Source organism: Sciurus vulgaris (genome assembly GCF_902686455.1).
Source record: "Sciurus vulgaris genome assembly, chromosome: 5".
Lineage (NCBI taxonomy): Eukaryota > Metazoa > Chordata > Mammalia > Rodentia > Sciuridae > Sciurus > Sciurus vulgaris.
The window spans coordinates 111,825,493-111,897,581 of record NC_136465.1 but is presented as its reverse complement, the minus strand read 5'-3'; the positions used below and the strand labels follow the sequence as shown (position 1 = coordinate 111,897,581).

The 72,089-nt window shown below is 38.7% G+C and overlaps 2 protein-coding genes and 1 long non-coding RNA gene across 4 annotated transcripts; 2 read left to right on the top strand and 1 right to left on the bottom strand.

The window, feature by feature from the left end:
- Positions 1-21,308: 21,308 nt before the first annotated feature.
- On the top strand, positions 21,309-25,749 carry TUBA1A (tubulin alpha 1a). Its single transcript, XM_079139619.1, has 4 exons — positions 21,309-21,453; positions 23,493-23,715; positions 23,865-24,013; positions 24,556-25,749. The coding sequence occupies exons 1-4, from the start codon at positions 21,451-21,453 to the stop codon at positions 25,534-25,536; spliced, it is 1,356 nt and encodes a 451-aa protein (XP_078995745.1). The 5' UTR covers positions 21,309-21,450; the 3' UTR covers positions 25,537-25,749.
- Positions 25,750-49,406: 23,657 nt separating this feature from the next.
- LOC306660922 lies at positions 49,407-64,050 on the bottom strand. 2 transcript variants are annotated; one of them, XR_013763787.1, is made up of 3 exons: positions 63,697-63,997; positions 59,342-59,452; positions 49,407-49,707 (listed from the first exon to the last, which is right to left on the bottom strand). It is a non-coding gene; the product is annotated as an uncharacterized lncRNA (long non-coding RNA). The 2 variants fall into 2 exon arrangements; XR_013763786.1 differs by having other exon boundaries at positions 49,408-49,707; positions 63,827-64,050.
- A 111-nt stretch (positions 64,051-64,161) lies between these two features.
- On the top strand, positions 64,162-67,970 carry LOC306660896 (tubulin alpha-1B chain). Its single transcript, XM_079139618.1, has 4 exons — positions 64,162-64,303; positions 65,954-66,176; positions 66,298-66,446; positions 66,809-67,970. The coding sequence occupies exons 1-4, from the start codon at positions 64,301-64,303 to the stop codon at positions 67,787-67,789; spliced, it is 1,356 nt and encodes a 451-aa protein (XP_078995744.1). The 5' UTR covers positions 64,162-64,300; the 3' UTR covers positions 67,790-67,970.
- The last annotated feature ends 4,119 nt before the right edge of the window (positions 67,971-72,089 follow it).

Sequence of the window (72,089 nt, the reverse complement as noted above, 5' to 3'; positions counted from 1 at the left end):
CTGGCCTTCCCTCATCCTTAGGATGGGGTCTGATCTAAATTAATGGCAAGGGAAAGGTAAAGAAATTGATAATTTTGAAAAATATTAAAGAAGCAGAATTGGCAGAACTTGATAATGTACAATAAATGTAAAAATAAATCATAAAGATCAAACAGGGCTGGGGAGTATAACTCTCTGGTAGAACACTTGCCTAATACACTCAAGACCCTGATTCTATCCTCAGCATTGGAAAAAAGAAGAAGAAAGGAGAAGGAGAAGAAAAAAAAAAAGAATAATTATCAAATAGAATAAACAATGAATTCAAGAATAAGAACTTAGGGCTGGGGGGCTGGGGAGATAGCTCAGTTGGTAGAGTGCTTGCCTCGCAAGCACAAGGCCCTGAGTTCCATCCCCAGTACTGCAAAAAAAGAAAGAAAAAAAAAAAAAAAGAAGAATTTATAACAATTTAATTTCACATATCATTTTCAAGTTTGATGTTGCCTGCATTTATAATAAGACAAATTCTCTGTACTCTGCCAGACACATCATTTTTTTTGGCACTGGGAATTGAACCCAGAAGTGCTTAATCACTGAGTCACATCCACAGACCTTTTTTTTTGAGCCTGGTCTCAGTAAATTGCTTAGGATCTTACTAAATTGCTGAGGCTGGCCTTGAACTTGTGATCTTCCTTCCTCAACCTCCGGGTCACTGGGATTATAGACATGCACAACCATGCCCAGTTCAGACACATCTTTAAACATTCCTTTCATAATATTGTTTTATTAATTCTGGACCTTTAATGACTCTCTCCTTGCTAATGCACTAAACCTAAACTCAGCCTTGCTTAAAGGTTGGTCTAGCCAGTCCCGTTAGCTCCACCTAGTTATGATCAGGTTGGGTGTTTCCTTGTCCAGGCTCAGGTTTTGCTCACTCTTGCTTCTAGCACTTTTGCCATCCCCTTGCAGCATACAGTCCTTTCCTCATGCACATCTCAGGGATCATTCAAGGTTTATTCTTCCGTAAAATTCTGCTTGCACAATCTATGCTGGCCTGTGCCCTCTGGATTCCTGAAGCATTTGCAGTTGATAGCATCCAATTTTGCACTTAATTATATATGGTCATCTTACATAATTTACTATTGTTTTAATGTGGGTAAGTCATGTTTCTCCCAACTAGATTATACATTTATTGAGGGTAGGAACCATAATTTATGCTTAAGATTGTAAGTTCTGGAATTACACTATGCTCAAATCCTGGCTCTCATACTTACTATGTGGCATTAGGTAAATGACTTAACCTCTCTATGTCCTAGTTTACAATATTTAAAATGAAGATTTTTTAAAAAGTACTATTTCATAGGAGTGGTTGTACACTGCTCAGTGGACATCTGGCACATTTTAAGTATTCAGTAAACATTAGCTAATATTATTCCCCACAATGCTCATCAAACATTGAGTAGATTCCTGAAATTTAATTTTTCCTGATTTACTAGTTTGTATATAAGTCATTTTTAGGTGCCTGAGAGAATCAGATACTTTTTGGTTGAAGGAAAAAGTGTACATTTGTACAAATAATAATTTTTAAAATGTTTATAAGGGAAATTTTACTTCCCAAATTTGAGGAGGATTTCACCTTTGCCCCATGTTTTTCTCTCTATCCTTGAGCCTTGGTGAGAAATCAAGAGGATTATTTCTCTCATATCATAAGGACACTAGGAATGAGGACTAGATAGTGAAAGAGAACTGAGATGCCTACAGTGTTCTAGATGCTAGGTTACCAGTAATCTGCTAAGAATCTATATGGAAAAGTCCCCATTGGTATAGCTCTCTGTTTTTTAATACATATTCCTCAAAGAAACAAACATAAATCACCCTACTGGTCTATTGGTAGTTGAGGCGACAGTGTGTCTAGTAGAGTATGAGACAAGAATAAAGGTGAGAAGAAGGTAATTAAAGACCCAAGGTTGAGCTCTACACACACGCTATTATTATATTTTATATTATACCAATTAGATGAAGGTCCCTCCCCACATTGCTCTAAATGTCATCAACCAGCTTGTTTTGCAGAGACGCAGCTTTGGTGAAAACCATGTGGTTCCTCAACTGTATCCTAATGAAGTTGTTTGGACTCAGGTTACTATGCAGAAGACAAATTATTGTTGTGGGGTAGGAATATGAGACTACAGCAGCTGATACTACGTAGATGACCATGATACACATTGTAAAGGATTGTAGCCAGGCGTGGTGGCTCATGCCTGTAATTCTAGTTGCTTGGGAGGCTGAGGCAGGAGCCAGTTCAAAGCCAGTTCAAAGTCAGTTTCAGCAACTTAACAAGGCACTAAGCAACTCAGCGAGACCTTGTCTCTAAGTAAAATTCATAAAAGGGCAAGGGATGTGGCTCAGTGGTTAAGTGCCCCTGGGTTCAATTCCCAGCACTTAAATAAATAACAAAAGACTGAAGAATGTGAACTGTTTTGAAAGAAATTCTATGGGATTGTTCCTCTTGTTACATTTAAACATTGTATTTTCCAAATGAAAGATTAAAAATAAAAGTTGTTTAAAAAATGGAATGGAGTTGGGCATAGTGGCATTTGCCTGTAATCCCAGTGGCTCTGGAGGCTGAGATGAGAGGATCCAGAGTTCAAAGCCAGTCTCAGCAATGGCAAGACACTAAGCAATTCAGTGAGACCCTATTTCTAAATAAAATACAAAAGAGGGCAGGGGATGTGGTTCAGTGGTTGAGTGCCTCTGATATCAATCCCCAGTACCCAGCCCCCGCCCAAAAAAATGGAACCACTTATTGTTTTAGGATATGAAAATCCTAGACATGGACTCATTCATACTGAATCACAATGTCACCTCCTTTTGGGTTCCCTTTATCCAAAACCTCTTAAAGTGATGCGTGAGGAGTCATAATCATTGAATGTGGGATCTAATGAGATGGAATGCGGTGGGGGGGCTGTTGTAAGAAGAGCATACCTGGCTTTCAGCCTGGTTTAGCTTCTGAGCAGATCATTCTGTCTAAGGTTTCTCACCAGTAAAATGACCATTGAGAGACAGGAAAACATCTCTAAAACTTTGTCTAATACTGGCAGTTTAAGGTTTTGTTGAGTCTAACAAAATTCATGCGTTATTCTGGGTTTAGATTACAATTTCCCTCAAAAACCAATTAATCTCACTTCCTCCTCTCCCTCCCAGTATTCACATCCTGTTCCTCTCTCCTGCTGACTTTCAGTTCAGAATGTGAAAAATAAGCCAGTACCACAAAAAAAAAAAAAAGGAAAATATTCCTAAATCTAAATATATTGGATGCAACCATGTGCTCTTTACTTTTTTTTTTTTTTTTTTTTTAACCTGGAGGTTTCTGGAAGGTATTTGCTGAAAACTTGAGTTTCAGCCAGGTGTAGTGGCACATAACTGTAGTCTTAGCAACTTGGGAGGCTGAGGCAGGATGATTCCAAGTTCCAGGCCAGGCTCAGCAACTTAGCGAGATCCTGTCTCAAAATAAAAGAGTTGGGGATGCAGCTCAGTGGTAAAGTGCCCCTGTTTTCAATTCCCAGTACCAAAAAACAAATAAATTTGTAGTTTCAAAGGAACAGGGAGGATAGTGATACTGAATGTCTGGCCATGTGGAGCTGTCTCAACGAAGTTTCTCTACCCGAGCTGAAGTCATTCCATACAAAGTTGATAAATATACATACAGCTTCCCTATTTCCCTTCGAATGGTTCTTTAGAATTAAGGTTGTTCTAAAGTCTCTATAACTGTTCTAAACCACACTGAGTCTTTCAAGGTGGTCCTCTAATATAACTTCTGAGCAAGCAGTCCGGGTGAAAAAGGACTAGGTCAGCTCTCTTTGTGTGTCAGTGCTTGGCAGCGCAGCTCCTCTGGGATGTGTCTCCTGGCATCTACTCAGCCTAGCTATCAACAATAAAAGCTTCTCTTTGTGCTTCCAGTAAGTTATAAATAATTCTCCTCCATCCCACCTGTTTTCTGAGAAGAGCTTCACCCATGTCCTTCACCCTAAGTTGAAAAAGAAGTATGACAGCTGCTTTAGGAAAATAATTTTTAAATGTCCACACTAAGTAATTGTTCCTTCTCATTGTTCCCTACTCCCAGCGTTTGGACACGTAATTTGAGTTCCAGTCCTTTCAGTTGCCAGGTTCTGAAACTGGACTGCTTCCCCACTTTATGCTAATTGCCTTTTTGAAGTTGCCCAGCCCTAAGTAATCCTCTGTATACAGAGAGCATTAGTTGAGGGAAAAAGGACTCATTCCCTGAGCAGCAGGGAAGACACACCCTCCACCAGGGCAAAACCACATAAGGGGCACCTGCAATGACTGACAGGAACTCTAATAACTATCCCCAAAAGATGAGAGGGCCAGACTGTTGTCCTTTGGGGGAATGCCAGGCACTAGGCTGGCACTAAAGGAAGAGCAAAATAGAGTTGCTGTTTAGCCAAATAAAATAGTTATCCTCAGTTGCAGTCCAAACAGATTGAATTTCTTTTAACACCTCTCATCAAAAACCTTCTCTGAAACATCAGGCCTCATATTACTGTTCTGAGGTAAACATTAAATTGTATTTTCCAGCAAACTATTGAATGAGGTCAAGCACATTGTTTTCTGCTGTAGTCAACGTTGGAATTAAAGAATCTGCTGATCATCCTTAAAACTGCATGAGTCATTTCTGCTGATTCATCACTGAGTTCCTATGAGAAACATCTTTCCTGAGGCATTAAAAATTGAAGTGTGAATCTTTCCCTCTCACATTCTACTGGCTGTGAAACAGGTCCAGAAGGACCAGAAGTGAATATTACCAAATAAAGTCTCCTACCTTAACTTCAATCTGTATAAAGGGAAATAGACTCCAGTGTTTGTATTTCTACTTGCCTATAATACTAAACTCTTCAAGTGAACTTTGCACATGTTAACACTATTTAGACAAGTTTTTAAACTAAAAAAGATTTTAAATAAACATAATAATACAAGTAATAAAAATTTTCAAAGCATAGTTACAAACCAGTATCCATGAGCCCACTGCCATCTCAAGAACTAGAACACTGCAAGTTGATGATGTCCCCATGGTTCCTCCTCTGTAGCATCCCTTGCTTCCCCACAGAATAATGAATTTATTACTTTTCTTTTTTCTTTGTTTTGGTACAAGGGATTGAACCCAGGGGCACTTAACCACTGAGTCACATCCCCAGCCCTTTTTTAACATTTTATTTAGAGACAGGGTCTCTCTGAGTTGCTTAGGGCCTCGCTAAATTGCTGAGACTGGCTTTGAACTTGTGATCCTCTTGCCTCAGCCTCCCCAGCCGCTGGGATTATAGCCACTGTGCCCAGCTTTCCATATTTTTTATTGGTACATTATAGTTGTTCATAATGATGGGGTTTTTGTTACATATTTATACATGCACACAATATAACAATATAATTTGGCCAGTATTACTCCCCAGCACTCCCCCCTCCCTCCCTCCCTCCCTCCCACTCCCCTGCTCCCTTGCCTTTCCTAATAGTTTTACTACATGTATGTGTGTGTATACACACACACACACACACACACACACACATATATATGTATGTATGTATCCCTTGACAAAAGTGTTAGGTTTTGCTTATTGTCTATATTAGTTTGTTAGGGTTACCATAACAAAGTACAACCAAGTGCCTTGAACAACAGAAATGTATTGTCTCACAGTAGTACAACCAAGTGCCTTGAACAACAGAAATGTATTGTCTCACAGTTCTGGAAACTAGAAGTCTGAGATAACAGTGTCAGCAGGGCTGGTGCCTTCTGAGGGCCATGTGGGAAGGATCTGTTCCAGGCCTCTGTCCTTGGCTTATATATGGTTGTTATTTATTTATTTATTTAGTACCAGGGATAGAAGAACCCAGGGGCACTCAGCCACGGAGCCATATCCTTAATCCTTTTTATCTTTTATTTCAAGACAGGGTCTCATTAAATAGCTTTGGGCCTTGCTAAATTACTGAGGCTAGCCTTGAATTTGTGATCCTCCTGCTTCAGCCTCCTAAATCACTAGGATTACAGGCCACCCAGCAACACAGGAGATTTCTATGACCAGATATGTACTAGGGATTGCACCCAGTGATATTCCATCATTGTGTTATATCCCCAGCCCTTTTTATTTTTATTTTGAGACAGGATCTTACTAAATTGCCTAGCCTGGCCTCAAGTTTGTGGTCCTCTTGCCTCAGCCTTTCCAGTAGCTGGGATTACAGCAATGCATCACCATGCCCAGTTTGTTTCCCCCTTTTCATAAGGACATCTGTCATATTGAATTAGTGTTCACTTTAATGACTTGGTTTTAACTTGATTCCTTCTGTAAAGACATTTGAACCACTGAAGGTTAGGATTTCAACATACGAATTTTGAGGGGAAACAATTCAACCTGTAAGATTGTTACGAGTAGGATTCTCAATTTTTTTAATTTAAGAAAAAGCAAATAAAAAAATAAGATTCTCAGGAAAGCAGAGTATAAGATGGAGTTTAGTATATTCAGTACTTATTAAGGCTTGTCCTTGGGATCAACATCTGGGGGAAGGAGGAAAATGAAATGGGATGAGGCAGAGGGAAATTTAGTGTGATACAGGCCCAAAACTACTTTGGCTGACCCCACAGGGTATCTGAAGCAAGAGTGACCCTTCAGAGCTGTGTCAAGTTGGGCCAAGATGGACAGGCCTTTATACAGCCACATAAATCAGTGATTGGACTTGGTCACCTCAGGAAGGAGTATGAGCTTGTCCAAGGCAGTTCTTTGTAGCTTAGGCAGTCTCTGAAGGGGCTGACAGCTGAAGGCATCTGCCAAAAGCACTTCAGCAGCCAAGCAACAAGTACCTGAGTAAAGAGAGATCTGGACTTTGATCTGCATCATAGTATCCATAATAATAGCTCTTGAATTCTGGAAAAATGGAGTATTGTTATATGTCTTCTGTAACTAGCTTTTCAAAAATTTTTATGAAGATATTCAGAAACCCTCAAAAGTAAAGTAATACAGTTAACCCTCATATACTCATCATCTAGATTTGATTATCAAAGACTTTACAACATTTTATTCATTTCTCTCTCTCTTTTTTTTTTCTTTTTTTTTTTTTTTTTTGGTACCAGGCATTGAACCCAGGGGTGCTGACCCACTGAGCCACATCCCCAGCCCTTTTTTTATATTTTATTTAGAGACAGAGTCTTACTGAGTTGCTTTTGGACCTTTCTATTTGCTGAGTCTGGCTTTGAACTTCCAATCCTCCTGCCTCAGCCTCCCCAGCCACTGGGATTATAGGCGTGTGCTACCGCACCCAGCTTGTCTCTCTTTTTATTATTTTAAGTCATATTTCATCACTATATACTTCAGTTTTATGTATATGTGTATGTATGTATCAGGAATTGCATCCAGGAGGGATCTACCACTGAGCTACATCCTCAACCCTTTTTATTTTTATTTTGAGGTAGGTCTTGCTAAGTTACCCAGGCTGCTCTCAAACTTGGGATCCTCCTGCCTTAGCTTCCCTAGTAGCTGAAATTACAGGCAGGTGCCCCCTGCATCATAGTGCAGCCTACATACTTCAGTATCAATTGTTAACAAATGTGAATAGTTGTTTACATAATATCCATGTCATTATCATATCTAATAAATTAACAACAATTCCTTGGTCTATATTTAAATTTCCCTACTTATTTATTTATTTTGTGATACTATGGATTGAACTCAGGCCCTATACCACTGAGGCACACCCTTAGTTGTTGCTATTATTATTATTATTATTAATAGGTACCAGGGATTGAACACAGGGGTGCTTAACCACTGAGCCACTTCTCCGGTTCTTATTTATTTTTTATTGAGAGACAGGGTTCTCTGCTAAGTTGCTTAGAGCCTCAGTGAATTGCTGAGGCTGGCTTTAAATTGTGATCCTCCTGCCTCAGCTTCCCAAGCCACTGGGATTACAGGAGTATACCACTGTGCCTGGCCCCCATTTCTTTGTAAGCATAAACTCATCTTTTATCTCTGTTCCTTTCCTATCACATCTTCCATGTTAGGAAACATTACTAGGTAAATTTCATTAAATGATTATAGATTATTGCTGAAAAATATCTCTGAAATAGTGGAAAAAGAATGAAACCTAAGTTTAGATACATTCACTATCAAGAATTTATGTGAGGCTAGGCATCATGGCGCACATCTGTAATCCCAGTGGCTCAGGAGGCTGAGGCAGGAGGATCATGGAGTTCAAAGCCAGCTTCAGCAAAAGTGAGGTGCTAAGCAATTCAGTGAGACCCTGTCCCTAAATAAAATACAAAATAGGGCTGGGGATGTGGCTCAGTGGTCAAGTGCCCTGAGTTCAATCCTTGGTACCCCCCAGACCCCCCAAAAAACTTATGTGAGTTTCTGTCTTATGTGACAATATCTATTCCACATAGTTGTATAGATTAAATGAGATAATAGATGTGAAAGTTCTTTATAAACAATAAGGCACTGTACTAGTCAACTTTACTAGTCAAAAACATTGGGAAAACACTGAACTAATGGTACTATATTCTGTTTTTTAATAAAATCACTGGAATATAACTAAATGTACATCTTGATTTGTATTTAGCATAAGAAATTATACCAGAAAGACTATAAAGAATTAGAACTTGTGGGGCTGGGGTTGTGGCTCACTAGCATATGTGAGGCATTGGGTTCAATCCTCAGTACCACATACAAATAAATAAGTAAAATAAAGGTCTGTGTCCATCTGCAACTAAATATATATATGTGTGTTTGTGTGTGTGTGTGTATATATATATATATACACACACACACATATATATTATATATATATAAAAAGAATTAATATATAAGAGATTTTTAAAAAATAGAACTTAGCCTGGGTTTTAACTGTGGCTCTATTATTTACTTGGTGACTTTTGGCAACTTATACTTTTGTGTCTCAATTTCGTCATCTGTAAAATGGAGAAAATTATAGTATTTCCTTCTCATAGTTGTAGTGAAGAATAAATGAGAGATTGGCATATGGTAATAATTTAAGAAATATTACCTATTATCATAGATATCCTCAAATCATTTAGCAATAGGAGTCAGAATTTTTAAATCCCATTTTTCTAATAATTGCCAAAGTCAGATCACAAGACTTCTCATATGTAGAGACAAAGCCAATTATCTATAAATTTCAATAAAGATTCTTTGGGTGATCATCTCAGAATCCAAAAGCTACCCATAGATACTATAATGAAAAACATGTGCTATCCTTGTGTTAAGATTTAGATATGAGGTGTCCCCCAAAAGCTCTGTGTGAGACAATGCAAGAAAGTTTAGAGGTAAAATGATCAGATTATGAGAGTCTTAACCTGATCAGTTCATTAAGATACTTGAATAGATTAATTAGGTGGTAACTGTAGGCAGGTAGGATGTGGCTGGAGGAGGTAGGGATACCTGGTGTGCCTTTTGGGTATATATTATATATTTTGTCCCTAGTGAGAGGAGCTTGCGCTCTCTCTCTCTCTCTCTCTCTCTCTCTCTCTCTCTCTCTCTGCTCCTGGTAACCATGTCCTGAGCTGCTTTTCTCCAACACACTCTTCTGCCATGATGTTCTGTCTCACCTTGGGCCCAGAGCAATGAAGCTGACTACGGACTGAGACCTTTGAAACTATAAGCACCAAATAATTTTTTCTCCTGTAAAATTGTTCTTTGTCAGGCCGATTGGTTACAGTGAAGGAAAAACTGACTAAAACACCCTGCAACCTATATTGTATCTTCTCTGATAAGACACTACCAGATATAGTCAATGTTCTGAGAAGACCTGGGTCATATTATAGCTTGTCCTGTGTCAAACGGTGAACACAAATTTTATTAAGGATGGTGCTTGGAGGTATATGCTTATTCCCTCACTTAAAAAAAAACTTGTACTAGCACACATCACTAAACAAATAACTTCCTTCATTTATATGATATATGAAGTCCAGCAATATGATGCCAAGTGATACAAAGATGGACTACTTTTCACTGAAAGATGGACTACTTTTCACTGAAGCTACACTGTTGACACATTGTTTTTATTTAATATTTTGTTTTGGTTGTAGGTGGACACAATACCTTTATTTTATTTTTATGTGGCGCTGAAGATCAAACCTTGAGTCTCATGTATGCTAGTGAGTATGCTAAGGATCGAACTCAGTGCCTCACACATGCTAGGCAAGTGCTCTGCCACTGAGCTATAGCCCCAGCCCCAAGAAAAGTTTTTTAAAATAAAAAAAATATATATCAACTCAGGAGACTGAAGCAAGAGAATCATAAGTTCAAGGCCAGAACTTATGATTCTGAACTTATGAACTGGGCAACTTAATGAGATCCCGTCACAAAATTTAAAAAAGGGTTGGGGATGTAGCTTAGTGTGCAAGGCCCAGGTTCAATCTCTGGTACTGCCAGAAAATTAAAAAATAAAATCTCTCTTTGTTCCAAAAATATCAACTAAATGGACATTTTAATGATGCAAAGGAAAAGCAGACTTTATACTGAAATGAAGATTTTAATACAATGTGGTTCTCAGACACTGAACCTAGCTCTGAGTAATGTAAAATACTGTAGTCCTTCAGACTGATCTTTTAAAGAAATATTCTAAGTTATAATTCAGACCACATGGTCCCTCATTCCCCCAAATGATCTCCTGTTTAAAGGAGGAGGAGATCAGATGAATGCAGGGTGATTCTAGGGACAAGTCTTTGTGTGAAAAACAAAACAAAACAAAACACAAAATAACTATCAGATTGACAGAATTAGGATTTCTGAACCCAGTAGGAACCATCCATCTAAAGACCCCATAGGGCGCAATTCCCAATTGAATAACTAGATTTGAGGAAACCCAGGGAGGTAGAATTCTGGACTCTAAAGGATTGTCTTAATAGGGTCCTTGTGGCAAGGCCAACCCTAGAATAAGCAGACATTCTGGTACCATCCCATCCTATAAAGCAATAGAGGGATTCCAGAGCCTGTGCTCTTCACCTTGAAACAATACAATACTACACAATATATTTCCATATTGAAAACATTCTCCACTAAATAAAATATACAGAGTAATTGTTGAGAGTCAAAAACTGAAGCCAGATAGAAGCAGGTTTGAATGTTTGTTTTGCCATTTATTTGTTATGAGAGATTTTGGGTATATTATTTAACTTCTCTGAACCTGTTTCCTCAACTGAGTACAATAGTGAATATAACTGTACCTATCTCCTCAAATTATTTTGAGAATTAAATTAGATAATAAGGGCTGGAGATATAGCTCAGATGGTAGAGTGCTTGCCTTGCAAGTACAAGGCCCTGGGTTCAATCCCCAGCACTGCAAAAAATAAAAATAAATAAATAAATAAGATAATAAATCTTAAGTACTTAGCTTTCATTACGTATTCATAAAATTCAGAACAATCAGACCTTCTTTTGAAGTCTAGGTGCCAGATATAAGTATATATTAATGTCATCTCAACATTAATATTTTCTAAATCTGAGCCCAGATTTATAATTGTTTCCAAGTTCAGAGTTGTAACCATCTATTTCTGGGGAGGAGACATACAGGAACACAGTGTAAGTCTGTGTTTATACTGGATGGCTTGAGTAAGTGGATTGTATTGATTAGTGGAGTTTATCCAAGAACCAAGATGTCTAATTTTGAAAGATAATGTCAGTCACTTCTGGGGATGATGATGATATGGATCTTTAACCAGAATCTTCTGGAATCCTTTTGTGAAAATGGTACCATCATTTGCACCATTGCTTTAGTGTACTCTTATGGTGACCTCAAGGTATCAGTAAATGTTGAGGACCATTGTGCCTAGGAACTGAAAGTACCTAAATCTGATAAAATCTTTCCTGTCTATGCTCTTGGTCTTAGATTCTCCCCTTCCACCTGCTATCCTCCATACTGGGGATTGAGTCCAGGGGCACTTTACTATTGATCTATATTCCCAACCCTTTTCATTTTTAAAAAATTTGTTATACAACCTCACTAAGTTGCCCAGGTTGGCCTCAAACTGATGATCCTCCTACCTCAGCCTTATAGGATTATAGGTGTTTACCACCACACCATTCTTTTAAACTGTTCCCCAATATCTTCTCAGTGTTCTGCACTGGAGATCTGAAGTTCATAAATAAGCTGAGGATGAGTTCTTTGTGTGAAGTTTCCATTGTACACTGATTTTCAACTGAGCACAAAATGGACTGTTTGCTGTAAAACCAGTGGGGATAACGGGAGTGGGATTTTTTGCAATGATTTTTATCTCTGGTGTTTCTGGCACTGACTAAGGTTTCAGGCAAATAGGCCTATGAGGACCTAGCAACAATCACTGGGAAGCTTCCTGGTCGCTAGCAGCAGTAAATACCACAGAGACACAAAGACTCAGCCTTTCACATGAACACAACAAAACCTGGAACCGGTTTCTTATGTCAGATACCCAGAATTCTACAGGTAGAGCATAGAAGCTTCTTCTGTCTCCCCTTTATATTTATAAAATTTTGTACAGAAACACATACTGCACAATAGCCTATATGACCACATTGCCTCTGAATTTGAAGATCATTCACATTCTAATCTCCCTCAGAATGCCTACTTTTTTACTATTTTGAGGAGAAAATGGAAGAAAATAGTGTTGTGTATCTGACTTGAGAATTTTAAATATGTGCCTTGTTTGTAATTGCCATCGTCTATTGGAGTTAAATATTGATTTCCACACTTCTGGATATATTTGTGAAAGCTATCTGAAGGGTCTTCTTCTAAAAGCTGATTCTCTAATTTGTTTTTAGAAAAGGTAGAAGCATGCAGATATGAAATTCAGCACTAGCAATTTAAGGTTTTTCTATGACTCATTCAGGAAATTGCATAATAGCCTTTCCTTGCCAAACTCACACTCTTCTCAAAATACCTTGCTATTTTCCTTGTTTTATTCCCTTATTCCCCAACCTCTGTCTCTCTATCCTTTCTACATACCATTAACTTTTTTCTTTTCTTCAAAGCTATAAAACTCTCCAGGGTATAGTCACATGATATGAAATGTGATAACTGGAAACTGAAGTACCCCCAACCTTGCTAGTCTGTCTCCTAGCAACTGAATGATAGGTTGCTTAGTAACATGAGGGGGGAGGGTACATCTCTCTTACATATCTAAAAACACTGAAATCATTAAAAAAAAAAAAAGAATAATAGTGGAAATATTTATTAAAATGTACTATATCCAGAGACAGTCTTACAAAAGAGGGGACTTATTTCAGGCTATGTTACCTTGTGCAAACCCCTATAGTTCTAATAAGCTCTATACTAGAATAACAGATTGATTATAGCCAGGTGCAAGCCTGTAATTTCAGCTATTCAGGAAGCTGAGGCAGGAGGATCACAAGCTCCAGGCCAGACTGGGCAATTTATTGAGACACTGTTTCAGATTTAAAAAATGAAGACATTAATTGAAAGAGTTGAGGTTTCAACTCAGTAGTAGAATGTGCCTGGGTTCAATATCCAGTACTACAAAAAAAAAAAAAACCCAGATTGTTGTGCATATAAACAGATGAAGGGAAGAAAGAAAAAACCTGCAGCCTTTTCTTTCTGCAGGGTCTCACACACATTAACAAAGCATTCTACCACTTAGCTACATTCTGAACCCTATTTATTTATCTATTTGTTTTTTGAGACGGGGTCTCTCTATGTTGCCTGAGTTGGTCTTGAACTCCTGGGCTGAAAAAATCCTTCTATCTCAGTCTCTGGAGTAACTTGAATTACAGGTATGTGCCATTGTGCCCTAGCTAGAAATCTGTATTTTTCACTACTACCACAACTACTTTAGCTGGTATACACTGGTGTACAGAATCATTCCAACATGTTTTAGAGGGACATTTTCTACTTTGAACTTAGATTAATATATGCAATGCTTAAAGAGAAAACTTCAAATACTGAGTACTAAATATTCTGCCTCATCTTGCTCTTGCAGCAGGCCCTTTGGCTAAAAAATAAATTGTTCGAGCTTTAGATTTCTTTTTTTCATTCTGCAATTACTTATTAAGTAAGATAATTCTGAAATATAATTGACAGAATTTAATGACCAGTTGTAGTTAACATATGAAGTAATATACATAAAGTACTTAGAATAGTGTCTAGAACATAATATGCATTATGTGAAGTTATTATTATTTTAATCTGGCTTAGTAGACCAGCAAGATGATGACAACAAACTGATATTGAGAATATAAAATAAATGAGAATATAAAATGCTGAGAAGAGTAATGGGGAAAAACAACCTAATTCTCTTTAGATTTATTTAACTTGAGATATCTACAGGTCATCCAGGGAAATAAAACTAGTATCAAATATAAATCTTGAAGATGGAGGATTGTTGTATAAGACATTTTAAAAATGAATTCTGACTTTTTTATGTGTCTAGCTATATATAAAAATAGTCCAATGGTAATTCTCTGTTTTAAGTCAAGTTCAATGCATCAATAAACACTTTTGCAGACATTAAATTTTTTTTGTTCACTGGTAAGTCAGTCTCACTCTGGTTTATCTACAAGATGGAATTAATTAAGACAAGGATTTGAAAGAAAAGAGAGAAACCTACATTTGGATGGTGGGGGGAGGGGACTCTGGAGCTTCTTTTGATTCCCATTAAATCCCTGTAGCCAGTGCACCATGGCAACCTTCCCAATCTGCCACCTAATTTCCATCTGCTTGAGGAAAGGAAGGGGACTGGACAGAGGTGGTTCAACGTGCATTCTTGTAAGTGTGTGTAATTTGGGTCAATAAAATGCAACCAAATTATAAACTGTTCAATGAAAATTGAGATTACTGTTACCTCCATTTCCTTTTCTTTCTATTCTCAGAATGTCTTTGAGCCTCTTTAAGTTCTGTTCACTGTTCTCAAATGTCAGATTTCATCAGTAAGCTTGGGTAAGAAACTATCTCAATATGCCAGAATGACATTACAAATTAAAATGTGTATTTTAGCTCATATATTTTGTTAAAAAAAAATAGTTCAGTAAATGACTAAACATTCATGAGTCACTTCAAAGCATTATATTCCAATGTGGGAGATACATTTTTATACTACAGAGTACAGGTATGCATTGTGTTATTTTATTTTTTTGTCTTATTTCTCAGATAGGAATTCATTTAATATTTATTTGTTTTTAAAATATTTTTAATTGTAGATGGATACAATACCTTTATTTTTTGTTTATTTTTTTATGCAGTGCTGAGGATCGAACCCAGTGTCTCACATGTGCTAGGCAAGCACTCTGCCACTGAGCTGCAACCCCAGCCCCTTATTAATATTTATTTCTGCTATACCCATAAAAATTCTTCCCTAAATAAATAAGACTCAGTAATCAGAATGACTACAGATAATTCTTATCATGGTTATCAAAAAAAAAAAATTAGTAATATTGTGTTGACAGAGTTTAAGAAAAAAGCATGTAAAGCTTGAAATAAAATTCTGAATTCTAAATTTTTAGCATTGAAATTTGGCCAAGGTGAATTCAGTAGAGAGTCTTTCAAGGGCACACATAGTGAAAGCCAGTTCACTCAATACATTGATTGTTACTGGACTCTGAAATAAAGGTAAAGGTAAATTCATTGTGTTAAAATAATCATGTCCATTCCCTTGTTTAATTTAGAGTTTGAGATGTGTTTTGTTAGAGAATTTAAGGGAAATCTAGCACTTAAACATGCCTTAGGAAGTCAGTGTGAGATGGACACATATGATCATTTCACAAAGGATGCAGAGGCAGTTGGGAAATGTAAACCCACAGTATGTCAAAAACCATACAACCAGCTTGTCTTTCTGTCAGGTCAGTCCTGCTCTGACCTCTATCTCACTACATTCAACATACTGTATTGTAGTAACACTTTCCATCTTTGGATCTTGAACTCCTATGGGGTAGTATACATTTTTTATATCTTTCATGCCAAAGCCTTGCTGATTTCCTTGTTGCTATATCTAATGAGCACTCTTCTGTCTTTATTTAAAAATTCCTCTGCAGTATTCAATATTATTCAGTTTTCTCTCTCTCTCTCTCTCTCTCTCTCTCTCTCTCTCCCTCTCCCTCTCCCTCTCCCTCTCTCTCGTGTTGAGGATTGACACAGGACTTTGAACATGCTAAGCACACACCCCACCCCTAAAATCCCACCCCCCAGCCACAGCCCTCTTTCTTGACATTCTCCTTTGTTTCTATAATATCATCTGCTGCTTTATCTCTTCCTTCATTTCCTTTTCTGACACTTCTTTTTCTTGCAGTCCTTTACTGTTTTTTTTTTTTTTTTTTTTTTTTTTTTTTTTTTTATCATTGTCATTATTTTGGTTCTGAGGTTTAAACCCGGGGCCCTGGGCATGCTAAGCATGTGCTCTACCATTGAACTTTACCCAGCCTCTATTTTTAATTTATTAAATCTATTCCTAAATCTGGTAAATCAACCTCCTAAATATTCCCCAAATCTACCCCTTTCCCATTCAGTGGCATAAATTGAAATTCTGGGTTACATTTGGAGAAATCTATTTTTTTAAATAATATATCACCAGCATTAGAACAATGTTCATGTAATTCATACTCTAAATATACATCTCCAACACTTCAGTCTTGATCTTTCGTTAAACAGTACCAATATGAGATTCTCAGCAGTCTCCAAGCATTCGGCCTCAATCCCTCTATGACGTTCAGATTTTTAGAGAGAATATAAGACTGAGGTGTCATGCCCTCAACACCATTCCTCAATACATACACATTTCCTGCTCAGACTCGCATCTCTTCAACTTCCCTTTTTCTATCAGCAGCACCATTACCATTTCATTCTCACAGTGTTCTGGGCTAAAAACTTCAAGGGTTAATTTTGACTCCAACCAATCACCACTAACATGCTTCCTATGAATAGCCGATTCCATTTTCCTTTTCTATCCATTCTCACTCTAAGTAATGATGATCTGAGGCCTTTTGCTTTGATTATTGCAATAAAATCCTTGTGGTTGCTTTGTCTCCAGTCTTTTCCCCTACCTCATGCAGATTAATTTTACAAAAATGTCAGATTAATTTTACAAAAATGCTCTTTTTTCACAGATTTTCCATTCTTTTCTATAAGAATGTAAAGGCTTCACAGTTTATGGATTCATGCTCAAACTCCTTTAGAATAAAGTTCAAAACACTCTGTCAGGGTCTGGGGCTATAACTCAGTGATGGAGAACTTGCTTAGCATTCATGAGACCCTGGGTCCTATCCTCAGCATGGTAAATAAATAATAATAATAAATCCAAAGAAGTTTACTACATGATCTGGAGTTAAGAAAAGATACCAAGTAATAGCATATAAAAAGGATTTTGAGCTTGGGAATGAATGTACTTGCCATTCACTAAGAATAGATGAGATCACATATATTACAACAAAATGAAGTAAAGGTCTGAACCTTGAGGAACTCCAGCATTTGAAGATTAGAGAAAGGAGGAAGAACCAATAAAGACTGACTAGAAACAAAATGTGGGAAGGAAACCCAGAACACATATAGGTCTTGTTTTATTTTTATGTAGTAGAAGATTAAACTCAGGGCTTCATTCATGCTAGGCAAGTGCTTTACTACTGAGCTATATACACAGCCCTTTTATATTTTAAGACAAAATCTCACCAGATTTGCCCAAGCTGCCCTCAAACTTGTGCTCCTCCTTTCTTATCCTCCTGGTAGCTGGAATTAGAGGCGTGCACACATAGGTTTGTTTTTGTTTTTGTTTTGTGGTACTGGGGATTGAACCCAGGGATACTCTACCACTAGCTATATCCTCAGCCCATTTTATTTTGAGAACAGGGTCTTGCTAAATTGCTGAGGCTAGCCTCAAAATTGTGATCCTCAGGAGTCACTAGGATTTACAGGTGCACACCACCACACCCAGAAAGTTTTTGAGGTCAAGGGAAGCTATTGTCTCAAGAAAAAGAAAGTAGTGGACTGTGATAAAGGTTATCATGGCACAATAAGAACTAAAAAGTATCCAGTGAATTTAGCAACAAATGTGGAAGGGTTTTAGTTTCAAGGAGTGGGAAGAGTTGTATCAAGATTGAAATGGGTTTAGAGATGAATAGGAGGTGAATAAGTAAAACAAGAAAGTGTTAGACAAGTCTCTTGTTTCCTACATAAGTTATGATGCACAGGGTCATGTAATGAATCCAACAAGGTACCTCTCCATACAAATTCAAACACATTATTTTCAAACCTGTATAAATGTATGTGTCTTAATTCTTTCCTTAGGTCAGAAGATTCTAAAGAAAAGAGACCATGCGCCCAGTGTGGTGGCACATGCCTATAATCCAGGAACATAAGGCAGGAGAATCACAAGTTTGAGGCCAGCTTTGGCAACTTAGAGAAAGACTGTCTCAAAATGGAAAAAAAAAAAAAAAAAAAAAAAAAGACTGAGGATGTAGCTCAGTGGTAAGTTACCCCTGGGTTTATTCCCTAGTACTGAAAAAACAACAGCAACGCCAAAACAAACAACAAAACAAAACAAAAACAAAAAGAGACCATGCCATGACCTCTGAGTTCCCCACTAATGAAGATTCTCCTGGGTTCACTACAGCCACACAGTAAATGCTTATTACATATACAAAATACTTTGTTAAATATCCTTAAATTACTAGCCATGAAAATAGTTAATAAAAACTTGCACAGAGAGCTGTTTAATTCAACAAAAACAGTGGGTGCAGTGGTATAGGCCTGTAATCCCAGCAACTTGAGAGGTTGAGGCAGGAGGATCTTCAAGTTTGAGGCCAGCTTCAGCAATTTAGTGAGGCCCTAAGCAACTTATCAAGACCCTATCTCAAAATAAAAAATAAAAAGGACTGAGGATGTGACTCAGTGGTTAAGCACCCCTGAGTTCAATCCCCAGTACCAAAAACAAACAAACACCATAAATAATGTCTACTGTATGCTTGGCATTTTGGCAGGTAATAGGACACATTTTAATGGAAGAAAGGTGTAGACATGCAAATAAATAATTAAAATTCCACAAATATTATGAAATAAAAGTGTTTTATGCTTTACTATCTATAGAGTGAATCTTAACAGAATACTTATTCATGTATATGACATAAGTTTAAAAAATTAGTCAAAAAACGATATTAGTAAAAAAAAATTTTTTTTTTTTTTTTTTTTTTTGCTTTCCATTGTTTGAATGCTATTAAATCAGATAAGGAACAAAAAGGACAAATTGGTTAAGTTGGTTATTTCCCTTGATCTCCCGTTTATGTATTTATGATTATCAGTACTTAAATAGCCTATTTCTGACCTAGATCTCATTGTTACTTATTTCCAAAGGGAGGGGAAAAATCTTCATTTTCATAAGGAACAGAATGGCTCTGAGATAGAATTACAAAGAATCAATTGCATGAACCCTCTTCTTATTTAATCCTCTGTAAATTGCATAAATAACTGACTACTGGGGAAATGAAATGAAATTTTCCTTATTTAGTCTTTTATATTGTAAAGAAAACAAAATTCAAGACTGTGCTTCTCTTTCCAAAAATATTCAAACACTTTATCAAGAACTGTCTGATTTTTTTTTTCAAAATTAAAATTTTGAAGAAGTATTTTTGAATGAGCTACTTGTTAATTCTTATGCTCTCTAGGGCGATTATTCTTATTTTTGCTAAATGTATTTATAGGTTCAGAAAGAAGCATTCAAAACATCCTTAATCTTCCTTTTTACTGAAATATACTTTTATTTGCTAAAGTGATAGAGATGATGGAGGATTATTTTCTCCATGAAATACGCAAGAAGTAGATGATTTGTGTGTCGAGTTTTATTTTTTCTAGAAAAGATGACTGCAGCAAATTTGAACAAGTAGCGCGCAGCCATGATGGTAGGCTAGAAAAATCCATGGCTGCCATTGTCACACCACAACCTGCAGCAGCTGTCTTCTCAAGTCCCTCCCTCCCACACCCTGCTCTGCCTGCCAACCAAGCGGGAATGAATGGGCTCTGCAAAGCATTGTAAATAGTGCTGCAGACCCTGAAAATGTGTCGTTGAAAACCGAAAGGAAAAATGTCTGACAAAATCCAGATTTTCAATTTTGGTGGCCAAACGAACCTCATTACTTCTGAAATTTCTTCAGCGATGTTAAGTGGTCCACAGTTCAGAGCCTTATTCTGCATAACCCATCCTTGCTGATAATGGTGCCTTTCTAAATAGCAAAAGAATGTTACTGCAATCCTTTTCCTAGGGGTGAAAGCAAAGCCTTTTTGTCCCAAGGGGCAATTGAGCAACTATTGCAGCCTCTAGTTGAATAGCAAGGGTGTGAGGCAGTACAATTCCCACAGTCAGAAGCCCAAACTCAGAAGAGGCTATTTACCAAATTCACATAAGAACTAAATAAAAGTGAAATGCAGCTGAGCTGACTGTTACACAGTGCTCTGTGGATGGAGGCAATATAACAAAATAGTCTTCCTTTTACGTTATACAACTCTTTTTTTAAATTTGGAGCTTCAAATTTTTTGTTTGATATTTTTCAAAAAAGAGAGCATGCAGAAATATAACTAGTAATAGCTTCTGAACTGAATTCCTTCTTCTTGTATTTTCCCAATTCACCACACAAATATATACAGAGTTCTGGTAAAGGAATATCTCTGGTAAACTATTTAACTACCATATATACAATAGCTCTTAATTATTGCATGTTAGAACCATTTGCATTCTCTAATTCCTATGTTCTTTCCATTTTCCACTTTTGTTTAGCTATTTGGTGTGCGTGTGTAAAAGGTCTAAAATTATTTGAAGAAATCATTTTGAATGACTATGCTGCATCTTTTCTAATTTTTTTTTTAAATCACATTCACCCAAGTCATTTTAACAATCACTCCCACTTTCTCGCCTTTATTTTTAAAGCAATTAGAGATCCTGAACCCTAAACAAATGTAGTCGAGTTTAATATACTATGAGAGAAAGGCTGGCGGTAATTTTCCATAATTATTTAATCACAACATAAATTCTGTGACCGAATGTAGGAAAACCCTTACATAAGTGATTTTAACTGTAGTTTGAGGTTTGAGCAAAAAAACTCAAATCCGACCCGTTTTCTTTCTTCCCTTTTCGCCCCTCCCCAACCCCACCCCATAATGGATGCTCGGTTGACTGCCTTTGCACGGTCTCTTTGTCTGAAGGATGCAAACAGTCTATGGATGCTAGGGGAAAAGGGGTGGGGGAGAGATTACCTCATCCCATGTCGTTTGCACCAATCACCACTCTCTTGTCGTGGCTTCTCTGGGCAGATTGTGGGGTCTGGACCAACAGGAAAAGGCCCTGGCCCATCCCCATGGTGACCGAGTTGTATATAGGGAGCCGCATCCGCCTATGCGCCGCAGGTTCTCTTACATCGACCGCCTAAGAGTCGCGCTGTAAGAAGCAACAACCTCTCCTCTCCTCTCCGCCATCTGCTCAGCAGCCGCGTAGCAGCAACCATGGTAAGAATCTTGTTTTCTCCAGCTCTTTGTGGCCGGTGGGTGGAGTCAATCCCCCGGGATCTACTTGGAAAACCTTAAGCTCTTTTCTTTTGTAACTTCTTTGGGTACGGGTAGTCTTACGTTATGTGAAGTTTAGTTTTGGTATACCCTAAGTCCTTAAACCCCGCCGCCAACCCAGTATGGGTGCAGAAATCCGAGTAGAAATGTGCTCAGGACGCAGGAGAATAATGGGGAAGAGCAAAGGCGGCGCGAGGGACTTTTTGTTACGCGAGAACCCTACGAGACCACAAGCAGCCCATCTGTCATGACGCAAGGGTGTGGGGCCCGGAAAGGCGGTGCAGAAGTGTACTGTGCCGGGCCCTTGCATTTCTGAGCAAGGTATTCGTGTAATTCCGAGAAGCCCTTTTCTTTCTCCTATGGTTCCTAGGAGCAGGGAGGGGAGGAGGAGGAGTCAAAAAAAAAGGGAAAAAAAATGGGGCCGACAAGTGGAGTTAGCTGGGAGGCGGGGATTGAGGGGGCAGGAAAGGACAGAGACAAAACGGAGCCTTAGGTTTGTATAAAAAGAACCCTCACGGGGTTGTTGGCATTTTAGAAAGAAACCCACGTATTAAAGGGGAAAAAAAAAAATGTTTAGTTTCTGCTGAGCCTTTGGCAGCCGGTGTCAGGGAGGCGCAGGGGCGGAGTTGTTTGTTTCTTGCTTCCCTGGCGTTGGGCGCGGTTCGCCTCACTAAACCTGTCAGGAACAGACTTATAATAAAAACCTTTCATCATCGTGGAACTGGGGGCCTCAAAAGATATTGTCACTCACTGTTAAAATTTAGATGACATTTTTTTCTTGAGGAGCAAAAATTCACTTGACAGTGAGGATGCCCTGCTCTGAGGGAGAGAGACAGAGATCCAGGGACCTAGACTGTCGTGGCTGCATGATTAGAGAGGAGTGAGAAAGCCCACTTTGTGAAGCCTGGGGTACCCTAATTGTTAGGACTCAGGGAAACGCCCTTACCCGCTCCCCACCCCCCATAAGTCAGTGAATAGACAATGAAATTGTAGCTCTTTGGGGCTATAATCTTTAATTATAGGGAACATCTCTATAGAATAAGAATATGAATGTTAAGTGGAGTAGGGACTCTCAGAATGGAAATACTTTTTTGTTTTAAATAAATATTTAATTATCCTTTCACTGGACTTTCTTTTGTTTGGTAGCTTCTTGTGTGATACGTTTCTAACTTAGAAACTGTTTTTTAAAGGTACTAAAAATTTTTCAGTTTTTTACATTTTTTTATCTTTATTTTTTAAGATTTAGGGAATTTTTTTTAAGGTAATAAAATTGCGGCAAAGAAGAATTTTGCTTCATCCAGCTGTCTTTTGTTCTTGTACATCTTTATTAATTCATTTCAATTCGGGCACACGGTCCTAGGCTGGGTCAGAGGAGGAATACTGGCAAAGCAGCACAATGAGATCATGTAGGCAGTTGCTGGAAATAGAGCTTGTTCTGTTAAATAATGTAGCCAAGAGACAGGCCAGCACCAGGCACAGCAATGCAGCAATGCAGCAGTGCAGGAGGCCAACCTTGTCTTTCTTCTAACCCCCTAGTATTGATGGGTTCCGCAGACAGACTGCATTAAGGGTGTGGCTTCTAGACTCAGCTGCAGTACAGATGTCCATGTTGAAATATACCAAGTCCTATTTAGAAGAAACCTTCATCTTTAAAGGGAAAGGAAACAAATTCCAATTAATGTTTGAATGTAATTTATTTCATTTTACAAAATTTGTGCTATTTTTTAAACATAAAAAAACTTCCATTCAACTATAGCTGTGCGAACAATAGGCTTGCACCATGTGCTAAATTGTGCCAAGGTGACATTATTATTCAGACCACACCTATTTGCATTTGTAGCAGATGCTTTTCATTAACCATTTGTCTTATTAGCAATATGACTCAAATAAATTTGAATACCTGTAAATTACTAGAAATAATTTTTTAAATTATTGAAAATTTAAAATGCTAATACAGCTTAATTTTATAATTTCTTTCATAGCGTGAGTGCATCTCCATCCACGTTGGCCAGGCTGGTGTCCAGATTGGAAATGCCTGCTGGGAGCTCTACTGCCTGGAACATGGCATCCAGCCTGATGGCCAGATGCCAAGTGACAAGACCATTGGGGGAGGAGATGATTCCTTCAACACCTTCTTCAGTGAGACAGGCGCTGGCAAGCATGTGCCCAGGGCAGTGTTTGTAGACCTGGAACCGACGGTCATTGGTGAGTTGACTGGGTCTGTCTTGGGGTCTCCAATGATCACATACATATATTGTCTCCTTCAACTCCACCCCCACCCCAAACCCCAGTGGGGTTGAGCATGCTTGTGCAGGTTATTAGTGATGGGTGGCTGGTTTCCTTTCCTTTTCCAGATGAAGTTCGCACTGGGACCTACCGTCAGCTCTTCCACCCTGAGCAGCTCATCACAGGCAAAGAAGATGCTGCCAATAACTATGCCCGAGGCCACTACACCATTGGCAAGGAGATCATTGACCTTGTCTTGGACCGAATTCGTAAACTGGTATGTTTACAGTAAATTAGTGACCATAAGAAAGATGTTTGAAATAATGCTGTTTATTAAAAGGAAAAGTAAAATATAGTGGTTAGATAAATTATTCCTTTAGTTTTTTTTTTTTTTAATTCAATTAAAACATGAACTCTTTGACATCATTTTGTAAATAGTGAGGTTTTTTTCATTTAAGAAATGCTGAGTAATTCCAAGAAGGTCTACTTTTTCTTTTCCTTTTTTTGTGGTGCTGGGGATCAAATTCAAAAGCATTACACATGTCAAACAAATGCTGTATCACTGAACTACCTTCCCTGCTCCCCTATACTGTTTAAAAACATTTGTCAATGGGGTTGGTGAGGTGTTCAGTGGTTAGAAGCACTTGTCTAGCAGGTGGAAGGTGCTGGGTTCAATCGCTAGTATGGAAAAAAAAAAAAAAAGCATTTGTCAAAATAAGATCTAAGCCCTTGGGGATATATGAGAAGTGAAAGTTTATTTACTATAATTATAGCACAAAAATAAAAAATTATCTTTTCTCTATCTTTCTTTTCTAACAGGCTGACCAGTGCACAGGTCTTCAGGGCTTCTTGGTTTTCCACAGCTTTGGTGGGGGAACTGGTTCTGGGTTCACCTCCCTGCTGATGGAACGGCTCTCTGTTGATTATGGCAAGAAGTCCAAGCTGGAGTTCTCTATTTACCCAGCCCCCCAGGTTTCCACAGCTGTAGTTGAGCCCTACAACTCCATCCTCACCACCCACACTACCCTGGAGCACTCTGATTGTGCCTTCATGGTAGACAATGAGGCCATCTATGACATCTGTCGCAGAAACCTTGACATTGAGCGCCCAACCTACACTAACCTGAATAGGCTCATAGGTCAAATTGTGTCTTCTATCACTGCTTCCCTTAGATTTGATGGAGCCCTGAATGTTGACCTGACAGAATTCCAGACCAACCTGGTGCCCTATCCCCGTATCCACTTCCCTCTGGCCACATATGCCCCTGTCATCTCTGCTGAGAAAGCCTACCATGAACAGCTTTCTGTAGCAGAGATCACCAATGCTTGCTTTGAGCCAGCCAACCAGATGGTAAAATGTGATCCCCGCCATGGTAAATACATGGCTTGCTGCCTGCTGTACCGTGGCGATGTGGTCCCCAAAGATGTCAATGCTGCCATTGCCACCATCAAGACCAAGCGTACTATCCAGTTTGTGGATTGGTGCCCCACTGGCTTCAAGGTTGGCATTAACTACCAGCCTCCCACTGTGGTGCCTGGTGGAGACCTGGCCAAGGTTCAGCGTGCTGTATGCATGTTGAGTAACACCACAGCCATTGCTGAGGCCTGGGCTCGCCTGGATCACAAATTTGACCTGATGTATGCCAAGCGTGCCTTTGTTCACTGGTACGTGGGTGAGGGGATGGAGGAAGGAGAGTTTTCTGAGGCCCGTGAGGACATGGCTGCCCTAGAGAAAGATTATGAGGAGGTTGGTGTAGATTCTGTTGAAGGAGAGGGTGAGGAAGAAGGAGAGGAATACTAAAGTTAAAAATGTCACAAAGGTGCTGCTTTTACAGGGAAGCTTATTCTAATTTGAACATTGAAAAGTTTTGGTCTGATCAGTTAATTTGTATGTAGCATTGTAATGCTCTCATATACAATTACTGACCTATGCTTTAAAACATGAATGCTTTGTCACAGACCCAAGCTGTCCATTGCTCTGATGGGTTTTGAATAAAGTATTCCCTGTCTTAAATGAATTGTCTTATGTTTTCTATTTGGGTGTCTGAATTTTTTTTTTTTTTTGGTACCAGGGATTGAACCCAAGGATGCTTAACCTTTGAGCCACATCCTCAGCTCTTTTTATTTCTTATTTTGAGGCAGGGTCTCCCTAAGTTGCTTAGGGCCTCACTAAGTTGCTGAGGCTGGCTTTGAACTCTGTGTCAACCTTCCCAGCCTCTGGGATTATAGGCATGTGCCACAGCACATGGCTGGATATTTTCATGTGTTCAGTACACTGAGAACAAAGAATAATTTGCCAGAGGTTTATGCATATACTATGAAGTACCTTTATTTTAAATTATTTTAGAATTTAAAAATTTTTTTCTTCCTGAATTTTTATTTTTAACATACACAAAAACAAAAGCTGCACATATTAATGGGTTACCATGTACTTTTCAATATGTGTATATATTGAGTAATGTTTAAAATCACATCTCTTATTTATCAATTCTTCGTAGTGAAAGCTTTCAAAATCCTTTCTTCTAGTTTCTTGAAACAAAGTACATTTGTTATCTATAGTCACACTACTAACACAATAGTAATCCAGAGCTTTCTGTAGATTAGTACTCATTGATCAAACTTTCCCCAACCCTCCCAGTATTTTAAAACTTTTAAAATGAAATATAAAAGATTACCATTAGAGAGTCAGGTATGATGGCACACTCCTGCAATCCCAACAACTCAGGAGGCTGAAGTAGGAAATAAAAAGTTCCAGAGCAGCCTCAGTAATTTTTAGCCAGACCTTCGTGTGTGTGTGTGTGTGTGTGTGTGTGTGTGTGTGTGTGTGTGTGTTGGACATTAACATCAGATGGCATCACATAACTATTTTTAAGTTTTGACTTCAATATAATAAAATTAAACTTATAGTAACTTTTTAGAATTTAAAATTGCTAATACATACCCAACGTTGCCTTGTTGGTTACTGAATTTCTCATCACTAACAGATAAATAGTGAATGTTTCAAATATACCATGAGACCTTATAAGCTTTTCATGCCTTCTCAGCTCCTTGGCATCTGTGTATGCCATATGCTTCTTCTGCCCAGGAGTTCCCAAAAGATGTCTGCTCTCTAAGCAAGGACCTCCTATTCTAAATCTGTTTTTGGCTGACTATCATTTTGGAAAAAACTAATAAAATTTATTCACTCTACTGTGTTAATTACATATCTGAATGTTAATTCTCCAAGGATATTCTTATTTTAATATGAGCCAAAGAACAAAGCTCTCAGTGCAGTTGCAGACATCAGTACCAACATTTAGAAACAGTTTTAGACTGAGAATTTCTCCAAAAATAGACCATTGCTGCTGGTTCAACTAACTAAAAGGCCATTTTTTTTTTTTTTTTTTCCCTCAACACAGCCAGTTGTCTTTCTGCTATCACATTTTCTTCTTTCTTTTTTTTTTTTTGCAGGGGAGTGTTTAACTCAGGGGCACTTTTCCACTGAATTACATCCCAGCAAACCCCCCCCCACCTTTTTTTTTTTTTTTTTAATTTGGAGACATCTCACCAAGTTGCTTAGGGTCTTGCTAAGTTGCTGAGACTGGTCTTGAACTTGTATCTTTCTGTCTCAGCTTCCCCAGCTGCTGGCATTACAAGTTTGTGCCACCATGTTCTGGATTAATGTCCAAAGTAATGAAATTATTTTGGGGGACATGGGTCCTCCCCAAAGCTTTCTTCAGTGGGTCTTGGTAACCAGGGGTGCTGATTTCATACATGGTTCCTTTGAAGCTGCAACATCTTTAAAACACCTGCCTCCCAAAGCAACAGTGCTGTGGTACTGTCGCCCCACTAACCTGGGCTGAGATGTTTACCTCCTATCACCCCTACAGTGCACACATACATTACAAATGTAAACTCCATGAAGGCAGAAACTACTGTTCACTAAGTACCTGGAAGAATGGCCTTTTATGAAAGTATTCAGTAATTACTGACAGGATGAATCCAAGAGTAATAACGAAGAAACTCCCACTCTCAAGGAACTCAGTGTCTAGTGGAAGAAGAGGAAATGTGAGTACTGATTCTTCATTTATTTATTTGGTACTGGGGATGGAACCCAGGGGCACTTAACCACCAAGCCACATGCCCAGCCCTTTTCTAATATTTTATTTAGAGAAGGGTTCTCACTGAGTTGCTTAGGGCCTTGCTAAGTTGTGGAGGCTGATTTTGAACTCGAGATCCTCCTGCCTCAGCCTCCCTAGCCTCTGGGATTAGACGTGTGCCATGGTGCCCAGCTTGAGTCTTGTTTATTGCTCATTAGTACATTGAATCATCCCTTCTAATCTGATGGTCATTTGGTGGAGAGTACCACACTGTGCATCACATGGGATAGTTTCTTTAGTAGATTGTCCAAACTACATGATCAAAAATCTAGACTAGGGTGACACTTGTGATTCTCACTTTATGAAACTGCTTTTTAAAACAGAGAAAATAGATATAGTACTACATTTTGCTACAAAAACACATGTAGATCTGTCATTTGTCTGGGCCTTTAAGTTCATATATGCTAATGTTTATGGCACTCATGTTTTGGTTAAGTGCTGCTCATAAAGCCAGAGTGGAGAAGTTTATTTACACCTGCACAGATGAAAGTTTATGGAGATAAGTCTTGATAAGGAATTTAACGGAATCATCATCCAAACAAACTATGAATCCTTATGCATCCATCCAAAGGAACTCTGAGTGTTTTGTAGAATATTACTGGAAACAATACAAGTAAATAGGAAAAGCTGCATTCATGGATCAGGGCTTCAAACAAGAAATTTCCTTTATGCTACTGATGTAGTAGAAGCATTTCTTATTGTTCTTGAAAGGGAAAAACAAGTGAAATTTAAAACATCAGAACCAATTCTGAAATGTCAGTAGTCCAACTTGCCGAAGAACTAATAACACAACTGATCAGAGACCAATTAATTGATTATGTTATGAATTGTTGAATGAAGTCAGAAAAAATTCATGGATTCAAATGGAAACGTAAAGTGCCTTAGAATAAAGGAATAAAGAAAAAAAAAATGAATGATACAGAAAGAATTTCCACTACTGGAAGAATGCAGAAAAGGCATTAGAACCCTTTCCAATATAACCACCATTTATGTAATCAATGTAGTTTTCAAAGAAGAAAATTATCCTACCTCAACAAGGGTATGAAATCAAGTGACCAGGGCTAGGGTTGTAGCTCAGTGGTAGAGTGTTTGCCTAGCACACGGGAGGCACAGGGTTTGATCCTCAGCATCACATAAAAACAAATAAATAAAATAAAGGTACTGTGTCCATCTACAACTAAAAAAAGAAAAATCAAGTAACCAAAGAAAGTGCCATATTTTCATTTGGAATTAGATTTATGAACTTATGTAGTAAATTCAAATGCAAAGTGCCCTAATCTTTGGAAGAATTTCAGTATTGGCACAGGATTTATTTACTTTTTAAAATATTTTTTTTAGTTGTAGATGAACACAATATCTTTATTCATTTTTTTGTTATGTGGTACTAAGGATCAAACCCAGTGCCTCACACGTGCAAGACGAATGCTCTACCACTGAGCCCCAGTTCCAGACTCAGCACAGGATTTAATATCAGAATTCTTTCAGAAAACTTCTCCTGGGAATTAGGAAACAGTATACATAGATTCTTTCCAGGGGTGGGCCAAGAAAGAATCTCTTGGTTCTAAGATGAAAGACGGGTAATGGTGCTGGATGGACGAACAGACTTGGTTTTCCAGCCTTTCCCATGCCTAGAAAGTCTCTCAGGTTTTCATTTTTAGGCAAAATAGGATGAATATTACGCTCTTGATTTCAGGTTTTCTAATTTTAATTTTAATTTTATTTTTGGTACCAGAGATTGAACCTAGGGTGCTCAAGCACTAAGTCATATCTCAATTCTTTTTTTTTTTTGAGACAGGGTCACACAAAGTTACTTAGGGCCTTGCTAAATTGCTGAGGCTGGCTTTGAACTTTTGATCCACCTACCTCAGCCTCCTAAGCAGTTGGGATTACAGGCATGTGCCACCATACCTGGCTATTCAGTTGTTTTTTAAAGGTCTGATGTTGTGCTATAGTTGCTTCCATGGAACAAAATGGAAGCATATCTAGCACTTTTCAACTTTTGATAATTTTTTTAAATTAAGTAAAATGATTTTTAAAAATAGTATGTAAACTTTCAGCATATATTTTTGGTACTGGGGATTGAACCACTGAGACACATCCCCAGCCCTTTTTTATATTTTATTTTGAGACAGGGTCTTGTTAAATTTCTTAGGGCCTTGCCAAGTTGCTGGGGCTTGCATTGAACTTTCAATCCTCCTGCCTCAGCCTCCTAACTCACTGGGATTACAGGTATGTGCCACCACACCTGGCTAAGTTTTCAAAATCAGTTGTTGACCTAAATATGACCTGTGCCAGAGAAATTTTATCGTGTATTTTTGGTTTAAAATAATTTTATTTTAAATTGTCAGTATTTTAATATATTTAATGTAGAATGTAACATTTTTATTTTGTTGTAGAAAAAAATTTTAAAAATATTTGATTGTGTATTCTTAGTCTTTGTCCTAAAGACTGTAAGATAACTTGAAAAGTAACTGCATATTGGGTTCAGAAAGAGAAAAGAAGCTGGTTGACCCTCTGATTATTAAGAACATAGATTTCAGCCTGGGGTTGTAGCTCAGTGGAAGAGTCTTGCCTCACACATGTAAGGCACCGAGTTCAATTCCCACCACCACATTAAAAATAAATACACTGATAAATAAATAGAATAAAGTTTTAAAAGGGGGAAAAAAAGGAAGTTGGAGGTCAGGGGCCATATCAAAAAAAAAAGAAAAAGAACAGATTTCAAAGCTGGCAGCCTTGGATCACTGGACAAATAGGCTAGAGCTGTTTGCCTCAATGTGGAATGTGTTGCCACTAGAACCCAAAGAGGCCACGAAGCACTGCTTCCTTCTTTGTGGAAGAGGATATAAGGAATAACAATTCAGCTTACTTTTGGGGGCATGTCCTTGCACATCCTGCTCACATTAGACTTCTAAAAATTTTACTGAAATGGCAAGTCCTTAAATCATCATTGGATTTATCTTCTTCTTATCTTCAGTGATGAAAGTGAATTACCAGAGGGTGCGACTGTGGCTCAGTGGTAGAGCGCTTGCCTAGCATGTGTGAGGCACTGGGTTCAATTCTTAGCACCATATAAAAATAAGTAAAATAAAGGTATTGTGTCCATCTACAACTAAAAAAATAAAAATAAAGGAAGAAAGAAAGTGAATTACCAATGCCACCCATGTGCTTTCCACCTCCTCTTACTCCTGCCTGGTCATCATGATACCATAACATGATAGATCCATGTGATGTTCTACAGAATGTTCAGAAGATCCAAGCCTTTTAGGAAAACAATGCCAGTTCATATAGCCCTGAGGTGAAGATAAGTGCATCTAGCCTTTTTTTTTTTCTTCTTCTTCTTCTTTTAAAGAAGGAACAGTTTGGGCAGCTTAGCTGGTAGAGTGCTTACCTCACATGCACAAGGGCCTGGGTTCAATCCCCAGCACCACAAAAAAAAAAAAAAAAAAAAAAAAAAAAAGAAAGAACCGTTTATTTTGGGCTTGTAGTTTCAGTGGTCTCAGTCCATGGTCAGTCAACTCTATTGCTCTACATATGAACAGAGGCAAAAACATCCTGGCAGAAAAGAGTCATGAAGGAAAACTGCTCAGCTCATGATGGCCAGGAAGGGTTTCAGAAGTCTCAGTCCATAGACAGCCAGCTCCATTCCCTCAGGCTCCAGTGAGGCTGAACATAATGGCTGAAGAGTGTGGCAGAGGAAAACAGCTCATATGATGATCAGAAAGCAGAGAGCGCACATCTTGTTTCTTATCTTTCATGACCAAGATAGAAAAATACACATTCACCAAATCAATGATTGAATACCATGTTCCAGGGGCTGATCCAAGATGGTGGACTAGAGGGAGGCTGTGTTCCTTGTCACTCCGTAACTCCAGTTTCAAGCAGAGGATATCTGTTTCTTGGCGAGGCAGTTTCTGCGGCATATCGATCCCCTGCCGTTTACCCCATTTGTCTGCTGTGATGACCTGCAGTCTGCCAGCATATCAACGCCTTTTTTGAGTGCAGATTGCTCACTGTCAGGCGCCTATCATCTGCCATTTGCCTGCTTCTCACCTGTCCATCGCCTGCCTTACACCTATCCATCACCCAACGCATGAGATTCACCTCCTGATCGTTCGACAACAGTCAGCAAACTAATCACCGACCGCCAGTGGAGCACCAGCTGCCTGCTGTTGCCTGGAAGTTCTCTGTTACAGTACCTGCAGGTTTGATTACATGTGGCTGCCACCATTTTGAGACAACAGCCAGGCCCCGTAGGACCCCTGGCTGGTCTGACAGAGCCCGGTCTCCAGGATCCCTCAGCCCGACCAATCACTCCCTGCCTCTGGGGCCCTCACATCGACTGACTGCTCCCTGCCGCCAGGACCCCCAGACCAACTGACTGCGCCCTATCACCGGGACCCCAGACCGACTGATTGCAACTGTCCTCCAGGATCCCACAACCACACCAAACACACCGGACCTCCAGGACCCCTGCCTGACCAACCGCATCCCACCTCTAGGACCTCCAGCTGACCACGTCCTCACCCTGAGCTGCAGCTCCCCATTTGCCACCACATTTCGAAGCCAGAGCGGCCATCATGGATAATCCTTGAAGCCGTAGCTCCAATCTTTTTTTTTTTTAATTTATTTTATTTTTTTATTGTAAACAAATGGGATACATGTTGTTTCTCTGTTTGTACATGGCGTAAAGGCATACCATTTGTGTAATCATAAATTTACATAGGGTATTGTTTGATTCATTTTGTTATTTTTTCCCTTCCCCCCACCCTTCCCACCCCTTTTCCCTCTATACAGACCTTCCTTCCTCCATTCTTGCCCCCCTCCCTAACCCTAACTCTAACCCTAACACTAACCCCTCCCTCCCCCCATTATGTGTCCTCATCCACTTATTAGCGATATCATTCGACCTTTGGTTTTTTGAGATTGGCTTATCTCACTTAGCATGATATTCTCCAATTTCATCCATTTGCCTGCAAATGCCATAATTTTATCATTCTTTATGGCTGAGTAATATTCCATTGTAAAAATATGGAATGTTTCACGAATCTGCATGTCATCCTTGTGCAGGGGCCATGCTAATCTTCTCTGTATCATTCCAATTTTAGTATATGTGCTGCCGAAGCGAGCACCGTAGCTCCAATCTTTAGGTGGGGCAAATCCCATCCTGAGACGCCTGCTGGAGGCTTGAAGCTCAATGTCAGGTACCTCTCATGCATCAGGCTACTGAACACTGGGAGGTTTCATTACTATATGGCTGTTATACTGTAGATTTTCTTTTTTCTCCTTATAGACAAAATTTGTTTTTATTTCTTTACTTTTCTTGCTCTCTTTTCCTTTTGTTTACCTGTTCCCTCAGAGTCTCTTTCTCCCTTTTTTGCATGCTAATATCCAATTACTTTTGATTACACTCTCACCCTTTCTATTATCTAGAACTTCTGTATAATCTTTTCTTATCCCATTAACAGCCACATTCTACATCCCTCTGCATCCTCTTTGTCCTCCATTAGAAACTGCAGACCTTATTGCAAATCTGTTTGTTTTATTGAAGATAATATTTTAACTTATTCTGTTTATTACAACAATTTTTTTATTGTCCTCATAGGGGCTATTTGGTCTAGGATTGCATAGTGTCTGAATGGGCACTGCTAATATTGATGTCCCCTTAAAGAAAGGGTTTTGGAAACCTGTAGGGCCACTATAAGCCTATAGGGGGAAATCTGCAATACCCCAGATCTGCACTGCTAGAGGGGAAGATACATGAACGACATGAAAAAACAAGGGAAGAAAATGATCCAAACAAATCTAGATTCTATATTAAGAGAATCCAATGACAGTATGTTAGAAGAAATGTCAGAAAAGGACTTCAGATTATACATGATTAAGATGATTCACGAAGCAAAGGATGAGATAAGAGAGCAAATGCAGGCAATGAATGATAATACCAAGAAGATGAAAGAGCAAGTACAGGAAGCAAAAGATCATTTCAACAAAGAGATAGAGAGTCTCAAAAAAAAAAAAAAAAAAAAAAAAAAAAAAAAAAAAAAACAAACGGAAATCCTTGAAATGAAGGAGACAATAAACCAAATAAAAAACTCAATGGAAAGCATCATCAAAAGACTAGACCACTTGGAAGACAGAACCTCAGACAATGAAGACAAAACAGAGAAGATGGTAAGAAATCATGAACAGAATCTCCAAGAACTATGGGACATCATGAAAAGACCAAATTTAAGAATTATTGGGATTGAGGAAAGCACAGAGATACAAACCAAAGGAATGAACAACCTATTCAATGAAATAATATCAGAAAATTTCCCAAGCCTGAAGAATGAAATGGAAAATCAAATACAAGAGGCTTACAGAATACCAAATGCACAAAATCACAACAGATCCAAACCAAGGCACATTATAATGAATACCATGTTCCAGGACCCCCCTAAAATGCCCTAGCTAAAAAAAATGCCACATGGGTACAAGAGCTGCCATGGGAGTAGCTGCTTGTTTCAGCTGGCAGTTGTCTGCTGTTGTTCTCCAGGGTACCAGTTTTAGCAGGGACCAGATTAGTGAATTAAGTGGATATATGGTAGGTGAAAGCAAATGAAAGAGACTATAGAAAGAAAAGGAGATGGAGGCAGACTTCAACATATCAGCAATGCTTTATTAAGCAGCAGAGGGGCACATTTTCAAGTGGGAAAATAGCAACTGGCTACAATAAGGGTCTGAGTTTTATAGGGTTTAGAGAGGCTGAGTCCTATCAGGAAATGAGTTCGTTACAGTCAGGGGAATGACTGTAGATAACGAAAACAACAAGTTCAGAGCCCATTTTTTCCCTTTCTCCTCGGAAGTTGTAATTTTCCATATTTTTCAGTATCTCTTCATCTCTGGAATCCTCAAGGGTGACTTCATCCTCACCATCTCCAACATACAATTTTGTTTTCAATTTACTGTCTTGGCTAGGGGAGTGACCCAATTGAGACAGGTCTGTTAAAACTAAGGTCAAGGTGCTGACTGGAAAAACCTAGGATGCTGACATGTGCATTAGAGTATCTGGGTAGATGCCTTTAAAGATTTTAATGCTAAAAGTTTTTAAAGTATTAAGTCTTTTTTTTTTTTTTTTTTTTTTTTTTTTTTTTTTTTGCGGTACTGGGGATTGAATCCAGAGCCTTGTGCTTGTGAGGCAAACACTCTACCAAATGAGCTATATCCCCAACCAAGTATTAAGTCTTGAGTTTGGTCTCAGACTTCTTTTTTGTAACTCTAACTTAGGTGATAAGGTCCTCAATTCGTTGTCACTTGTTTGTTAATTATGCTCAGCTTTTCCTCTCCCATCTGTAGGTGCCATTACAATTTAGTAAAAACCAATCAATGCCATTTCCCTTGTATGACTTGTTCCCTGAATTTTTCAAATGCCCAAATTATTGCAACAGCCATGGCAGTATGGTCCTCTCCACAGGAACATTCTCCCCTGTCACTATAGTTTTAGCTACTGGGTCGCTATTTTACATGGGCGACTATTTGTGCCCCAAACCCATTCAGAATGATACTCTCATGATCAATCAGGCAGAAGAAAGTGATCCAGCTCCAAACTCATCTTACCACCTGCTTTGTGGGATCACCCTTGGAACCATCTGTGTTAGTTGGATCCCCTGGGAAGCAGGGGCAGTCTGAAGTACAAGTAGTTTCTTAAGTGGAAGTGGGGATGGTAATACTTGTGAAACAGAAGGGAGGATGTATAATGGGCAGGAGAAATCTTGAGGCTGCAATGCAAATCTAACAGCTGTGAAAAGAAAGGAGAGAAAGAATGGCTGGTAGAGAAAGCCTCAAGCTATGATGCAGATCCAACAAAATCTCAACTAACTCAATAGGGAGTTCCAGAGCAACACCACTTTTTAGAGAATTTCCCCACTGGGTAGAAATGGCTGGGCTTTTGGATGTGCTCATTCACTGGTTAGGTGAAATGAGAGCCAAAATAAAGGCATTATACGGTCAGCTAACTGCACTCTTGGCAGCAGAGTAGCAAGCTCTTTCTTGAAGGAAAATCTAAGGGAGATCTTCAAAATTGTCACTTGTCTGCACAGGAAAAAGGGATCTTGGGGTTCAATTGTTCTCTATACAGATTTTTAACCAAAAAAAAAAAAAAAAAGAGAGAGAGAGAGAGAGAGTTTTTTTGTATCAATTGTCTATTTAATCTATTTTTCCCTTGATACTGCCAACGAAGGGGACATAACCACTGAGATATATCCCCTAGTCTTTTTCTTTCTTACTTTTCAGACAGGGTCTAAATCACCCAGGTTGATCTCAAACTTGTGATACCTCTGCCTATGCCTCCCAAGTAGCTGCAATGTATGTGTCACTGTGTCTGACCCACAGTGAGATATATTAAAACGAACTTCAAAAAATGTAGTTTTTAGTAATCATGGTTCTAATAACTATAGTGAGCTTAATTAGAAACTGTTATATATTAGAATAAATCAAATAAATAATTTATTAATGTTAATGGTATATAAGAACCTTGAAGCTGGGTGTGGCAGTGCACACCTGTAATCCCAGTGACTCAAGAGGTTGAGGCAAGAGGTGAATTCAAAGCCAGCCTTAGGAACTTAGGAGGCCCCAAGCAACTTAGTGAGACCCTGTCTCAAAAAATAAAAGAGGGCTGGGATGTGGCTCAGTGAGTAAGCCCCTCTGAGTTCAACCCCCCCGCCAAAACAACAAAACAAACAAACAAAAAAACCCTGAAAATTACATATTATAGGCATTCAAGAAAATAGGCTTGGGGTTATAGCTCAGGAGTACAGTGCTTGCCTAGCATGCTTGAGGTCCTGGGTTCAGTCCCCAGTACTTCCCTCCAAAACAAGAAACTTTTAAAGTAGTGATATAAGGGGAATGATTCAAATCAGAAATTGGCTATGGTGCCACAGACATGTAATTCCAGCTACTCAAGAGGTTGAGGCAGGAAAATGACAAATTTGAGGCCAGCCTGGGCAACTTAGCAAGATCCTGTCTCAAAATAAAATGAAAAGGGGTAGGGATATATAGCTCAGTGATACAGTGTTTGCCTACCATGTGTGAGGCCTTCAGTTCAATTCTTAGCAATGTATGTGTGGGATTCAAATCAGAATTCTGAAGATGAAAAGGCCATCTGAGATTTTTTTTTTTTTTTTTAAATGTACTGGAAGTAATTACAAGTAGATTAGACCTAAAGAAAAAAAGATTCATGCTGGGTACAGTGGTGCACACCTGTAATCCCAGAAAGTTGAGGCAGGAGGATATTGAGTTCAAACCCAGACTCAGCAACTTAGCAAGGCCCTAAACAACTCAGTAAGACCCTTTCTCTAAATAAAATACAAAAAATGGTGGAGGATGTGCCTCAGTGGTTAAGTGCCCCTGGGTTCAATCCCTAGTACCCCCCCCCCGCCAAAAAAAAAGAGAGAAGAAAAAAGTTTAGTGAATTGAAGACATAAAGATTCTCCAGAAACAGACTGAAGACGATAGCATTTCAAAAGTTTGTAAAACTTCAACAATGAGATTTTAAATCTCATTTTTTCAATAGCAAACTACTTTAAACATAAAACAGTGCAAAAAGTAATTTTAATGTATATTTTAAAATAAATTTTATCTATAAAGTACTTAAAATGTATAAACTTAAATCTAAATATAAAATACTTCTATATGTAGATACATAAAACTATAAATATTGATTAGAAATTATATAATATTAAAACATTTATGTGTGTACAAATATATATATATGTATATGTATACACACACACTTTTTAAAATTTTTATTTTGGCAGTACTGGGAATTGTACATAGGGGCACTCTTCCATTGAATTATATCCCCAGATGTTTCTGTTTTTGTTTTTGTCTCTCTTTTTTTTTTTTTTTTTTTTTTTTTGGAGTTGTAGATAGACAGAAAGCTTTTATTATTGTATTTATTTATTTTTATGTGGTGCTAAGGATCAAACCCAGTGCCTCACACATGCTAGGCAAGTGCTCTGCCACTGAGCAACAGCCCCAGCCCATGTCTTTGTTTTTTTGAGACAGAGTCTTGCTAAATTATTGAGGCTGGTTTTGAATTTGCAATCTTTCTGCCTCAGCCTCACAAGTTGCTGGTATTACAGGCATGCACCACTGCACTCATGTGTATACATTAATTTTGTTTTATTTTTCACTGTAGTAAAACACATATAACAATATTTACTATGTTAACCATTTTAAAGTATACCGTTAAGTATACTCACATTGTTCTACAACCAATCTGCAGAACTCTGAATTTTGCAAAAGTAAAACTCTTAACCCAATTAAACAACTCTTTTTTTTTTTTTGGCAGTACTGGGGATTGAACCCAATGGGGCTTTACTACTAAGTTACATCCCCAGAGTCTTTTTATTTTTTATTTTGAGACAGGGTCTTACTAAGTTGCCCAGGCTGGCCTAAAACTTTCGATCCTCCTACCTCAGCCTTCCAAGTCACAGATTTACAGTCCGTGTATCACCATGCCATTTTCCCTTGGCTCCTGGAATCCACCATTTCATTTTCCATCACTATAAATTTGACTATGCTATGTATCTCATATAAATAGAAAAAGACAGTATTTGTCTTTTTCAAGACTGGTTTATATTACTTAGCACAATGTCCTTGAAATACTTGTTGTACATGTGTCAGGCCCTGGGTTCGATCCCCAGTACCGCCAAAAAAAAAAAAAAAAAAAAAAAAGCTTAAAACTGAATAATATTACATTGTATGTATATACTACATTTTGGTCACTCATTCATCTATTGACACTTTAATTGCTTCCACTTTTGGCTACTGTTAATAACACTGCTATGACCATGGGTATGCAAATATTGCTTCCAGAGCCTACTTTCAATTCTTTTGAGTATATACCTAGGAGCAGAATTGCTCATAGTTCTACTTTTAATTTATTTTATTTTATATTTATTTATTTGTTTGTTTTTTCAGTGCTGGGGATAGAATTCAGGGCCTCTCACAGCATGCTACGCAAGTGCTTTTATGAGCTTCATCTCCAGTTCCTCTATTTTTACTTTTTTGAGGAACCATCATACTGTTTTCCAAAGAGACTGCATCATTTTACATTCCCACGAACATTGTACAAGAGTTCCAGTTTCTCCACGTCCATGCCAACACTTGCTTTTTCTGTTTATTTTTTAAATAGAAGTCATTATAATGGATATTAGGTAGTATCTCATTGTAGTTTTGATTTGCATTCACATAATAATTAGTGATGTTGAGCATCTTTTCATGTGCTTATTGGACATTTGTGTATGTTCAGATAAATATCTATTCAAGTCTTTTGCCCATTTTTTAATTGTGTTAATATTCAAACTTTTTTTTTTCTTTCTTTCTCTTTTTTATTTTTCCCCACTAGTGGGAATTGAACCCAGGAGCACTCTATCACTGAATTATATCCACAGTCTTTTGGTTTTTATTTTGAGACAGGGTCTCACTAAACTGCTGAGGCTGGCCTCAAACTTGTAATCTTCCTGCCTCAGCCTGCCAAGTCCCTGAGATTATAGGCATGTACACCATGCCCAGCATGTTACAAAATTTCTATCTCACTATTTAAACAAAGAGATTATAAGAATCTTGGGATAATCAAAATGTTTTTTAAAAAAACAAACTGACATTTGCGGGTAAATGGATGGAGTTGGAGAATATCATGCTAAGTGAAATAGGCCAAGCCCCAAAAAACAAAGTGTATGATGATACATAATTGGGGGCATGGGGTGGGGTGGAGAGAAGATTGAAGGAACTTTGGATGGTATAGAGGAAAATGGGGTGGGAGGGGGTGGGGAAAGAAAAGATAGAATGAGACAGTATTACCCTATGCATATGTATGATTACATGAATGGTATGAATCTACATTGTATACTCCATTTGTGTACAATTGAAATGCAGTCTGTACACCATTAAGCTACTCCACCCTGGCTCTATTTAAAATTTTTTTTTAAATGACAGCAAGGGGCTGGGGAGATAGCTCAGCTGGTAGAGTGCTTGCCTCGCAAGTACAAGGCCCTGAGTTCGATCCCCAGTACCGCCAAAAAAATAAAATAAATAAAAAATAAAATGACAGCAAAATAGTAATCCTGCAGGGTTCAGTGACACACAACTGTAATCCACTCAGGAGGATGAGGCAAGAAGATCCCAAGTTGGAGGACAGCCTCTGCAATTTGGTGAGACTGTCTCAAAATACAAGTTAAAATTTTAGGGGCTGGGGAGATAGCTCAGTTGGTAGAGTGCTTGCCTTGCAAGCACAAGGCCCTGGGTTTGATCCCCAGCACCGCAAAAAAAAAAAAAAAAAAAAAAAAAAAGTTAAAATTTTAAAGAAAGAATGAATAAATGAATGAATGAATAAATAAATAAATATTTTTTTAAAAAATGGACTAGGAATGTAAATCAGTGGTAGCATCCCTGAGTTTAATCCTCAGTAGTGCAGGTGAGCACAACTGCACGCATACACACAGAGTAAAATAAGAATAATAGCTATGGTGCTCATTTACCTTTTTTTTGTAGTTCTGGGTATTGAACCCAGGGCCATGCTCATGCTAGGAAAGAGCTCTACTACTAAGCCGCAATCCCTAGTCCTTTTTTTCCCCTATTCTTAACTGAAATGTTGCTTTGGCCTTGAGAATTATGTTCTATACATTTTTTTTCTCAGTATATAGAAAATAATGTAAAAACATTTATATTATTTATATATTATAACTTTTATCAGAATGGATGTTTAATTTTATTAAATGTCTTTTTAGCAATATTTGGAGATTAACATGATTTTTCTCCTTCAACATAAAAATTTCCTAGTGTTGAATCATCACTGCATATTCAACATAAAAAACTTGGCCATAGTGATTATTTTTATAATGTGCTGCCAAATCCTATTTGATGATGTGAAGTTTTACTTCTATTCACAGTGTATGGAATTATAGACCTTAGTTTTATAATATTCTTCAATGTAGACTGCAGCATCACATGGTGGCATCTTATATTATTCTTCAACACACACTGTGGAATGTACCAAAATACTTTCCAGGAAAAAAAAAAAGTCATTTCACTAGAAGCCTGATTAGAGTCATCCATGTAGAATCATCTACATCTTCTATTGGCCTTCGGTTACCTGACTTATAGAATTTAGAGTACCTGAAGCAGGGGTTCATTCTTGATGAGTAGAGGTGATGAGACCAGGTATCCTTTACCATTAAGTATGATGTTAGCTCTTGGTTTTTCATAGATGCTATTCATCAAGTTGGGGAAATTCCCTTCTAAGTTTTCTGAGAGAGTTGTTTTTGGTAAATGGATATTGGATTTTGTCAAACTCTTTTTCTGCATGCATCTATTAAAATGATCATATGTCTTCATTAGTCTCTTAAAATGGTGAATTGGATTCATTGTGGTTTGTTTGTTTGGTTTTTGGTATCAGGATTTGAATCCAGGGGTACTTAACCACTGAGCCACATCTCCAGCCCTTTTTCTAATTTTGAGACAGGCTCTTGCTAAGTTGCTTAGGGTCTTGCTAAATTGCTGAGGTTGGCCTTGAACTTGGAATCCTTCTGCCTCAGCCTCCTTAATTGCTGGGATTACAGGCATGTACCACCATGCCCAGTTCACTGTGGCTTTTTTTTTTTTTTTAAGGCAGGGGGGTTACCCGGGATTGAACTTAGGGGCACTCCACCATTAAGCTACTCCACCCTGGCTCTATTTTGTATTTTATTTAGAGACAGAGTCTCACTGAGTTGCTTAGCACCTCACTTTTGCTGAGGCTGGTTTTGAACTTGCCATCCTCCTGCCTCAGCCTCCCAAGTTGCTGGGATTACAAGCATGGGCCACCATGCCTGGCTCACTGTGTTTTAAATATGGAATCAACCAATGCAAATTCCTGGGGTGAACTATACTTAGCTTATATTTTAAAGTAAATCAAGGCTCAGTAAAGCATATCACAGATGGTTCTCACGGGCTGGTTAACTCGATTAATAAGAAACTATCTATAAAGAGAATTCTGTGTGAAAACAGGGTTGGGGGTGTTGTTCAGTGGTAGAGAGCTTGGCTAGCATGCACAAGTCCTGGGTTTAATGGCAGTTTCATGAGGGGGGAAAAAAAAAAAGAGAGAGAAAGAAAAGAAAAATCTAAGAACTGGGCATGATGGCACACACCTGTAATCCCATCTGCTCAGGAGACTGAGGCAAGAAGATTGCAAATTCAAGACAAGCTTCCAAGGTCTGGCGAAACCCTATATCTAAATAAAAAATAAAAAGGGTCAAGTGCATAGCTCAGTGGTAGAGCATTGGCTTATAAGCCTGGGGATTGAAACCCAGGGCCACAAAAGAGAAAAAAAAAATCTGTATGAATATAGACATGAAAAATATTCCCCAAAGAAAGCTGCTAACTATTCCTTTCATTCCTGTACGTACCTGCTATGTCTTTTGTGAAGAGTTGAAATCACTTCCCCTCTCTTTAAATCTGAACTGGCCTTAAGACTGCTTTGACTAATAGAACGTGGCAGAAGTAAAGCTGTGCCAGATCCAGGTCAAGTCCTTAAGAAGCCTGGCAGCTTTGTTTTCATTCTTTTAAAAGCAAGTCACCATGTACGGAAGCTCAGTGGCAGAGCACCCCTAATGGGTTCAATTTTGGTAGTGGAAAAAAATAAAGAAAAGAATGAAGAAAAACTAGAAAAAGAAAAAATGATGTGTGTAAGCCCTTTTTCAGGTCCTATTTTCACATGTGCCATATAGTGCCTAGCTATGCAGACATCTTGAAAGAGAACATACTGTTTCCATCAGATTCTCCAAAATTAGAAATACTAATCTAGAGAAAGAAAACAGAAAAAAAAAATTTTTTTTTTGGTAGGAGGTAGTACTAGAGATTGAACTTGGTGGTACTTTACCACTGAGCTACAATCCCAGCACTTTTACTTTTTTTCTTTTGAGACAGGGTCTTGCTAAGTTGCTTAGGGCTTCTCTAAGTAAAACGCAGGAGACTTTTTAGAGAAAACATTTTGAAATTAAGAGAGATTACGAAGAGATTATAATTGAGAGTTAAAGCACATTCATGATTTAGAAGTATCAAACTACAAAAGTGTCATTCTATCTAAATTGATTTATACATTCAATGTCCTGGAAAGGTAGAGCAAACATGCTTCTCCAATTCCTCCCACTAAATGCAACTAAAAACTCTGAATATTACATATATAAGAAAAACATGAGAAAAATTGAAAGATGGAAAGAAGGCAAAAGATAGGCTAGGGATCTCAGGACCCAATGAACAACATGGTAATAAGTTCCTTGGGTGGTGGTTCCCTTTCCTCTTCTTCTCCTCTCTCCTCCTTCTTTCTCCCCCTCCCACTCTTCCTCCTTCTTCTTCCTCTTCCTCCTCTTTTTTTGATACTGACTGAGGACTAAACCCAGGGTCACTTCACCATTAAAATACATCTCCAGTCCTTTTGATTTTTTATTTTGAGACAGTGTCTTACTAAGTTGCTAAGGCTGACCTCAAATTTGCAATTCTCCAGTCTCATTCTCCCAAGTGGGATTACCCTAGGTTTTCTTCCTGCCTCCTATATCCAAGTTTTGCAACTGAAGAAGGTAAAAACCCCAAAATGCTGAAAGATGCAGACAAAAATGAAACAAAACAAAACAAAGATAAGACAAAAGTCTACCCTTCATACTCAAACTAGGACAGGGGCAATCTGGAAAATCGGCGAATATTTAGATAAGAACTGTTCTATTGAAGTCAAACACCGCAGAAAAAACTGTGACCCTATCCCTATCCATGCCAGCAAGACTATTCTTTGTGCCCCAAAGAATAGCAAATTTTTTTTTTTTTTTTTTTTTTTTTTACAAATGGTACTGTGACAACTAGATAGCCATATGCAAAGGAATGAAATTAGACTCTATGCTGTGGCCCCTGCCCCTACATTCATGTCTTCCCACAACCTCAGAATGTGACTTTACTTGAAATACAGTCCTTGCATATGTAATTAGTTAAGGTGAGATATTACTGAATTAGAGTGGGCCCTGAATTCAATGACTATCCTTCTAAGAAAGCCATGTGAAGATACAAATGCACAAAGAGAATGCCATTTAGCAACAGAAAAAGAAACTGCAATGATGTGTCCTCAAGGCAAGGAATGCCAAAAACTGTCAGCAACTATCAGAAACTAAGAGAGGCAGGGGGCAGAGTCTCCCCAGCAGCCTTCAGAAGCAATCAAACTGACTGACACCTTGATGTCTGACTTCTAGCTTATAGAACAATGAAGCAATAAATGTCCTGTTGTAAGCCACTCAGTTTGTAGTACTTTGGTATAGCAGCCCTAGGAAACTAATAAATAGACACCTACCTCACACCATATATGAAAAGTAACTCAAATTGGATCAAAGATTTAAATGTAAGAGGTAACACTATAAAACTGTTAGAAGAAAACGAGAGTTCCAGGAATCAGGAGGCTGAGACAGGAGGATCACAAGTTTGAGGCCAACCTGGGTAACTTATGAGAACCTGTTTCAAAATGAAAAAATAAAAAGGGCTGGGAATGTAGCTCAGCAGTAGAGTGCCCATGGGGGTTCAATCTCCAGTACAAAAAAATAAATAAATAAATAAAAGTTAAAACACAGGGAGCTGGAAGTGTTGCTCTGTGGTAGAGCATGTGCTTAGCATACATAAGTCCTGGTTTCAATTCAGAGCACTCCCAAAAAGTTAAGTTGAGCCCCCACAAAAAAAGTTAAGCTGGATAAGGTGTACTGCATTGTAACTCCAGCTTCTCTGGAAGCTGAGGTGGAAGGATCAATTGAACCCAGGAGTTGAAGACCAGCCTGGGCAACGTAGCAAAATTCAATCTAAAATAAATAAATAAATAAATAAATAAATAAATAAAACTTTTAAAAAAGGAAGAAAAAAAACATTAAAGTCATGCACAAGACCCTGAGTTTGATCCCCAGTACTTAAAAAAAATTAAAAAAATAAATAAATAAAACAAAAACAGAATTAACATTTGACCCAAAAATTCTACACTTGGATATATGGCCAGAGGGGGGAAAAAATGTGGTCACACAAAACCTTGCATAAAAATGTTCTTAACAGCATTATTCATAATAGCCAAAATGTGAAAACAGCTCAAATGTCCATCAAACTGATGAATGGATAAAGAAAATGTGGTAGATCCATAAAAGGACGTATTATTGGCAATAAAGAGAAATGAAGTACTTACATATACCACAAAATGAATGAACTTGAAACATTATGTTAAGTGAAAAAGTCTGTCATAATAAGCCACAGACTGTATGAATATATATATATATATATGATGTGCAGAATAGGCAAATCCAAGGAAATAAAGTAGATTAATGGTTTCCAGGGACTGGGGGTGGGTATGAACGAGGAGTAACTATTAATGGGTCTGAGTTCTTTTGGGGTGACGAAAATGTTCTGCAATTAGATCACAGTGATGGTTGCACAATTCTATGAATATGCTAGAACACACTGAACTTATAGACTTTAAAGGAATGAGTTTTATGGAATGTGACTTATATTGTAATATAACTTTTTGTTGTTATAAAATGGGTAGAGGACAAAAAATATTCTCTCATTCAATCATTTATTTATTTATTTATTTATTTATTTATTTATTTATTTATTTATTTATTTATTTCAGTGCTAGGTATTGAACTCAGGGCTGTGTGCATGCTAGGTAAGTGTTCTGCCACTGAAGTATATTCCCAGCCCCCTTAAATGAATCTTAATCTGCTACTTTATTTTTATATTGACCTTTTATTTTTACATTAACTCTAATTATAAATAACACATGTGGATCAAATAAATTGTTAAATACATTAAAGTAAAATAATTTTTTTAAGTCACCACAGGATTGAGGGTGTAGCTCAGAGGCAGAGAACATGTGCTTAGGCTGTGTGAGGCTCTGGATTCCATTCCCAGCACCACCTAAAAAAACAAACAAAATCACCACAAACTCTACCACTCAATATTAAGATTTCTATTTACCTTTCATGGAGTAACCGTTAGTATATTAAGTATTTCCCTTTGAAACTAGTGTACAAATTATTTGTTTTCTCCATTTCCAAAATATTTTCTGAATCTTCTTTTCTAAAGCAGGTTGTGCATATGAATTCAGATCACAGCTGGTTTTTACTTCAAATCTCTTCCTTAATCCTCTTTAAGTTATTAATGGTACTTTGTCTTCATTTCTTTCAAAGCGCCTTGTTACCAGTTCATATTTAACCTCAGGAAAATTGAGCTGCCTTTTCTTATTTTCTGTGTAGAAGATTGAGGAGCTCAGGTCTCTATACATATATAGTACAATATATATGTAGCTACTATATACATGTGGCTATTTAATTTAATACAACAACAAAATATTCAATTCCTCAATCACACTAACCATATTTCAAGTGGACAGCATTGCTTTTCAGATCTAGTAGTATTTTCTTTTTTGTTGTTGTCGGGAATGGGTTGGGTGGTATAGGAATTGAATCCAGAGCCTCACATTAGGCAAGTGCTCTACCACTGAGATACATGCCTAGTCCCTCATTTTTGCTTTTTTTTTTTTTAATTTGAGACAGGGTCTCCTTAAGTTGCCCAGGCTGGCCTTGAACTTGCAATCCTCCTGTCTCAGCTCCCAGCTAAGTAGTATTTTTAAAAGCTTTGGTGTGTGTAGGGATCAAACTCAAGGCTGTATACATGCTAGGCAAAGGCTCTACATTTTGCCAAGTTACTTAGGGCCTCATTAATTTGCTGAGGTTGGTTTCAAACTTGCGATCCTCTTATCTCAGCCTCCATAGTCACTGGTATTAAAGGTGTGTACCACTGTGCCTGGCTTCCGGAGCATTTTCTCTCTCCTAATAACTTGTTAATTTTAATATTTATCAAAGAATACTCATATCTAGTTAAGCAATCAAATATTCCTGATTTGAATATTACTATACACAAATATGTTCACTTTGGGTTAATTTATCAAGCTAAACACATATGATTGATACCCTTTTCTGTATATAGGTTGTTATGTCATATTGCAATAAAAAATTTACAAAATTTTTTATAAAAATCAAATTTTTTATTTTTTATTTTTTGGTACCAGGGATTGATTTCAGAGGTGCTTAACCACTGAGCCACATCCCCAGCCCTTTTTATTTTGGGACAAGATTTCACTAAGTTGCTTAGGGCCTTGCTAAATTGCTGAGGTTGGCCTCAAACTTGTGATCCTCCAGCTTCAACCTCTGGAGTCACTGGGATTACAGGCATATACCACCACATTTGATATACCTATTATTTCTGAACAATGATATCTATGCTGCTATTTCTTGATTCAAGAATTTTATTTTACTTATTTATTAGTACCTGGCCTTGAGTCCAGGGTGCTTTACCACTATTTACTTTCCAATACATTAGTTGAAAAATTAGTTCTTTTATATTTACTTCCTGGTCATCTCTTCAACATCATTTTAACTTAAATGAGCTCAGAGACTTGGGAGATTGAGGCAGGAAGATCCCATGTTTGAGGACAGCCTCAGTAACTTAATGAGACCCTGTCTGAAAAATAAAAAATAAAAAGGGCTGGGGATGTCTCTCTGTGGTAGAACATCTCTGGGTTCTGTACGCAATACTACAAAAAAAAAAAAAAAAAAAAAAACTCAAGCCATAATAATAGCAGTAATATAAAAAAAATATAACAATAATATAAATGAGCCAATACTTATATTATGATTTAAGTATTAATGCCGAAACAAAAAGCACACTATAATCATTCCTCTTTTCCCCCTACAACCTTTTCCTGAACTTCTTTTTTTATTTTCTGTACTACAGATTTTTTTTGGTACTGGGGCTCTTTAACACTGAGCTACATCCCCAGTCCTTTATTTTTTATTTTAAGGCAGGGTCTCCCTAAATTGCTTAGGACCTTGCTAAATTGCTGAGGCTGGCCTCAAATTTGTGATTCTCCTTCTACCTCCTGAGTTGTTGGAATACACATATGCACCAAGGTGCCAGTCTGACTCACTTTTAAACTGTTCATGTACAATTTTCCAAAATTTTCTACATTTATGCCAAAGGTCTATAAGTTTAGTTCACATTTTCTGTTCCTTAGGATACCACATCTTTCTTTTCTGTAAAGAGGACTGAAACCAGGGCCTCATACATGTTAGGCAAGTGCTCTACTACTGAGCTATATCTCTAGCCCTTTTAATTAATTTTTTATTTTGAAACAGGCTAAACTGCCAAGGCTGGTCTCAAACTAGTAATTTTCCTTCCTTAGTCTCCCAAAATGAGATTACAGGCATGTACCACTCTGCTTGGTTTCCCTTCTTCTCTACAACTGAAATTCATCATCTCCAGACCCCTAACAATGGCAGAAAACTTAAATTTGCTATCTCAAGGTAAATCAGTTACTTTTTGCTTAAAAGTCTCACTTGAGTAAGTAAGTAGTAAAAACAGGTGCCACTGCATCTGGCTGAAACATGGAATTTTTATCTATTCAAAAATATGGGTTAGAGCTGGGTATAGTGGCACATGCCCATAATCCCAGCAGCGCTTGATGAGGATCAAGAGTTCAAACCCAGCTTCACCAATGGTAAGGCGCTAAGCAACTCAGTGAGACCTGTCTCTAAATAAAATACAAAATAGGGCTGGGGATGTGGTTCAGTGATTGAGTGCCCCCGAGTTCAATCCCCAGTGCCCCCCCAAATATGGGTTGGGAAAATACACACACACACACACACACACGCACACATATACACACACATACGCATGTGATGGGTTGGGTGGTAGAGTGTGTGCTTACTATGCACAAGGCCCTGGGCTCAATCCTTAGCATTGGAAGGAAAAAAAAAAAAAAAAAAGGTGTAAGTTTTGCTTTCAAGGTTATTGTTTTTATTAATTACATGGTTTTATAAATCCATTCAGATACTCAACTGTTTTTTTTTTTTTTTTCAGTGACTATGCAACCTCCTCTTCTATTTCACAAATGGTGACCTAACAACAGCTTTACAAAATGCCAAACTTGGTTAAATCTGATTTTCTGCCTATTTCATACCTTTACCTAAGCAGCTGGACCTGATTAAAGAAAAAGATAACCAAGATGACTGATCTCAATATATATTTACAATCACAAATGTTTGAAAGATCTATTATTTCTTGAGCAATAGCTAAAATTCTATTATATCACCTTAGTTAATTCACCTTCCCATTCAGAAATGACTGTTTCATACCTTTTCTCTCCTCAAATATCCCACACTCCCTCCCCAATCCTTACATTTACCCAATGACATTCCCCTATTTCATAAAAAAGAAAAAAAAAATTAGAAGAAAACAATCCATAAGATCCCACATCACTATCGTGAATTTCAATCAGCTGCAAATAACAGACACCCCAATTTTTTTTTTTTTTTTTTTTTGCGGTGCTGGGGATTGAACCCAGGGACTTGTGCTTGCAGGGCAGGCACTCTACCAACTGAGCTATATCCCCAGCCCACTGAGCTATATCCCCAGCCCCCCAAATTTTAAAAAAGATTAAGAAAGAAAAGAAGGAAGGAAGGAAAGAGGCAAAGAGGGAAGGACAAAGGAAAAGAGGGAAAGAAGGGAGGAAGGAAAAAAGAAAGAAAATAAAACAATATGGTGAAATAAACAGTTTATTTTCTCTCATAACGAGAAATCCTGGGTAGGCAATCCAGGGCTTGTGTGGCTGCTCCACAATGTCATCAGGGACTTAGATTCTATTTTTCTCCATCCTTAGAATATGGTTTAAGGTTGCTTTGTTGTCATTAGATAGTCTCTAGACTATCTAATTATTAGATAGCCATTTCCTCCACATTCTAGGCAAGAAAAAGAGACAGGAACAAAAACACATGCCAACTCAGTCAATCCTGTTTCAGAAATTTTCTGATATGTCTCACCAAACTACTTTCACTAACAACTTGCCAGAACTTAGTCACATGGACATCCCTAGTGTAGTTGTTAACAGAAGCTGGACATCATGCTTCTAACAAAATCACGGTACTGTCATTTAGGAAGAAGGAAAGAATGAGGAGGAATTACCTGTTTTCCATTTCACTGAAGTAAGAAAAAGAAAATAAGCAATCAAAACATAAACTTCACATATACCACCACCAAATCTGTCAGCCTGAATCCTTACTCATACTCTGGCTTTCTTCTATGTGTCACTGAATGAATAATGAGCTCCTTTCTACAGCTAAACCCTCTTGTAGTACACTGTGTCCTTTCCCATTTTGCTATTCTAAATCTTTGTTCCATTATTCCCTTTTCCCCACATTATTGATTTTCACTCTTGTTTATTCTCATTAGCAAAATCTGATGTTAAAACACCTCCCATCTAACCAGGCAGAGTGGTACATGCCTGTAATCCCAATGACTTGGGAGGCTGAGGCAGGAGGATCACAAGTTCAAGGCTAGCCTCAGCAATTTAGTGAGACCTTAAGCAGCTTAGCGAGACTCCTTCTCAAAATAAAAAGTACTGAGGCTATGTCTTAGTGGTTAAGCATCACTGGTACCCTAGTACCAAAATAATAATAATAATAATAAATATTTCCCATCTAAAACAAACAATCTTCCCTTTATCAAACATCCTTATCCAGCTATCCCAGTTATTACCCTTTCTGATCCCTTAAAGTGAAATTTCAGGAGACTCCCCCAACCCAGTACTGGGGATTGAATCTAGAAACACTTACTAAGCTATATCCCCAGTCCTTTTTTTTTTTAATAAATTTTTTGAGACAGGGTCTTTTTAAGTTGCCTAGGCTGGTCTGGAACTCACAATTCTCCTACCTCAGCCTCTCCAGTAGCTGGGATTACAGGTGTGTGACACTGCATACTGCTCAAGAGGTTCCCCTTGCATTCTGTATTCTGTATTGAACCCGTCCCAATCAAGCTTTCCTTTTTTGTTATATTTTTGGGTTTTTTTTTTTTTTTTTTTTTTTTTTGATACCACAGATTGAACAACCCAGGGGCACTTAACCACTAAGCTACATCTCTCTAGCCCTTTTTATTTTTTATTTTGAGACAGGCTTTTGCTAAATTGCTTGGGTCTAGACAAGTTGCTGAAACTGGCTTTGAACTTTTGATTCTTCTGCCTGCCTCAGAATCCTGAGTTGCTCGGATTACAGTCATGTGCCTCTCCTCCTGCCTAATCAACCAGGTCTTCCTTTATCCCTACTGTTCCACTGCAGGTACTTGTGTCCCAGGTCACCAGTGACTTCCACATTGCCAAATCTAATAGCTGGTTCTCAGATCTTTTTTTACCCAGTTTCCCAGAGGGGATAACTACCACCCAATCCTACTGTGAAACATTTTCCTCATTTGGTTTCCAGAACACCTCATTCTTTTTTTTTTTTTTTTAATATTTTTTTTTTCTTTATTGTAAACAAATGGGATACATGTTGTTTCTCTGTTTGTACATGGCGTAAAGGCATACCATTTGTGTAATCATAAATTTACATAGAGTAATGTTGTTTGATTCATTCTGTTATTTTTTCCCTTCCCCCCACCCCTCCCACCCCTCTTTTCCCTCTATACAGTCCTTCCTTCCTCCATTCTTGCCCCCCTCCCTAACCCTAACTCTAACCCTAACACTAACCCTTCCCTCCCCCCCATTATGTGTCATCCTCCACTTATTAGCGATATCATTCGTCCTTTGGCGTTTTGAGATTGGCTTATCTCACTTAGCATGATATTCTCCAATTTCATCCATTTGCCTGCAAATGCCATAATTTTATCATTCTTTATGGCTGAGTAATATTCCATTGTATATATATACCACAGTTTCTTTATCCACTCATCAATTGAAGGGCATCTAGGTTGGTTCCACAGTCTGGCTATTGTGAATTGAGTAGCTATGAACATTGATGTGGCTGTATCTCTGTAGTATGCTGATTTTAAGTCCTTTGGGTATAGGCCAAGGAGTGGGATAGCTGGGTCAAATGGCGGGTCCATTCCAAGTTTTCTAAGGAATCTCCACACTGCTTTCCAGAGTGGCTGCACTAATTTGCAGCCCCACCAGCAATGTATGAGTGTACCTTTCTCCCCACATCCTCGCCAACACCTGTTGTTGCTCGTATTCTTGATAATCGCCATTCTAATTGGGGTGAGATGGAATCTTAGGGTGGTTTTGATTTGCATTTCTCTTATTACTAGAGATGTTGAACATTTTTCCATATGTTTGTTGATTGCTTGTAGATCTTCTTCTGTGAAGTGTCTATTCATTTCCTTAGCCCACTTGTCGACAGGATTATTTGACTTCTTGGAGTAAAGTTTTTTGAGTTCTTTATAGATTCTGGAAATTAGTGCTCTATCTGAAGTATGATTGGCAAAGATATTCTCCCATTCTGTAGGCTCTTTCTTCGCATTGCTGATAGTTTCCTTTGCTGAGAGAAAGCTTTTTAGTTTGAATCTATCCCAGTGGTTGATTCTAGCTTTTATTCCTTGTGCTATGGGAGTCCTGTTAAGGAAGTCTGATCCTAGACCAACAAGGTGAAGATTTGGACCTACTTTTTCTTCTATAATCTGCAGGGTCTCTGGTCTGATTCCGAGGTCCTTAATCCATTTTGAGTTTAGTTTCGTGGATGGTGAGAGATATGGGTTTAGTTTCATTCTGTTGCATATGGATTTCCAATTCTCCCAGCACCATTTGTTGAAGAGGCTATCTTTTCTCCATTGCATATTTTTGGCACCTTTGTCTAGTATGAGAAAATTGTATTTATTTGGGTTTGTGTCCGTGTCCTCTATTCTATACCATTGATCTACCTTTCTATTTTGGTACCAATACCATGCCGTTTTTGTTACTATTGCTTTGTAGTAGAGTTGAAGATCTGGTATTGCAATACCCCCTGTTTCACTCTTCCTGCTAAGTATTGCTTTAGCTATTCTGGGTTTCTTAGTCTTCCAGATGAATTTCATAATTGCTTGCTCTATTTCTGTAAGGTACATCATTGGGATTTTAATTGGAATTGCATTGAATTTGTATAGCACTTTAGGTAGTATGGCCATTTTGACAATATTAATTCTTCCTATCCAAGAACATGGAAGATCTTTCCATCTTCTAAGGTGTTCTTTAATTTCTTTCTTTAGTGTTGTATAGTTCTCATTGTAGAGGTCTTTCACCTCTTTTGTGAGATTGATTCCCAAGTATTTTATTTTTTTCGAGGCTATTGTGAATGGGGTAGTTTTCCTAATTTCTCTTTCTGAAGATTCATCACTTATGTATAAAAATGCATTGGATTTATGAGCATTGATCTTGTAACCTGCTACTTTACTGAATTCACTTATGAGTTGTAAGAGTTTTCTGGTGGAATTTCCAGGTTCCTCTAAATATATAATCATGTCATCAGCGAACAGGGATAGTTTGAGTTCTTCTTTCCCAATTCGTATCCCTTTAATCTCTTTGGTTTGTCTAATTGCTCTGGCCAGAGTCTCAAGAACGATGTTGAATAGAAGTGGTGAAAGAGGGCATCCCTGCCTTGTTCCAGTTTTTAGGGGGAATGCTTTCAGTTTTTCACCATTTAGAATGATATTAGCCATGGGCTTAGCATAAATGGCCTTTACAATGTTAAGGAATGTTCCCACTATCCCTATTTTTTCTAGTGTTTTGAGCATGAAGGGATGCTGTATTTTATCAAATGCTTTTTCTGCATCTATTGAAATAATCATGTGATTCTTGACTTTAAGTCTATTAATGTGGTGAATTACGTTTATTGATTTCCTGATGTTGAACCAACCTTGCATCCCTGGGATGAAACCAACTTGATCATGGTGCACTATCTTTTTAATATGTTTTTGTATGCGATTTGCTAAAATTTTGTTGAGAATTTTTGCATCGATGTTCATTAAGGATATTGGTCTGAAATTTTCTTTCCTTGCTGAGTCTCTGTCTGGTTTAGGTATCAGGGTGATATTGGCTTCATAGAATGAGTTTGGGAGGGTTCCCTCCTCTTCTATTTTATGGAATACTTTGAGAAGTATTGGAATGAGCTCTTCTTTAAAGGTTTTGTAGAACTCGGCTGAGAACCCATCTGGTCCCGGACTTTTCTTTGTTGGTAGGCTTTTGATGACTTCTTCTATTTCAGTACTTGAAATTGGTCTATTTAAATTGTTTATGTCCTCCTCGTTCAGTTTAGGCAATTCATGTCTCTAGAAACCTGTTGATGCCTTCAAAATTTTCTATTTTGTTGGAGTATAGATTTTCAAAATAGCTTCTAATTATGTTTTGTATTTCAATCCTGTCTGTTGTGATATTTCCTTGTTCATTCCGAATTTTAGTGATTTGGGTTTTCTCTCGTCTTCTCTTTGTTAGTGTGGCTAAAGGTTTATCAATTTTGTTTATTTTTTCGAAGAACCAACTATTTATTTTGTCAATTTTTTGTATTCTTTTGTTTCAATTTCATTGATTTCAGCTCTGAGTTTAACTATTTCCTGTCTTCTACTACTTTTGGTGCTGTTCTGTTCTTCTTTTTCTAGGGCTTTGAGCTGTAGTGTTAGGTCGTTTATTTGTTGAGTTTTACTTCTTTTATTAAATGCGCTCCATGAAATAAATTTCCCTCTAAGTACTGCTTTCATAGTGTCCCAGAGATTTTGATATGATGTTTCTTTGTTCTCATTTACCTCTAAGAATTTTTTAATTTCCTTCCTAATATCTTCTGTTATCCATTCATCATATAATAGCATATTGTTTAATCTCCAGATGTTGGAATAGTTTCTGTGTTTTACTCTTTCATTTATTTCTAACTTCAATCCATTATGATCTGATAGAATACATGCTAGTGTCTCTATCTTCTTGTATTTGCTAACATTAGCTTTGTGGCATAATATATGGTCTATTTTAGAGAAGGATCCATGTGCTGCTGAGAAGAAAGTGTATTCGCTCTTGGTTGGATGGTATATTCTATAAATGTCCGTTAAGTCTAAATTATTGATTGCGTTATTGAGATCTATGGTTTCTTTGTTCAATTTTTGTCTGGAAGATCTGTCCAGTGGTGAGAGAGGCATGTTAAAATCACCTAGTATTATTGTGTTATGGTCTATTTGGTTTCTGAAATTGAGAAGGATTTGTTTGACATACATGGATGAGCCACTGTTTGGGGCATAGATGTTTACAATTGTTATATCTTGCTGATTTATGCTTCCCTTAAGCAGTATGAAATGACCTTCTTTATCCCTTCTGACTAACTTTGGCTTGAAGTCCACATTATCGGAAATGAGGATGGATACTCCAGCTTTTTTGCTGCGTCCATGCGCATGGTATGTTTTTCCCCATCCTTTCACCTTTAGTCTATGGGTATCTTTTTCTATGAGGTGAGTCTCTTGCAGGCAACATATTGTTGGATCTTTCTTTTTAATCCAATCTGCCAGTCTATGTCTTTTGATTGATGAATTCAGGCCATTAACATTCAGGGTTATTATAGAGATATGATTTGGTTTCCCGGTCATTTGGTTCATTTTTTAAATTTTATTTATTTATTTGTTTGACACAACTTGTTTCCTCCTTTATTTGACAATTCCTTTAGGATAATTCCTCCCTTTGCTGATTTGCTTCTTTGTTTTTCTTATCTTTCTCATGGAATATTTTGCTGAGAATGTTCTGTAATGCTGGCTTTCTTTTTGTAAATTCTTTTAGCTTTTGTTTATCATGGAAGGATTTTATTTCATCGTCAAATTTGAAGGTAAGTTTTGCTGGGTATAAGATTCTTGGTTGGCATCCATTTTCTTTCAGGGCTTGAAAAATGTTGTTCCAGGCCCTTCTAGCTTTTAGGGTCTGGATTGAAAAATCTGCTGATATCCTTATTGGTTTCCCCCTGAATGTAATTTGGTTCTTTTCTCTCACAGCCTTTAAAATTCTGTCTTTATTTTGTATGTTCGGTATTTTCATTATAATGTGCCTTGGTGTGGGTCTGTTGTAATTTTGTGTATTTGGAGTCCTATAAGCCTCTTGAACTTGATTTTCCATTTCATTCTTCAGATTTGGGAAATTTTCTGATATTATTTCATTGAATAGGTTGTTCATTCCTTTGGCTTGTTTCTCTAGGCCTTCCTCAATCCCAATAATTCTTAAATTTGGCCTTTTCATGATATCCCATAGTTCTTGTAGATTCTGTTCATGATTTCTTACCATCTTCTCTGTTTGTTCAACTTTGTTTTCAAGGTTAAATATTTTGTCTTCAATGTCTGAGGTTCTGTCTTCCAGGTGCAGAACACCACATTCTTTATTACTTTTTCCCAAAATCACTGGCTACTCCTTTTCACTTTAGACTATTGGATCCTATTCCTAATATTTAAAAGCTGGAGTGTTCCAGCTTTCAGTTTTTGGACTTCTTCTTTGAGTCTATACTTTCTCCCTAGATGATCTCATTCCATTTCTATACTGATGATCCTAAATTTATCTCCAGTCTGACCTCTTCTGTGCACTTTGGTCTACAATATTTTTTTTAGATATCTAAAGGACTGCATCTTAAACTTATCATGTCCAAAACAGGACTTTTGATTCTAAACATTTCTCTGTACCTCTACATTATATCCATTTCTCCTTCAATACTCCCCAGTATTACTCAAACCAAAAACCCTGGGGACATGATTGACTCCTATTTCTCATCCTACAACCAACCCATTAATAATGCTGTCAGCTCTACCTTCAAAATATATCTGGGGGGTAAAAGTGATGCTCAGTGGGAGGAGTGCTTGCCTTGCATGCACAGGCCCTAGGTTCAATTTCCAGCACTAAAAAGAAAAAAAAAGAAGAAAACCATCTATGTATGTATAAGCATTATACATTATGTGTGTGTTACATGAAAAAACATGGGATATACAGAGACACATATACAATATATGAATATGCATAATGATGGAATATATATACATATATATACCATACATATATTTAGAAGCCTATCACTTCTTACTACTTCTACCACTATCCACTTCAAAGTCACTATCATATCATACCATCATACCACATATTTTATCTATCATATCTTACTCTGCATTATTACAATTCCCTTCTAACTCATCTTCCTTCTTCCACTCTTAACCTAAGAGTGGTTTACTGCCAAAGCAACCTAAGCAATCCTTTAAAAATCTAAAATAGAGCCAAGCACAGTGGTACACACCTGTAATCCCACCAACTCTGGGAAGCTGAGGCAGGAGGATCACAAGTTCAAAGCCAGTCTCAGCAACTTGAAATATCCTGTCTTAAAGACAGATGAGCATGGTAATACATGCCTGTAACCTCAGCAGCTCAGGAGGTGGAGGCAGGATAGCAGGTTTGAAACCAGTCTCAGCAACTTAGTTAGGCTATAAGCAACCAAATGAGACCCTGTCTCAAAATAAAAATTTTAAAAAATTAATAAAAGGAGTGGGGGATGTGGTTTAGTGGTTAAACGTCCCTGGATTCAATCCCTAGTACCAAAAATCAAAACAAATACATAAATAAAAATAAAAATAAAAATAAAATACGCTGGGGATGTAGCTCAGTGGTATAGCACTCCAGGGTTCAATCCCCAATACTGAAAAGGAAAAAAAAAAAGATTGCCAGGCATAATGGCACATATCTGTAATCCCAGCTATTTGGGACACTGAGGATGCCAAGTTCTAGTGCAGTCTAGGCAACATGTTTAAGACCTGTCTCAAAAATAAGATAAAAAGGGGGCTGAGGATGTTACTAGCATGTGTGATTGAACTGGGTTCAATCCCTATTACTGTTAAAAAAAGAGAGAGAGAGAGAGAGAGAGAGAGGAAGAAAAACAAGACCCAGCAATCTCAACAATTTGGGAGACTGAGGCAGGAAAAATTACAAGTTCTAGGCTAGCCTTGGCAACTTAGTGAGACACTGTCTCAAATTAAAATGGCTGTTGATGTAGCTGAATGAAAAAGTACCCCTAGACTCAATCCCTAGTACTAAGGGCAGAGAGGGAAGACCCAACTATATGTGGTCTGCAAGAAACCCATAAAAAGATCAATTCCCCAGGAAGACATAACAATCCTAAATGTGTATACACCAGCAACAGAACACCAAAATAAATGCACAGATCCAGTAGGCAGAAAAAATGGTAAGAACATGGTTAAACTCAATACCAATCAACTGAATATAACTGACATCTACAGACTAATTCATCCAACAAGAGCAGAATAGAGTTTTCTAAAGCTCACATGGAACATTCACTAGGACAAATCATATTGAGTCATAAAACATACCTTAACAAGTTTAAAAGAATACAAATCATAAATTTTCTGCTCTCAGAGTACAATGAAATTAAACTAGAAATCAACAAAAAAAGAACTGGGAAAACAGCAAAATACATGGAAATTAAATCATCCACTTCTAAGTAACACGTGGTCAAAGAAACTTCACACTGAGTGTGGTGTCACATGCCTATGATTCCAGTGACTTGGGAGGCTGAGGAAAGAGAATCCAAAGTTCAAAGGCAAAGCCGGGAGCTGTAATCCCAGTTGCTAGGGAGGCTGAGGCAGGAGGATCACAAAAGCCAACCTCAGCATCTTAGGGAGGCCCTAAGCAACTTAGCAAGACCCTGTCTCAAAATAAAAAATAAAAAGGGCTAGGAATGTTGAACAGTAGTTAAGCACCCCTGGGTTTAATTGCTGGTGCCAAAAATAAATAAATAAATAAATAAATAAATAAATAAATACAAAAGAAAGTTCAAGTCTAGCTTTTTCAACTTAACTAGACACTGTCTTGAAATTAAAAAGAAAAAAGAACAGAAAAAAGATGGCTGGGGACATAACTCAGTTGGAGACTGCTGTCCCTGGGTTAAACCTCCAGTACCACAAAAAGAAGAAGAAAGAAGACAATGAAGAAGAAGGAGGAGAAGAAAGAATCTTCAAGAGAACTTTAAGAATACTGTGAATTAAATGAAGGGTCTGGGGATGCTGAGGATACAGTTCAGTGATAAGAGCACTTGGCCGGCATGTGTGAAGCCCTGGGATCAATCCCCAGCATTGGAAGAAAAAAAAAAAAGACATAACATCAAAATCTGTGAAATGTATCAAAAGCAGTGCTTATAAATCTCCCAAAGGGGGATTTATAACTTTGAATTAATATATTAGAAAAAAAGAAAAATCTAAAATTAATAATCTAATCTTGCATCTTAGGAAACTAGAAAAAGAGAAAATTCAATGCAAAGTTAACAGAAGAAATGCCAAAACTTAGAGCAGAAATCAATGAAATTAAAATTGGAACTCAATAGGGAAAAATACCTAACATAATCAAAAGCTGGTTCTTTGAAAAGATAATAAAATCAATAAGCCTCTCAGTGGGTTAAAAAAGAATACAAATGACTAATATCAGAAACAAAGAGTGGACATCATTATAGATCACAAGAACATTAAAAAAACAATAAAGGAAAACTATGAAAAACTCTGTGCCGACGGATTTGATAAGCTAGATAAAATGAACCAATTATTTGAAAGACACAACCTGTGAAAACTTACAAAGAAATGGGTAGCTGGTCACAGTGACACACACTTGTAATTCCAGCAACTCCAGAGGCTGGGACAGGAGACCACCAAATTCAAGGTCAGCCTGGGCAATTTAGGGAGATCCTGTCTCAAAATAAAAAATGAAAAGGTCCAGTGATGTAATTCAATGTTAGTGTATCCCTGGGTTCAATCCCAGTACTTGGGGGTGGAATGTGGGGGAGGTGGTTTTCATCACATCAAGCAATCTGAGGAAGAAAAATCACATGATCATACCATTTGGTAAATATCAAACTCATCCATGATAAAACCTCTCAGTAAACTAGGATAGAGGAGAACTTTATCCATCTGATAAAAAAAAAAAAAAAAAAAAAAAAAATCTACACTCTACAGTTAATATCATACTTAATGGTGATAAACCAGTTTTACTGCTAATACTAGGAACAGGTAAGGATGTCCCCTCTCACCACTTTTTTTTTAGTACGGGAGATTGAACTGAGGGGCACTTAACCACTGAGTCACATCCCCAGCCTTTTTTATTTTGAGGTATGAGGACTGCAAGTTTGAGGCTAGTCTCAGCAAATTAGCAAGGCCCTAACAACTTAGTGAGAACTTGTCTCAAGATAAAAAAACACTGGGGACGTGACTCAGTGGTAAAGCACCCCTGGGTTCAATCCCTAGTACCAAAAAGAAAAAGAGTAAAGAAAAAAATACTGAACTGCTATCTTATCCTGTCCCCTTTTCACTTCCCACCTACTTCTTCCTTCAATATTCTAATATCAATGAAAGACACACCACCCTTCACCCAATTATTTAAATCAGAAACCTGCAAACTAATTTTCATTCCTTACTTTACGTCACATCTCATGACCAAGTTCAACATTCAACAAATTACATATTAAGCAACTACTGTGTGCCAGATATTGTTCCAGGCACTGGAGATAAAGCCAGTTTATATTTAAATAGCTTAAATATAAGGACAGTTACTGTTTCCTAATAAATCTGAAGATGGGTGGTTTTAAGATTGATTAGCAGCTTCACAATATCGGATCACTGAGTTGGGTTGGCATCGCTATGATTATCTATGCTTTAGTCCCCCCCCCCTTTTTTTTTTTTTTTTTTTGTACTGGGGAGTAAACCCAGGAGTGCTTAACTACTGAGCCACATCCGCAGCCTACCTTTACTTTTCTTTTCTTCTTCCTTCCCTCTTTTTTTTTTTTTTTTTTTTTGTACCAGGAATTGAACCCAGGGGTACTTAACCACTGAGCCATATCCCTAGTCCTTTTTCGTATTTTATTTAGAGATAGGGTCTCACTGAGTTGTTTAGGACCTCACTAAACTGTGGAGGTTGACTTTGAATTCCTGATCCTCCTGCCTTCCAAGCAGCTGGGATTTCAGGAGTGCATGACACGCGGCTTCCAGCCCATTTTTTAATATTTATTTTGAGATGGTCTCACTAAGTTGCTTAGGGCCTCATTAAGTTGCGGAAGCTGGCTTTGAACTTGCAATCCTCCTGCCTCAACATCCCAGGCCACTGGGATTACAGGCATGCATCACCACACCTGGTTCCATTAGTTTTATCATATATTTTATATATATATATATATATATCATATATTATATCTTCACAGGACATTTTCAAAGGCAGAAAGAAAGCAAGGGAGAAATGAAACAAAAGGGCTTTCCTCAAGGGAGCAATCTTTTTTGATCACGTAGAAAAACCATTCCCAGAACTCCCTAGCTCACTTCCTTTTATGTTTCATTGGTCAAAACTAGGTCCACTTGTGAAGGAGACTGAGAAAGCAAGTATCTGGAAATGGAAAACAAGATTATCTTGATTTGTTCCCTGGGACTGAGCACATAAATACCCTTTTAAAAAATGGGGTTCTCATGTCAAAGAAGAATGCAAAAAGGTGTGTTTTGTAAAGGTGACTGCTATGATTTGGATCATAAATGTTCCCCAAAGGACTGTGCATTGAAGGCTTAGTCCCCAGTTGCAGTGTGGAAAGAAGTTTAGGTCAGTGAGGACATGTCCTTGAAGGGTATTTCGGGACACTGGCCCCTCTTCTTCCTCTCCCTCTCTTACTTTCTGGCTGTCTTGAGGTGAGCAGCTACTTCTACCAAGCAGTCCTACCATGATGTACTACCTTGCCAGAGGCCCAAAACAACAACAATATGCACTGAAACCTCCAAAACTGTGCCTAAATAAACCTTCTAAGTTGATTATCTCAGGTATTTTTTACAATAACAAAAAGCTGACTAACAAAACAACTAAGATCCAGTTACATAAAAACAAACATGCTTACATAAAGGGAGAAACTTTAAATAAGTAAATATATGTACAAACAAGTTATTTCCAGATGCTATAATAGCTGTGAAATAACAGGATGACTGATTAAATAGTAGGCATATTCTGAAGATGAAGCTAACAAAATTTACTAATGGGATTGAATACATGATAAAAAGATGGTTTTAAGTTAATAATAATTAATAATTCATTCATAAATGAAGTTCAAGAAAGTTAATTAAGAGTCTAAAGACAAACCATTTATAATAAGTTAGAATTGAATCCAGTACTATCTGCAACCAAAACCAGTTTTCTTTCCCCTATATCATTTACCTATGGGAAAAGTAGAATACGAAATGGCACATATAAATTTATAACACTGGGATAAATAAAACTAAAGCCTAAGTATATGCACTGATAAGTTGTTACTTGCTATTTTTGTTTTTTCTTGTAGAACTGGTTAACAAAATACTTTGTAAATTTCTGTTTCAAAAACTACAGTATAGAACTATCAAAAATAGTTACAGGCTGCTCAGAACAGTAGCAAATGGTGATGATATTATGTAGCAAAGATGGGAGCAGCTCAAAAGGCAACAAAAGATTTCCCATTGTAGCAGATATTTTCAGGCCCTGAAAGAGTCCAAGGAAAGAGAGATCTATATAATCAATTAAAATGTTTCATCTTTGGGTAGTACTGTATTTATGTTACAAAGATAACCATGTTATATTTGTTAAATATAGATAAAATGTATACATGCATATATAACATAAACAAATAGATCCATAAAGGTTTTAGTATGTGTGAAAAAGAAAAAAGATGTCTGTCCTTTCAGGCAATAGAAGAAGCAAAATAAATTATCATTATTCAGTATTTTTCTGGCATAAAGATACCATACTAGATATATTTTTAAAGGTCTCTTTTAGTTCCATTACTCTATGAAACCTGAAGTATCACTGGGAACCTTTGGGAAATAAAAAAAAAAAAAAAAAAAAAAAAACACTCAGGTACTTCCTCATTCACAACAGGGAAATATATAGATAACAAGACTAGCAAAGCCAATGGTTTTAGGAAGGTATCTGGGGAGACATACAGGCCCTTGGGAGCAAACCTCTGCAGTGAAAGCTCTAATTTTCTGCAGAGCCAAGAGAAGGGAGGTGTCTGCTTTCAAATGGCTTTCATCCAGAGTACACAGCAAAATGGAGTTCAGCAGGGTGGTTCCCTAACATTCATTCTTCTGGTTAACACAAGCAATTATTTTGTCTTCTTTTAAGAATAATTAAGAGGAAAAAATAAGCAAAAACAATAAATCTGCACCTTCTAACCAGTCTGGGAAAATCGAGCAAATTTTGAGTCAAACCCTCTTAACAGGACTTCAAAAAAATATTTATCAGAAAAAAATAAGAACCTCCTCTTTTGTATGCTAGGTTGAAATGGAGATCTATATCCTTACAAAATGCATACACATGTTGACAGTGTATATCTGTTACTTTTTTGAAACAATGCGTGAAGGTTTTACCAATCAAAATTAGGTAATAACTGAGTATGAACTATAAATTTTTATTGTCTTATGTTTACCTTTTTGTTATTCTTATACTATCACTGGGAGGACATTTTGAATAACAGCAATAGGTTTCTGCTAGGACAACTTTAAAGCCATCCTTTAGTTCTAACCATAACATATGAATTTCCAAGGCTTAGCAATGTACTTTATGGTCCTGGAATAGATTCCCCCAACCCCAGCAGGAGAAAGAACTAGTCCAACTAGTCTATTCACTATAATCTGGGACTCCTTGCACCAAACTATAATCCATTTATGTATCGTGAGACAATGCCAAGCAATCTTATTTAGAAAATTCTAAATAGCACAAGGAATATCCTTATATCCTGTGTGAAACAATTTCACTCTTCATAAATTTCCCTTCGTTAATACAGCTACCATTTAAAATGAACTAAAATCTCTTTTAAGTTGGAGGCTTGCATCTAAAGGTGGGGCCTACCCTGCCATGTTAAGAGCCTCAACGTTTCATGCTCAGGTTGTACTCTTCGAATAACTGGAATATTTGTTTCCAAAGCATTTGATACCTTAGTTTCGGGAACAAGTCATCACAATAAATCATCCCGATTTTCTAAACCTCGAATCCTCCACATTATCAGGTGAGTACACAAGTCACTGCCTTTAAAGGAAGTGAGAAAAGAAAAAGGCAAAACTCACAAACTGGCAACATGAAAATAATCAGCTGAGTTATCCGAACCAGAAATGTCTGCATTTTAGGGTGTTTCATCTTTAAAACTGTAAGGACCTCTCAGGTCTCCCATCCCCAGGTCGGTTTCTACCGGGCTCTGCACCCGCCTTCGCCCAGCCAGGCAGCAGCGCGCCGCAGTCCGCAGCACTGGCACTCTGGCCCGCAGCGCGGCGGTCTCGGCCGCCACGAGGGGAGGGGGCCCAGGGCGCCGAGCCCGCCTCTGCGGCGGCCAGGCCGGGCGCCGAGTGGACGCCTGTGTCGGAGGAGGGGCCGCGGCCGCCGCCCCGCCCGTGCCCGCCCGCCCCTCCCCAGCCGCTACTTAAGAGGCTCCAGCGCCGTCCCCCACTCAGTGCGTTACTTACCTCGACTCTTAGCTTGTCGGGGACGGTAACCAGGACCCGGTGTCTGCTCCTGTTGCCTTTGCTTCCTAACCCGTAGCCATCATGGTGAGTGGGCCGCGCCTAGGCGCCCGGCGACGTTCGGGAAAACCGGGGGAAAACGAGTCGGAGGGGCGCGGAAGGCCTCTAGCTAGAGAGGGCTGGGACTGACGCCGTCCAGTTGAAAAGCAAAAAGCGAGGCGAGTGGCGAGGGAGGGGGTAGATGAGATCCGCCTTTGTGGACGATGGCCGGGACCAGATAAAAGGGGGATTTCATCTCCGGCTCTGGGAGGTAATGACCAGGCATCCGCTCTGCGGTATCTGAAGTTCGTTGCGTTAAACTCTGGGGCGCGGCGCCTCAAGACCCTGCAGTCTATTTCCCGCGCGTGCCCTTCCCCCATCCTTACCAGACCGCTGCCAGGCGCGCTCAGACTCCCCGCCCTCACTTCCTCCAGAGCGCGAAAAGCGGGGGCGGGAAGGAGCTGGAGACAAAGCGCACGCGCGACCGTTACCTTCCCGCCCGGAGCGGCGGGAAACTGCCACTGCAGTCTGCGCGTGCGCACAGATGCTCTGCGGCTCCATGACTGCAGGGCGTAGGTCCTGTAACCCATGGAGTTTTCTTTCAATAAAATCAGTGAGAGGAGTGTAGGAAAGGACTCCTTAACATTGTACCACACAGTGCCCCAAGGTATTGAGACAGTTAACACCCTACGGTTTGCGGACAACATCTGTCTCAGCCGTGCTAGGAATTCCTGTGGGGAGCAGGTGATGGCCGTGAAGAATTTTGAGAGAATGGAAATCTGTTGGGGGCCGCTGAAAATCCTTGCTTCGCTCGGACAGGTGACGGGGTTCAAGACTGAGCCCAGTGCGTGCAGCTATTACGGGCATCTGCAGCTGCGCGCCCCCGCCCATGAGCTCTGGAGCGCGTTCTCTGAATTGCTCATTCATCCTCTGCCGCAGAGCCCCACCCCTTGTCCCTGCGGCCATTTTCTTTGCACTCTGGCCACGTGCTTCCTGTGCTGAGAGCTGTCCGGAAATCTGTACTGAAGTGGGATTCTGGGCACTGAGTGGGTGGGTGGATGAATTTCTCACTGCCCTAGTGTTTTAAGGAGGAAACTGACTAAGCATTCTAGGTCTCAAAAGAGGACTTCCTGATTTAAGGGTGGGAGGGAAAGAAGCCATTCTCTGCTACAGGAAAAAATAGGACATTTTGGGTTGTTTTATTTTTTGATGGAGATTTGAACCCAGTTAGGGCCTTATGTACTCATCACTGAGCCATACCCTCAGATCAAGTCGTTTTGTTTTATTTTTTGCAATATTGGAGATCCAACCCAGGATCAAGGACTCTTTCCACTAAGCTACATCCCCAGCCTTTTTCTTTTGTTATAAGACAGGGTCTCCCACATGCGCTTGGCTGGATTAGAACATGTGATCCTCTTGTCTGAGCTCCATAAGTCGCTGGAATTAACAGGCTTGTGCTTGAAGAAGTAATTTGAGGAGGGCAGTGGCAGCAGGCCTATAATTCCAGCTGCTTAGGAGGCTGAGGCAGGAGGATTGCAAGTTCTGAACCAACCTCAGCAACTTGATGAGACCCTGTCTCAATAGAAAAGGGCTGAGTATGTACCTCTGGTAAATTATCCCTGGGTTCAGTCCAAGCACCAAAATAGAAAAAGAAGGAATTTGTTTAAATTCCATGACTTTTTTTCTCCCTTCCCACAGCGTGAGTGCATCTCCATCCACGTTGGCCAGGCTGGTGTCCAGATTGGAAATGCCTGCTGGGAGCTCTACTGCCTGGAACATGGCATCCAGCCTGATGGCCAGATGCCAAGTGACAAGACCATCGGGGGAGGAGATGACTCCTTCAACACCTTCTTCAGTGAGACAGGCGCTGGCAAGCATGTGCCCAGGGCAGTGTTTGTAGACCTAGAACCCACGGTCATTGGTGAGTTGACTGGGTCTGTCTTGGTCTCCACTGATCACACACGCATTGTCTCTCCCACTAGAGTTGAACCAGCTTGTACAGATTATTAATGATGGGTGGCTGGTTTCCTTTCCTTTTTCAGATGAAGTTCGCACTGGGACCTACCGTCAGCTCTTCCACCCTGAGCAGCTCATCACAGGCAAAGAAGATGCTGCCAATAACTATGCCCGAGGCCACTACACCATTGGCAAGGAGATCATTGACCTTGTCTTGGACAGAATTCGTAAACTGGTAAATACCATAAATATGTATTTTAAATGTGGTTAAGGGGTTCTACAGCAAGTTGAATGAACTGATCTAATGACTATTTGTTCTTTGGTTCCAGCAGAGTGTTGAGTAGGCTGCTCACAATATTAATTAGACTTCTATACAAGTATCTGGGTGTGGTTCATGATTTAAAGAAATTATCCCAAATTTGAGGTCATCCTGAGATACTTAGATGTTCTCTGGAAATAAAGGGCTGGGGGATGTAACTCAGTGATAAAAGTGCTTATCTAGCTTGCACAAGGCCCTAGGTTCAGTCCCCAGCACAAACACACAAAACAGAACTAGCATTAAAAATATTACATTTTCCTTTTTTTCTTCCCCTACAGGCTGACCAGTGCACAGGTCTTCAGGGCTTCTTGGTTTTCCACAGCTTTGGTGGGGGAACTGGTTCTGGGTTCACCTCCCTGCTGATGGAACGGCTCTCTGTTGATTATGGCAAGAAGTCCAAGCTGGAGTTCTCCATTTACCCAGCCCCCCAGGTTTCCACAGCTGTAGTTGAGCCCTACAACTCCATCCTCACCACCCACACTACCCTGGAGCACTCTGATTGTGCCTTCATGGTAGACAATGAGGCCATCTATGACATCTGTCGCAGAAACCTTGACATCGAGCGCCCAACCTACACTAACCTTAACCGCCTTATTAGCCAGATTGTGTCTTCTATCACTGCTTCCCTCAGATTTGATGGAGCCCTGAATGTTGACCTGACAGAATTCCAGACCAACCTGGTGCCCTATCCCCGTATCCACTTCCCTCTGGCCACATATGCCCCTGTCATCTCTGCTGAGAAAGCCTACCATGAACAGCTTTCTGTAGCAGAGATCACCAATGCTTGCTTTGAGCCAGCCAACCAGATGGTAAAATGTGATCCCCGCCATGGTAAATACATGGCTTGCTGCCTGTTGTACCGTGGCGATGTGGTCCCCAAAGATGTCAATGCTGCCATTGCCACCATCAAGACCAAGCGCAGCATCCAGTTTGTGGATTGGTGCCCCACTGGCTTCAAGGTTGGCATTAACTACCAGCCTCCCACTGTGGTGCCTGGTGGAGACCTGGCCAAGGTTCAGCGTGCTGTATGCATGTTGAGTAACACCACAGCCATTGCTGAGGCCTGGGCTCGCCTGGATCACAAATTTGACCTGATGTATGCCAAGCGTGCCTTTGTTCACTGGTACGTGGGTGAGGGGATGGAGGAAGGAGAGTTTTCTGAGGCCCGTGAGGACATGGCTGCCCTAGAGAAAGATTATGAGGAGGTTGGTGTAGATTCTGTTGAAGGAGAGGGTGAGGAAGAAGGAGAGGAGTACTAATTACTGTTCCTTTCAGCCCTGCAGTATATCATACTCTCAGAACTTAAGCTTCAGCACTAGCTAACAGACATTTGAGGTTTACTGATTAGATTGTCTTCACTTAATCATGATCATGTCTGTTTTTCTGTGTGTACCTGTAAGATGTTTTCATCATGTCTCAAAGTAAAGGCTTTAAAGAAAAGTTTTTTGTCTCATGTACTTATTATAAAACTGCTTTATTGCAATGCATCCAATATGGAGTCCCTGAAACTCTTGGTAGTGTCTAGGATCCTCACTACCTGTCTAGGTTTGTTTTGCTGCCTGGAAGTACGGTGGACTGGAAAAGCAGGTGACCTGGATTCTAACACAACTGCTACCTTTACCTTTTCATAGGAGACTTGAAAAATGAGAACTCCTAATATTCAAGGCACTACAGCTCTTGGAAAATAACAGACTGGATATGGTAGTCCATACCTGTAATCCCAGCTTTTAGGGATGCTAAGGCACGGGTGAAGCACTGTTCCATCCTTAACACCAAAATAAATAGAAGTATCCATCTATAACTAAAAAAATATAAAGTTGGGCTGGAAATGTGACCCAGTGAGTTGCTAAGCACCCCTGGGCTCAATCCCCAGTATCAAAAAAAAAGGTTATATGTGAATGATTCGGGGCAGGGTGTATAACTGGTACAGCCAGAAGTCAGGCTCAGTCCCCACCGCCAAAGAAATTAGGTGATCATTAATGAGTTATAAGAAGTTTTAAATAGCCTATTAATGGCTGCTGTTAGCTAAGTTCCCATTACCACACACAAAACCTCAAAATGATAGTTGAAGTAGAAAAATTTTAAGGATGATAATCTGTTTCAGTTCTAAAGATGAAAAAAGTTGCAGGATTTATAGTAATCGGCAATAGACATACACCTCACCCCTATGACTTAGGCTAAGACGGGAGAATAAGTTCAAGGTTAGCCTCTGAAAGTTAGCAAGATCCTGTCTCAAAATGGACTAGGGTAAGTCAGTGCTTGGATGCCCCAAATTCAATCCTTAGTGAAAAACAATAGTTTTGGTAGGGAAGAAAACATAAGATTGAACAATAGGCCATGTGGATTGAACAATAGGCCATGTGCATTGAGGGGAAGGTTACACAATGTGGCAACAACTGTAAATGATAGGATAAGGGATCACAATATGTAGCACTTGGCATGGTCTACATTCTTTCAAGCATATAGTTAAAAGTCTGTTAGAGGGGCTGAGGATGTAGCTCAGCTGTAGGGGACTTACATAGTACGCATGAGCCTCTGGGTTTGTGGGTTCAATACATAGCACTTATAAGAATAAAAACCAAATAAAGGATTTAACCTAGAAGAAAATTATTTCACATTCAAAAAGCACAGGGATAAATCTGCCGACGTTGAGGTTGTATTGTCTTGGTTTTTTTGTTGTTGTTGTTTGTTTGTTTGTTTTGGCACTAGGGATTGAACAAAGGGTGCTTTACCACTGAACTACATCCCCAACCCTAATTTATTTATTTACTTATTTACTTTCTTCTTTCTTCCTTTATTGATACCGAGGATTGAACCCAGTGGTACTTAACCACTAAGTCATGAGCTATAGCCCCAGCCCTTTTTATTAATTAATTTATATTTAAAATTTTTTATTTGTTCCTTATACATGACAGTACAATGTATTTTGACATATTATACATACATGGAGTATAAATTCCCATTCTTGCGATTGTACATGATGTGGAGTTTCACTGATTGTGTGTTCATACGTGAACATAAGAAAGTTATGTCTGATTCATTCTACTATCTTTCTATTCCCCACCTCCCTCCTTTCCCTTCATCCCCCTTTGTCTAATCCAATGAAGTTCTATTCTCCGCCCCGCCCCATTGTGTGTTAGCATCCGCATGAAAACATTCAGCCTTTGGTTTTTGGGGATTGACTGTCCTTTTAATTTTTTATTTTGAATTTTTAGACAGGATTTCACTAAGTTGCTGAGCTAGCTTTGAATTTGTGATCCTTCTTCCTTAGCATCCTGAGTTGCTGGGATTACAGAGGTATGCCAGCACTTCAGCTGTTTTCCTTCTTGAGGACACTTAAAATGGGAGGAGCGCAGTGCTTCATTGTACAGGTGATAGATTTAATTAGTAGAGAGAAAAGAAAATGGTATCACAGTACTGTGTCCTACCTTGTAGGGTCAGGAGCTGTAAATATTGTTTGTCACAAAAACAAAGGGAACTGGGTCTGTCTTTCACTTTGTGGAGGACCCAGGTTGTGATTTAGACTAAGATGCTTGACTAAGGAAGGAGGGAAGAGTATTTCATCCTGAGATTGTCCATTTTCCCCTCTCAATCCCATCAAACTCATGGCAAATTCTTTAATGCCCTGCAGATGGCACCACTAACAAGGAATTCTCTGTCCAGGAACGCTCAATTCACTTTTGTGAACTCTGCCCTTGCCATCACCTTGGAACTAAGCCTAAAAGATGCACAACAAACAGGAAGTGACTGACCTGGCATCCCTAGCATTCACGTGCTTGTCACTTTTTGTTCTGACAATTACTGGAGGCATCTGGGCTTAGTGCTAGGCAGCTCAATCAGGCCTCCGCAGGAAACCCCACATGTAAGGAGTTTCTTGAACTCAGCCCTCCAGAGTGTTTTCCCTGGGTGGGATAAATAAAAAAACATAGCCTTGGGGTCAATATGTAGTAAGGAAAGAACACATTGTCACATCAATCTAAACTCAATATAAAGTCAATAACCACCTGATGGGGTCATCATCATGTAGATACTGATGTCATTGTGTTGCTCAAACCAGCTTCAATCCTCTCTGCCATCTGGGCCACAATAACCACACAATAACCAATAAGCCAAATAAATGCCCTACCCAACCCACCCTCAACTGACAGCTTGCTGTATTTTACTGGGTCCAACTGTGACAGAATCAGGCTTATAACATCATTACTGTGTGGGTCCTTCAAACACATTCCTCCTTTGCCTATATAACACCTTCTCCAACCATAACTGCCCTCAACACCTTTATCCACTCAACTCATACTTCTTCCTTCAATGATGGAAACCCAATTGTCATCTCTTCAAGGACTTGGAAACTAGGTCAAATTTCCCATTACATAATATTTCATAGAATCTTCTACTTTTCTCTCATAGCACTTATCATATTTTGTGATTATATATATATATTTTTTTGGGGGGGGTGCTGGGGATCAAACCCAGGGCCTTGTGCTTACAAGACAAGCACTCTACTGACTGAGCTATCTCCCCAGCCCCCAGTGATTATATATTGGTGTGATTATTTGATATCCTTCACCAGATATTTTTTCTCCAATAGATTTTATAAGCTCCATGTTTAATGTGCTTATCTTTGTATCACAAAGTAGCTCAATACTTAGTGTATGGTTAACACTTAAGAACTTTGGGCAAGGGCAGAGATTCCAATTTTTAATTCTCAAAGTTATAGAAAACTACCCCTCTGCTACCTTCCCCCTTTCAGACTAAACCCAAGACCCAAAGATGTAGGAAGAATAGAGGATAAGTACAGTGACATTCAATGGAGGAGGAGAGAGCAAGGTTTCTTCTCTGTTCTAATGGTTCTTCATGAAGGAGAGATCCTTCAGCATCTGCTGGCTTAGTTCAGTGTCTCATGATACTGGCATGTAAGCACTTCTGCTGGCTCACAATGACCAAATGAATGCATGCCATGAAACTAGTTGTGACCCAGTTAACAGAGCAAACTGATGTCACCTTAGATATCCCTTCTATGCAAAACTACTCAAAACTAAGCCAGGCATGGTGGTGCACACCTAAAATCCCAGCAACTCCAAAAGCTGAGGCAAGAGGATCTCAAATTCAAAACCAGCCTGGATAACTTAGTGAGACTCTGTCTCAAAATAAAAACAAAAAAAGGGCTGAGGGTGTTGTTCAGTGGTAGAGTACAACACAGGGATTCCTGTCCCAGAGGCTGTGATTCTGCCCATCAGGGGGAGCAGAATTTTTAAAGAGGTGATCCAGGTTAAATCCCCCGTATAACACACACACACACACACACACACACACACACACACACACACACACACAGTGCTCAAAACTAGGCAAGTAAGTATTTCCTCTACCATCTTCACTAGTCACCCTACTGAGAAGTCTGTTATTCAGTTCTGGGTACTTGCTTCAAGAGGAACATGGATAAGTAAGAGAATGGTGTGGTAAGGGGTTCTAGATAGAGAAACTCAGAGAATTGAGGATGTTTGGCTTAAGAAAAAAGAAAACTGATGAATGCTGCTATTCAGAAACAGCAGTGGATTA

What these genes read in the sequence shown, in the direction of transcription:
- TUBA1A (XM_079139619.1), top strand. An exon ending in CCTGGAACCGACGGTCATTG is followed by an intron (nt 23,716 to 23,864) that starts GTGAGTTGACTG and finishes TTCCTTTTCCAG; the next exon opens with ATGAAGTTCGCACTGGGACC. An exon ending in TGGACCGAATTCGTAAACTG is followed by an intron (nt 24,014 to 24,555) that starts GTATGTTTACAG and finishes CTTTTCTAACAG; the next exon opens with GCTGACCAGTGCACAGGTCT.
- LOC306660896 (XM_079139618.1), top strand. An exon ending in CCTAGAACCCACGGTCATTG is followed by an intron (nt 66,177 to 66,297) that starts GTGAGTTGACTG and finishes TTCCTTTTTCAG; the next exon opens with ATGAAGTTCGCACTGGGACC. An exon ending in TGGACAGAATTCGTAAACTG is followed by an intron (nt 66,447 to 66,808) that starts GTAAATACCATA and finishes CTTCCCCTACAG; the next exon opens with GCTGACCAGTGCACAGGTCT.